The sequence below is a fragment of the Benincasa hispida genome, chromosome 9, assembly GCF_027475165.1.
Source record: "Benincasa hispida cultivar pf3 chromosome 9, pf3_genome.v1.1, whole genome shotgun sequence".
Taxonomy (NCBI): Eukaryota; Viridiplantae; Streptophyta; class Magnoliopsida; order Cucurbitales; family Cucurbitaceae; genus Benincasa; species Benincasa hispida.
Genome location: NC_143486.1, coordinates 40871918 through 40944006, shown reverse-complemented (window position 1 = coordinate 40944006; position 72089 = coordinate 40871918). Strand labels below are relative to the sequence as shown.

At 33.1% G+C, this 72089-nt stretch overlaps 1 protein-coding gene and 2 long non-coding RNA genes across 3 annotated transcripts; all 3 read right to left on the bottom strand.

Annotated features, from left to right (window-relative positions):
• Nucleotides 1-15122: 15122 nt before the first annotated feature.
• On the bottom strand, nt 15123-18186 carry LOC120085100 (thylakoid lumenal protein (Mog1/PsbP/DUF1795-like photosystem II reaction center PsbP family protein)). Its single transcript, XM_039040959.2, has 5 exons — nt 17694-18186; nt 16456-16559; nt 15857-15968; nt 15524-15751; nt 15123-15433 (listed from the first exon to the last, which is right to left on the bottom strand). Exons 1-5 carry the CDS (start codon nt 17986-17988, stop codon nt 15369-15371), a joined length of 804 nt encoding a protein of 267 aa, XP_038896887.1. The 5' UTR covers nt 17989-18186; the 3' UTR covers nt 15123-15368.
• Nucleotides 18187-26406: 8220 nt separating this feature from the next.
• LOC150033812 (uncharacterized) lies at nt 26407-49389 on the bottom strand. The gene is made up of 3 exons (XR_016532500.1): nt 49048-49389; nt 28800-29066; nt 26407-26622 (listed from the first exon to the last, which is right to left on the bottom strand). It is a non-coding gene; the product is annotated as an uncharacterized LOC150033812 (long non-coding RNA).
• Nucleotides 49390-56157: 6768 nt separating this feature from the next.
• On the bottom strand, nt 56158-60410 carry LOC150033811 (uncharacterized). Its single transcript, XR_016532301.1, has 2 exons — nt 59889-60410; nt 56158-56311 (listed from the first exon to the last, which is right to left on the bottom strand). It is a non-coding gene; the product is annotated as an uncharacterized LOC150033811 (long non-coding RNA).
• Between the last annotated feature and the right edge of the window lie 11679 nt (nt 60411-72089).

Genomic DNA, 72089 nt, shown 5'->3' with positions numbered 1-72089 from the left:
TAAATTTAACCTATAGATTTATATGAATCCAATTCATATATTTAATATTTGAATCATATTCAAATATTTATTTCATCTCAAATTAATCTTTATATTATAATGTATTAAATACATTATATTAATTGTACCACATATAATTAATTTATATTAATTATATCAATTATATCGTATATAATTAATTCCCTCAATTAATTTGAACAATTCAAATAATCCAAAATTAATTCGATTCTCAATAATCTCATTTGAGCTATCGAAGGGACCTTATGGACCTATAGATTGAAGCCCAATGGTACTTGGATAATTAATTAAACTCTTTAATTAAATTATCGAACTTTCATTAACTGTCGGTCACTCCACTAAAGATCGATAGTTGCACTCTTCGTACTAAGATATATTCTGTGTCCATTGGATATAACCAGTCAATAATACAACCCTTCACAAATTTCTCGTAAGTACATTTGGACCAAAATTACCATTTTGCCCCCTATAGTTACATCTAACTCCTTAAGTACCACTGATCCCTCTAATGAACAATAAGTCATAGTCTGACTATGACCAAACCTCTCTCGGACTAGGAGAGGGTGTGGTGTCACATTGTTCAAGTCTCAAAATCAGCATTAAAAGAAGCAATTTTTCTTCTTACTCTAACTATAGAAAAGTAGTGAGTTCCTTCTTATGTAGCTGCATTCCTAGTTCCCCAATCAGACGAATTTCCAAAAAGATAAGAATTTTAGTTAGCGACACTGGTCACTCTCACCCATGAGATCAAAGGACCACCTTCACAGGCAGGAGTTCACAATTCACTCAGGATTCGGTTAAGTCACATATGGTCATCCTGGTGAAATGTAAGTCTTTTCTATCAACGGTATTATATAGTGAGACTATTCATTTCATGGTCCGATCTTATACAAACTCTTTGTATAGAATACCCCTGCTCATATGTCTCCACATGAATGATAAAGATCAGATCATTTTGTAGCACTTTACAACAATTTTAACAACTACAAAGCGGGTCGTATTCATGGTGTCACCAGGATATAGTACCAAACCTTATCCATCTACTACAAACCGTTTAGGTTATCGTTTACCTATATGTCACCACATACATGTTTAAGTTACAGAAGATAACCTTGAATCTTATTTTATTAGTTTTGTGTGTTAATGTTAATACATGTTTAAGTTACAGAAGATAACCTTGGATCTTATTTTATTAGTTTTGTGTGTTAATGTTACTAAATGTTAAATAAAATACCTCAAATTTTATTAGATAAATAAATTGTTTGTACATTACAATTGTAAACTACATGACCCATGAGATTTAGGGCATCAATTAAAAAATACAGAAATCGACAATTAAAAAATACAAAAGAAACGTAAAGAGAAAGATTGACACATAAAAATATGTGGTTTACTAACAATATATTAGTTACGTTCACGGAATAGATGAAGTATAATATTATTAAAGAGTATTTTCTGAATATAAAATGGGGCCACTTGATTATTCATCCAAAACATTCCAACATCTTGACAGCGTTTCTCCTCATATTGAGCATACAGATCAATCACCCAGAATTAAAGAGTAACGTACGTGAGTGACCAAAGGCCCACTTGGATTGCTAAGAGGCAAAACCATTCTTAATCACCCATTTCTTTGTTGTGTGCTTAATCATAAGCTAAACTATGTATTACGTAATATACCACTTATTAAATTATGATGTGATAGACTAATATAAATGTAGTTCAACTGACATAGTATTCATACTATCAATCTTGTAGTTAGAGATTCAATTTCTCTACCCTACATATTGTCAAAGAAAGAGAATTATGACATTAAATTATTGAATCTAAAGAGAATGTGATAGACTAACATGAATGTAGTTCAATTGACATAATTTGTACTATCAATCTCGAAGTTAAAGGTTCAATTTTTCTACCCTACATATTGTCAAAGAAAGAGAATTATGGCGTCAAATTATTGAATCTAAAGAGTTTTTAAATATAGTTTTTATATACTAAAAAATTGTTTTCAATTATTAAAGACATGTTTGAGAGTTATTTTTACCTACATGAAATGATTTAATTCTTTTTTAATCATTTTCAAACCAGAACTGAAAAAAAAAAGAAAATAAAATGTTAAACTATCGTTTGTCTCTATTATTAGAATTTGTTCAATTTTAGTTTTTGTACGGTCAATAAATCTAGAATTTAGTTAACGTTTCTAGTTTATTGTTGATGTTTCTTTAAAAAAAATTATATATAAATCTTTTTGCTATAATTTGTGAAAGAAATTTTTTGTAATGCATTTTCTCGCACGAAAACTATTATTATTATTTATTTATTTTTGATAAAAATTAACTTTAAAAGATTAAATTTAATATTTATTAAAAATAAATATATTATAATTGAACATTTAAAAATACACATGGTCTAAAATTGAACGAGTTCATTAAAATTAAAATGATATTTTAATTCAAATAAAAAAAAATTAGGCGATAATTCAATCCACCAAATAGAGTAAGGGAAGGGGCAAGAAGGCAGCTAATTTCACAAATTCCCACTACCATTATTCAGTCATGCCCTCCAATTAAATACAATTTCTATATTTATTACAATAAACCAAAGTCAAATCTTTTACAATTTCATTTTTCTTGGTTAGATTCAAACTTTGATGTGTAACAGTTATTAATGCCTTTCATGTTTGTATAAATGTCATGTATATAGTATTGATTTTTTTAAATATATTTAGTCAATTTGTTCACATTATTTTCAAATCTAAAGTGCTAATATATGTATATATTGGTTAACAAATTTTGATTTCAAATCATTTGGAAATCAAGTTACTAATAATCTGAGGAAATTTAATTAAGAACTACACATTGTTTGGGTGCAAACTTGATTATGATGATAGTATGTTAGATTATAATAATATGTGGAGTTGAACTGTTTATACCTCTTGTGCATACTATTTTAGTTTGGATTCAAATAATTTGTGTTTGATGTGCAAATTATTTTAGAGTTTAGGGTTTATATGCTTGGGTTGTTGTTTTGTTTAACATGGAGTTCTTTATAGGTTTAGGTTGTTTTCAACTTTTTTTTTTTTATATATTATACTAATATTAGCACGTTAAATATCATTTTTTTAAAATAGAAATAAAAAGATTTGTTCTATAAATTTTTAAAATTTTATTAGATTTTGACTTAGGCTAATCTCTGTCCATTTGTCATTTTGGGATGTATAAATACGGTTGAACATAAACAAAATATGTGAGACTAGACTAAAAATTCTTATGGTTGATTAAGTAAGAAAACCCTATACATCTGAAACTGTACAAAAGCAACCAAAATCTTTAACTCCATATAATATTGCACAAAAATACATATCTATGAGTGATAGTTGCAAAGTATGTGCCACCACCACAATGACATAGAAAAAATATTGTCAACTTAAACTTTAATTTTTAATTTTTAAAAACTTTAATTTTCAAGGTGTTCGCATGAGGTTTCCAGAGAAACTTAATTCATAGAATTTGAATTTTGTATTTGTATTGATTTCAGTATAGCAAGTACAATCTCTAATATATAATTCTTTGATGTGTTTAAAATAAACTTTAATTTTTAAGTTTGTTTATCTTCTTGGATGATCGATCTTTGGGCTTGTTGATCTTCTTGGATGATCGACCTTTGGGTTTGATGATCTTCTTAGACGATCAGCCTTTGGGCTTGTTGATATCCTTGGATGATCAGCCTTTGGGCTTGTTGATCTTCTTGAATGATTGACCTTTGGGCTTGATGATCTTCTTAGACAATCGGCTTTTGGGCTTGTTGATCTTCTTGGACGATCGACTTTTAGGCTTGTTGATCTTCTTGGATGATCGGCCTTTGGGCTTGTTGATCTTCTTGGACGATTAGTGTTAGTACGAGGCTTCCGGAGAAACTTGTTTCATGGAGTTGAACTTGAGTTGGTGTTGATGTTGATGTTGATTTGATGCGATGTGATTCGATCTCTAGTACTTGATCCTCTGATTCTCTCTCATGTGAATGTGTACGCTTGATTTGAGGAAGTGAAGCGCGTGATGTTCTTGGAGTTGAAGTCTTGGAAGAATGCTTGTATCTCCAAAGGGCTTCAGTCTTCAATTGTGGTCAGCTTCAGGAGTCTGCGAGTCTTCTGATTGTTGGGAAAAATCTCTTTGGGCTCTTTGGAATATAGAATTGCTAACCTCCAACAAATGAGGAGAGCTCCTCTATTCATAGAGTTCTCTAGTGAGCCTAGCGGGGTTAGGCTTGGTTGGCCTATGGGCCTGATTAGTTGAACTTGGGCTTGGTTGGTCCATCGGTCTAGCCTTTGAGCCCACTTAGTTGGATCTGGGCCTGATTTGACATTTGGGTCAACTTCAGCCCATTTTTGGGCTTAGTTGAATTTTAACCCAAATAATAATATCAAATTGGGTCAAATTAATCTTATTTGATTCAACGGTCATGATGAAACCATGTGACGTCATCGAATTTGTCTTCAACTTTAATTTGAGACACATGTCAACCCCTAGTTGATCCTAAATTCAATAATTTGGAATTTCGTCATTAATTTTGTGAATGACGTGACATTTTGTGATTGATCCAAAATTTCTCATTCAACAACATGATTCCAAAACAAATGATGATAAGCAGTGGTGGATCCAGAACTTCATTTCATGGGGACACAAATGTTTATAAAGTTAGAAATTTAGCTCATAAACTTCTAGATTATTTATATATAGTTCCTAAATTTTAAAAAATGTTAAATAGATTCATCATTTCTTGTTTTCATGTATAAATAGATTCTTAAGATACCAGTTATGCATTCAATAGGTCTTTTGCATGAGGATCATGGGGATGACCCCAAAAAGATCTAACAACCCCCATTTGATCAACATAAAGATGACCTTAGAAAAGTTTACCCTATTATATTTTGATCAACATGGGAATGATCCCAGAAAGGTCTAACAATCCCCATTTGATCAACATAGGGATGTGTTGGGGTTGATGCCCTACATCTCGTAGGATTCTATAGTTTGTAAACATTTTATGAACAAACTTTTATGTGATTAATAATATATGATATTTTATTCATTTTTTCTATAAAATATGTGATATTTTAGTTACATTAACCACAAACCAACAAACTAACATCCAAGGTTATCGTTGTAACTTAAACATGTATGTGGAGACAAAGTGATAACCTAAATAGTCTATAGTATATGGATAAAGTTGGGTATCTTATCCTGGTGATACTACGAGATGGTTTGCTTTATAGGTGTTACATTTGTAGTAAAATAGTACAAATGATCTGATCTTGATCATTCATGTATTAGACATATGAGTAGGGATATTTTATACAAAGGAGTTTGTATAAGACCGGACCACGAAATGTTTAGTCTCATTATATGACACCGTTCATAATAGAGACTTACATTTCACCAGGATGACTATAGGTAACATGACCTCAATACTGAGTGAATTGTGAACTTTTGCCTAAAAAGATGATCCTTTGATTTGTTGGGTGAAAGTGGTAAGATCACCGACTCAACAAGCCTACCATTTTAGGGATTCGCCTAATTGGGGAGCTGGGAACACAACTACACAAGATAGAATTCACTCCTTCCCCGAAGCAGAGGTAAGTAGATAAATTGCTCCATTAAGCGCTGATTCCGGGTCTTGAACAATGTGGTGCCACACCCTCTCTTGGTCCGATAGAGGATTAGTCATAATGGAACTATGATCTATTGTTCATTAGAGGGATCAGTGGTATTTAAAAAGTTAAATGTAGATAGGGGCAAAACGGTAATTTGACCCAACTGTACTTACGAGTAATTTGTGAAGGGTCATCGTACTGTTGATTAGTTATATCCAATGGACATAGAAAATATATCTGTAGTACGAAGAGTGCAGTTATCGGTCTTTAATGGAGTGGCCAATAGTTAACCGATGGTGGATAATGTAATTAAAGAGTTTAATTAATCATTCATGTTTCGTTGGAGCTTCAAGGTATAGGTCCATAAGGTCCCCTTGGTAGCTCAAAAGGATTTAGTTGAGAATCAATTTTTGGGTTAATTTGAATTGTTCAAATTAATAAGAGAGATATAATTAAATTGATTCAATTATATATGATATAATTGTCATAATGTATTTGATACATTAATGTTTAATAGGAGGAAATGAATATTTGAATGAGATTCAAATATATTTTCTATGAACGTGATTCATAGTGGTTAAATTAAATATAAATATGTTTTATATTAAATGCCATAAAAATAGACAAAAAAAAACTATAGTTTATATTGTATATGATACAATATTAAAATTATAGATTATATGTTATATTGGATACAACATATAGTTTAATATAAATATAATATGATAAGTTAGTTATCATATTTATTTATATTATTTTATTATTTTTTAATAATAACTTTCATTTTTTCTCTCCAACCATCTTAGTGGGTGGTTATTGTCTTTGTGACAAAAGGAATAAAAGAAAAATATTTTCTCTTCTTCCTCTACGGCTTGTACATTGCTTTTTTTTGAATGATTAATGCATTGGCTATACGATTGAGTGTTGTAGAAAAGTTTTGTGTGTTCCTCAATTTTCTTCCTCCACATCCAAAATATCCCTTCTAACCAAAATAGTTAGAGCCCACCACTCTTGGGTTCTCACCCTAAGAATACCAAAGGATCATTGTGGTTATGTCTTTGTTTGGTTCGAGAATATCTTGAAGAAGGTCACCAAGAGTTGCCCAGAAAGGCCTGCCTTATTATATCCCCACTTCCCGATCACATGGGGATGACCCCTGAAAGGTCTAACGACCCCCAATTGATCAACATAACGATGACTCCGGAAAGATCTACTCTATTATATCTCGATCAACATAGAGATGACTCCAGAAAGGTCTAACAATCCCCATTTGAACAACATAGGGATGACCCCGGAAAGGTCTGCCCTATCATATCTCGATCAACATGAGGATGACCCCAAAAAGGTCTAACAAACCTCATTTGATCCACATAGGGATGACCCTAGAAAGGTCTACCCCATTATATCGCCATTTCCCGATCAACATGAGAATGACCCTGGAAAAGTCTAACAACCCCCATTTAATCAACATAGGGATGACCTCAGAAAGGTCTGTCCTATTATTTCTCGATCAACACGAGGATGACTTCGAAAATGTCTAATAATTCCCATTTGATCAATATAGGGATGACCCCGGAAAAAAATTTTAAAGGTCCCTCAATTCAATTAGGTCTAACAATCCTCATTTGATCAACATAGGGATGACCTCGAAAATGTACAATGACCCTATCACTCTTATCCTTTTTTAAAAATAAAAAACTGTTTTTGAACCATGCTGTTGAGACTCATTCCTTTATGGCGCTTTTTGTAGAAAGATGATTTACTTCACCGAACACATCTCCTCTAGTGAGAAATACCTTGTGATTCTTGGAGACAGAGGTCAGCCAATAGAGGATGGACTTAGCTTTCTTGTGGTAAAGTCATTAGTTGGCCCTTTTGTAGACCGTTGGATTTGTGTATTGTGGTGCCCAAAAAACTTTCTTATATGAGAGCCATTTTTTTTTCTTTTTTTTTTTTCTTGTTAATGACAAATTCTAATGCTTGAAGCTTCCTTTAGCTCTCTACTTTTTTATACAACTGAACTCATAATTTTTTTTTTATCATGTGACTGAACTTAAATTTCTTTAAGCTGCCTACGTACCCTTTATAATGACAGTGATCAAGTCATAATGTAGTTCAAAAAAAGTTTTTTTTTTCTTTTATGACCGTTCATTTCTTAAGCTCATGCGGTTTGGGAGCAACATGCAGTTTAGGTTCTTGCAATAAGAAGCTTCTACATTTAAACTTTAGAAGCTCTTATTTTATGATGGCTTTCATCATCCTCTTCATTTGTAGGATTTGTCAATATGATGAGCTTTGGCTTCACCATCAAGGAACCTTCTGTATTTATAACAGTAGACAACTTTCTCTTCATGCATGAAGGGACACGACTGTGAATCTTCTCGTCATTTTTTTTTCTTTTTCATGAAATGGTCTTACCTTCAAGGTTTTCATTTTTTTCTTTATGTTGATCGCTTGTCATCTTAAAACAATCAAAAGCAAATGTTGAAGGATGATCTTTATTTGATGTGAAGATACTTAGCCTCTTGAAAGCTGAAGTTCGAGTTGCAGTTAGGAGTGTTCAAATAATCCGACAACCCGAATAACCCGGACTACCCAACCCAAAATGTAAGGGTTGGGTTGGGTTAGTTTTGTTCTTGGATTGGGTTGGGTTGAATTTTTCTATTTTTATTGGGTTTGGGTTGGGTTGTGGGTAGGCTAAAAAAATATTTGAGTTGACCAAACCCAACCCGAATTTTATATATATATTCCTCTTTGTTTAAAGTTTGATTTTTTTGTATTGAATAATTTTTGAGTTCTTAATATTTTTCTTTTAAAATTGTTATGATATTTGTCTTTGTTTAAAGTTTACAATAGATATCTATTATATTTGGTATTTAGCGTCTTAATTTTATGAGATTTTAGTTATTAGTCATGTGTTGAATATAAATTTACATATGTTTCATTAAAATAAAAAATAAATTATAACCCGACAACCTAACCCAACCCAACTCGAATTTTAAGGGTTGGATTAAAAACTTTATTTGGGTAATTTGGGTTGCCAATCAAACCAACCCGAATTTTTGGGTTGATCCGAAAAATACCCTCAACCCAACCCACGTACACCATTGGTTGCAATACACATTGGACATTGGCTTTCTTCTTCTATCGTGGTCATACTCAATCTTTGGAAGACTAAAGATTAAGTAGTTGAAGGCTTGATACGATCGAAAATAAAAATTATTTACTCAATTTATTTTGAATCATCGACTTCTTCAGTAGTTATATGATTATTGTCAAATTCCGCTATGCTGACAGTGTGATATGCAATAACTTCTGATACTTCATCTGGATGATTATCGAGAAAGCTTCTTGGGAGAAATTTTGCCAAAATTATCGGCCGTCGAAGTTTAGAAAAGTTCTTATCTTCTTTTTTACCAGGCTTAGGTTTCCATACCATCTTTTTGCCTTTCTTTTTATGAGTCTTGTTTCTTCTTCTATAGCTTCAATAGGAGCGCGACTCTTTTTTAGTGAAATTTGGTTGTCTTCTTTTTCGACGAGTCACGAGGATCCACCCTTTGTCGTTATCTTTCTTCTAGAAGTCTGCCATTTGAATTTCTTGTTGGAACTGAACAACTATAGGCTCAAAGGTTCCAAACTGGAACATGTTTTCTCTTTGATCATAAGATGCAAACGGTATTGAAATACTTAAAGTCGTCACTACTGTGGCGTGATTTGTTTGAGCTACTTCATTCAAATCTAGCTCAATCTTTTTTTTTTTCGAGCCAACTTCAAAATTAGCTCCTTCAACACAAAGCACTTTTCCACTGGGTGGCTAATGACCCGATGATACTTGTAGTAGTTAGGATCATCTACTTTTCCTCTTGTTCCGTTTGCTTGCATTCTGACAGCTGAATAAGTTTCTTCTCTAGCAGTTGCTCTAGCGTGTCTGCAACATCAAAATCAGGGAATGGATAAACCTTCTTCTATCTTTCTTTAAGAGTTGGGCGATGCTTCTTGCCCTCATTGTGTTTTCTTTCAATTTTTTTTTCCTTTAGAGGAAAATTTTATTGGGGTTACATGAATGACCATAGATTCTTTAGTGGCACTATCCACGATCTTTTCAGTGCCCTTGGTTTCATTCTTGTGCTTTCTTCCTTCAAGGACTAGAAAATCTTTAGTTCCCCTGTTGGCAATGCTCAACTCCATGCCATGAGCACGTGTTGCTAACTCCTCAAACGTACGGGGTTTTATCCCCTGTAGGATGTAAATAAGCTCTCAGTGCATGCCTTGGGTGCACATCTCCATTGCAGATAATTCAGTAAGTCTATCTTTGTAATCCAGACTCAAAGCTCTCCATCGGTTGATGTAATTGATGACTGGCTCTCCTTTCTATTGTTTGGTGTTCGTCAGCTCCATCATGCTAACAATGCGTCTTGTGTTGTAGAAGCGGTTCAGGAACTTTCTTTCTAGCTGTTCCTAACTATTAATCACTTCTGGCTCCAACTCAGTGTACTAGTCAAAAGGGTTTGCTTTTAAGGTACAGATGAACAACTTGATTAACTGGTCTTCTCTTGTTCTTACATTTTCATAGGTTTCAATGAGGTGAGCAACATTTGTTTTCGGACTGCATTTTCCATCAAACAGTTGGAACTTTGGAGGTTGATATTCAGCTGGCATTCTCAAGTTGTCGATGCTCTTAGTGTACGACTTGAAGTACATAAAAGAAGTTTGAGACGGGCTTCCATACTGATCTTTGATGGAGTTGATAATCATATCCTGCAGTTGTTGGACCGACAAGGAGGCAACAAAAGTTAAATATTGCGATTGGTTTTCCTGCAACACAGTCTTCCCTTTATTATTGACTTTAACAGCAGGAGTTTGACTCGACTCAGTAGCTTCATGAGCCTGCATCTATTCTCTTAAGGCAACAATTTAATGATCTCGCTTCTCTACAACTTTCATTAAGAAATTTATCTCCTCTCCATCTCGGCCATGGCTGACTCAGCTGTTACATCATCCATCATGACAAACACTATATCAAAGTGTGATTCTTTCTCCGATCGATCAGAAGCAGAAGTAGATTTGTCAAACAAGGGATTTTCTCTAATAGTGATCCCACCTTTAGGAAATTCCATCAACTGTTTCCAATTTTTCTCTGTGGTTATAGAGCCTTATTCTTGCTCATGCAGAATCTTCTTTGAGTGACTACGAGTGACAAGTCCCATGTAGGAGTCCTTGCAGCAGTAGGTTTGGATGAAACTTTATTTGGTATCATTTGTTGATTTGTTGACTTGAATGTTGAGAGAGATGGGAGGTAGAGAGACCCCACTAGGCGTGCCAATTTGTTCACACGAGGTTTCCAGAGAAACTTAATTCGTGGAATTTGAACTTTGTATTTGTATTGATTTCAATATAGCAAATACAATCTCTAATATATGGAAACCTCGTGGAATTTGAACTTTGTATTTGTATTGATTTCAATATAGCAAATACAATCTCTAATATATAATTATTTGACGTGTTTAAAATAAACTTTAATCTTTAAGTTGGTTTATCTTCTTGGATGACTGGTCTTTAGGCTTGTTGATCTTCTTTGATGATCGACCTTTGGGCTTGATGATCTTCTTGGACGATCGACCTTTGGGCTTGTTGATCTCCTTGGATGATCGGTCTTTGGGCTTGTGATTTTCTTGGATGATCAGTCTTTGGGCTTGTTGATTTTCTTGGATGATCGAGCTTTAGGCTTTTCAATCTTCTTGGATGATGAAGCTTGTTGATCTTCTTGGATGATTAGTATTTGCATGAGACTTCCGGAGAAACTTGTTTTGTGATGTTGAACTTGAGTTGGTGTTGATGTTGATGTTGATGTTGATTTGATGCGATGTGATTCGATCTCTAGTACTTGATCCTCTTATTCTCTCTCATTCGAATGCGTACACTTGATTTGAGGAAGTGAAATGCGTGTTGTTCTTAGTGTTGAAGTCTTGGAAGAATGCTTGTATCTCCAAAGGACTTCAGTCTTTAATTATGGTCAGCTTCAAGAGTCTTGAAGTCTTCTGATTGTTGGAAGAATTCTCTTTAGGCTTTCTGGAATGTAGAATTGTCGACTTCCAACAAATGAGGAGAGCTCCTCTATTTATAGAGTTGACCTCATGGGCTTAGGCTTGGTTGGCCCATAAGCCTAGCCTTTGACCCTGATTAGTTGGACTTGGGCTTGGTTGGTCCATGGGTCTGGCCTTTGAGCCCAATTAATTGGATTTAGGTATGATTTGACCTTTATGTCAATTCAGCCCATTTTTGGGCTTAGTTTGACTTTAACCCAAATAATAATATCAAATTCAGCTCATTCAATGGTCATGATAAACCACGTGTCACCATCGAAATTTGTTTTCAACTTCAATTTGGGACACATGTCAACTTCTAATTGATCCCAAATTTGATGATTTGAAATTTTGTCATTAATTTTGTGAATGACGTAGCAATTTGTGATTGATCCAAAATTTCTCATTCAACAACATGATTAAAAAAAAATGATGGTAGGTAGTGGCGGATGCAGAACTTCATTTCATGGGGACACAAATGTATATAAAGTTAGAAATTTAGTTCATAAACTTCTAGATTATTTATATATAGTTCCTAAATTTTAAAAAATGTTAAATAGATTCATGATTTCTTGATTTTCTGTTCAAATAGATTCTTAAGATATCAATTATGCATTCAATAGGTCTTTTGCATATGTGAAAATGTTAAAAATTAAATGTTATATTAGAAATTAAATTTATCTTTATGATTAACAAGTACAATTGTATATTTTTAAAATTAATTTGTCTATTAACTACAAAATTTAAAATTTAAGGTTCAACTAAACACAAGACTATATATATTGACTTACAAAACGGTTAGTTTTTAAATATTATAAATATTTTCTAAGATCTATTAGATATAAAATTAAAGTTTATAAATTTCTTAGATATTTTTAAGGACTAGAGTCACCATTGAAATTTTAGTGATGGTTCAAAACTTAGAAATTAAACTTGTATTTTAACATTGATATAAATGTAATTTTAAATACATTAATATATGATATCTTTTTTTCTTTTGAAAAGAATTGATATATGATATATACTAATTACAAAATTAATATAAATCTTTATAGTATTCAGCCGACTATACACTCAACTTTCGTAAAATAATTTTGTAAAGATAAAAAAATATTTTTATATTTCTATATGCATATGAGAGAAAAATAAAATAGAATCAAACCTGTTTCAAGTATATTAAAAATGAAAATAATATTTTAAAAACAAAAAATTAAAATAAAATGTAAATATATTTGATGAAAAGGTCACACACACATATATATATGAAATATGTTCAAAATTAAAATGAAGAGTGTGCTACTCATGAATGGACCTCAGGTCAGCCTACTAAAAACCGGTGCCAACTCCACGCACCAGAGAGCAATATCTAATTAATGGTACTCTAATTAAACGGATAATATATATTAAATATAACTACAAATTTTTAATATTAAATGAAAATCAATATACATATACGTAAAATGTCACCATCTAAAGAGGAGAGAGGAGAATGTGCTTATAGTCCCTTTATAGATCGACTGATGATAAGTTATCATTCAAAAGCTGTTCAAGAAAAATAATTGATCAAGTGTGCTTTTCGAGTAAGAGCTCACAATACTAAATGAGTTATTATATTATATAAATTGAATTAAAATGTATAAATCGTTGTAAGAGATTTCTTGAGAGATTTTTTACCGTATTATCTAGTTCAATTTTTTGGATGACTTTTTTCTTATATATGCACAAGTTTCTTGCTTTAAACTTTAATGAGACCCATGAAACAAGTTATACATTAGGGGATGTTTGGATTGACTAGCCAAAAAATATTTTTACAAAGTCATTTTCATTTAAAAACTTCTTATAAAATCTATTTAAAATAAAACCATTTTTGTTTTTTGTTACATTTTTCTCAAAAATATTTTTATTCACTAATTTTATTTTTTATACTCAAAATATTTCTATTATTGTCAAATTACTATAAAAGAAGACTATTAAACACTATAAATTGGTTACTTGATTGTCAGAGTGATTGTAGAAGTTGTTTGTATAGGTGGTCGCTAAAGGTGATTGTTGGAGTTGGCCACAGAGGGAGTCGCCAACGGTGGTCGTTGTTGAAATTGGGGGTGGGTGAGGGGGGTTATTGGTAGTCTTCGTTGAAGTTGGGTACCAGAGTGTTCTCTGAAACTGATCGTATAGATAATCACTATCCATCCTCGCGGGGGGTATTTCCCCCATCCCCGCTCCTATCCCTGCTAATTGAAGACGGGGACGGGGACGGGGATTCCCCTATATTTGTAATTAATATATATTCGTAATTAATATATATGATTAAATACAAATATATTTGTTTGTAAAATATATATATATATATATTAAAAAGTTAAAAGAGTTAATCAGGGATGGGGACGGGGACGGGGCGGGGATACCCTCCCCGTCCCCGACCGGGTACTCGGTTATAATCCTCGGTTCGATCCCCATCCTTGGTGAAACTGGAGATTTTCCACCCCAATTGAAGCAGAGATCGACCCTGCAGGGATTTTTGCCAACCCCAATGGTCACAGGAGGTGATCGTCAAAATTGGCATATGAGGTAGTTGCTAGAGATGGTTGAGCATCAGAGATGATATTCACTGGAGTTGGCCATCAGTGTGATCATCAGATGTAGTTGTTGAAGTTGGTAGTAAGAGGTGGTTATTAGAGTTTGTCATCAATGAGTTTAATCATTGAAAACATTGGAAAGGAGAGTTAGTAATTTTAATTAATGACTTGTTAAATAGTTCTACTATTGAGATATGGGAGGATAAAATAACCCTTACTTGGACACACCCTAAACTCTTTGTGGGCTATTATATTATAGTCCACTCAACCCACTCCAAGTTCGTCCCGAAGCATCCCCTTAGAGTATGTTTGACCCAACGAATTGAGAAGTAAGAATTGCGAATTCCACTCTTTGTTTGACAGTTGGCATTTGTAAGTTTCATTACTAAAAAAAAAATCAATTTTATATTTTATCAACTCCTTACCCTTATCAAATTCTTGAGAATCGATATAAAAACAAGTTTTTAAAATCTATTCTTTTATTTATTTATTTATTTTTCAAAACATAACAGATTTTAAATACAACCTACAAAAGTATATAACAAAAAAAAAAACACTCAGAAAAAAGCACTGCTAATAATTTTAATTTTCAATGACTAAAAAATAAAAATAAAAAAATCAAATTGTTATTTAACATGGTGTGTTGCATAGAAGAATAAAATAAAATCCGAATATTTAAAACTTTGCTTGCTAGGTGTGTTTGATGTATTTTAGGTGTTAATATTACAACTCCTCTTTAACATTGTTCTTATATATCAGTGACCTAGGGATTATAAATTTTTATCAACCCTTCAATTTCAATCACTTTACATGATGATATTAATTCTCTCAGGTAGATACAAACTACAACTCAGTATATCAGAGCCATGTGTTTGCCATCAAATAGAAGAAGTATAAACATATGATAATGCAAGGCAACTAATTAAACAAAAACCTCAAGGCTTTAACGCCATAAAGGAACCCATCACAAGGCTTTGACCAACTGTTGTTCTGTAAATCACACTATGTATGCATACTCCAACTAGTTTCGAAACAATTTCATCACACAACACGAAAGGAATCCGCTATCCTTTTCAAGTCGCTGTAATGTCTCTTCCATTGAAGACCTATAACAACCCCAAGAAAAAAGCTTCCTTCAGTTCTAATGGAAAACAAACCTATATCATATCAAGAAGGCGTTCTTGGTAGGCTCTTACCATTTGCTGTTACACTGAATAGGTAGAGGCGATTTCCGGCCGCTGTCGCTGTGATTATAACATGAGGAGGCTCCAATTCAAACTGATAATATGTTCTTCCAGAATGCTCTGCCACGCTCATGCTGATTACCTTTCCTTCTACATTTTCTCCAATCACTTCCGGGCCGAATGCATTGATTACTTTCTCTGGAGGTCCAACCATTTCAATGGTTGCATCCTCGCCGATAACTTGACAGGACAATGACAAAATCAGAACTCAGAAGAGTGAGTGGCAGTATAGTTTCTTTGGAATGGAAAGCTGAACAAGAAGCATAAAGTTTCAGGGAAATGCACCATCAGAAAATCGACGAACAGGTGCAACGATAACAAACAGTCGACCTTCCTTTGAGCTTCCGAATCTGAGATCAATTTCTGTTCCACCTAGATCAGCAATGGACACAGGAACCTGCAACACAAAAGCACATTGTCTCATCTCTGCATTAATCAAGATGAACGTGAAACTAACTTGCATGGAGATATCTAATTAGTAGGAGAATTTTCAATTCCAAGCAGAGAAACAAATTGGGAATAGATATTATTGGATCTTTACTATGTTTATATATACAGGCCTCACTCTACTCCTCTAATCAACAAGGACATTCCCAACACAACTTCCAAAAGATATTGCAAGTTTTCTTTTAACTTATCGCAAAGGACAACTGACCGTACAACATTTAACTGTCAAGAAACTCGTTGAATTTTAAAATTCTAGGTGGATGGCCACTTAGTAAGCCTTCGACGTGGAGGATCAAAACAACCCAAAGCACCAGCCTAACAAGCCATGTCAACATCCTATTAGTTTAAGTGGTTGATCAAGTTTCATTAGTTTCTCTGATCTTCATCAGCATCTTTAATGAGGTTAAAATTTAAAAGGGGAATGTCGAAACATTTACCTCTTCCCAATCTTGTGGAACTGAAAAGGCATAAGGAATAATAGGACTCCATCCAACTCCATGCCCACCGGACTTCTCGTCGGGTCTACGATATGTCCTCCAACCTGTCTGAGCAGGCAACAAACGAGAAACAAGATATGCTAAGCTTGAGATGAAAAGGGAAAGCAGTTTGAAAGCATTCAATGGTCAAAATGAAATTGTACTCCTTGTTGTTTCATTTATTTCATTCTAACCCCTACATTTTTGTGAATATATCGATTCAGTATTCAATTAAAATAGCACAAAAAGTATACATGACATCAGGTATCAATTTTATTTTTTATTTTTTTTCGTATGCCCTTGTATTCTTTCAAGTAGAAGATGACATGGTATCTCTATAAGATGACAGGTTAGTTTTCATTACAATTTAATTAAACAAAAAAAAATATTAGACACTAAGTTCATACATTTTCAGAAAACAGAGATGCTGAAATAGAACAATTGAGAAAGCCCAATAATTACCATCACCAAAAGGAAAACAGTAAATTCTGCATCATTTTCAGTATCTATCCTCTAAATTTAAAACACATTCGGTCCCTAAAGATTTATCCACCTACAGGAGTAAAGAGAATCTTATTACAACTTAACAAGATTCGTCAGTATAGAAACTGAACCATCATATAAATTTAAAAGTACATGGAGTACATCGTTAACGTTACAAATTTTAAAAGTTAGACTACAAGTTTCGTCATTGTACCTCTCCAAGTTTGTGTCAATTAGGTCTCTAAACTTTAAAATCTTTTATAATAAACCCTAAACTTTCAATTTTGTATCCAATATATCCTTGAATTTTTAAATTTACGTCTGATACATCCTCGACCTATTTTATATTTATTTAAAAATACATAAACTAATGATCTATGGACAAAACAAATCAATTTTATTAATAATAGATTCATTAATTATTTTTTCTTACAAAAATTTATGAATATGCCAAAGACCTCAAATCTCAAACCTATTGAACACTAGAACTATAAAATACTTTCTAACGTTATATTAGATATAAACATTGAAGTTCATAAACCATACTTAGAATATAACCAATATGAAAGACTACAAATCGTTCCAAACTTAAAACAAGAAGAATTAAATTGATAGAGTTAAGAGTGGAATAAAGAAAAGAGTTTGATAACCCAGAGATTGCAGGAAGCAGAAGATTGATAAATGTAAAGTAGAAATGGAAATGAGGAAAAGCCAACCCTGTTCATCTGGTTCAGACAACCCAGGAATCCTCCCTGCAAGAAGGCCTTGCTTAACCGCAGCCAAACAGTCCTTAGGCAGCCCCAAAGCCGCAGAAGAAAGCAAAGAAACACCGGACACCAAAACCCATCTCCGATTCAGCGTGGGAGACAAGTTGGGGTTTTCCTGTTGGCCACCATGGACGGCGGAAACCGGTTTAGGGAGAAAAGAGTTGGGATGAAGAAGGGGAGAAGGAAGGTTCGGTTGGTGACAGAAGGAGAAAAATGGGTTAATGGTAAACAATGTGGTTCCCATTCGAAACCAGAAACGATGATTTCTGGAGACGAATTGTAGAATGGAGGAATGATAATGGTAGGAGATGGAGGTGGAAGAGCGTAGAAATTGAAAGGGATTTGGTGGTTTGAATTTTGTGTGGATGTGGAGCACTGAACTTTAGAGGCTACTAACATTTTGCTTTGCAACTCTAAACACTTGCCATTGGATTATCATGGTAGATGTTACGGATAATGAACTAGTTATTATAGTTGAGTTATGATAATTTGTATTTGAGGTTTAGATTATTTTAGTTTGAATTATAATAGTATGTGTTTGATGTGTAAATTATTTTAATTTAAAAAGGAAATAGTAAATACTATAGTAAATAATAAGAAAATGATGTATGTAAAATAGTAAAATCTGTATTAAATAACAAATACTATAGCAAATGAATATTTTCAAATATCATTGAAGGTAACTAATTGAAAGTTTTGAAATAGTTTTTAGTGTACCAATATATGGCTATTATATTTTGATGATAACCCTTGCCTCATTTAATTTTGAGTTTAGTTGCTATTTGGTACCTAGTTTCAAATGATATATTCTGAGGTTGTTTGGTTGAGGTTTTTTTAGATAAAAATTGATCCAAGCTAACTAATGTTTGTTATACAAATTTCAATACCTATGTAATAAATTATTCTGAGACATCTTTTACTTACAAAGGTTTTCCATACTTTTATAGAATGTTGAATTTTCTATACATTTTGCGAAGACGAGAACTATGAGTTTTCTATTCGTCCACCTTATATTGAATATAGTTAATTAACTAATTAATGAATTGACATGAATTTAATAAAATTAATATAAATATTTATTTTAATAAATTACTAATAATATATTAAAATATTTAATTAGTTCCTCAATACAAATAAAAAAATTTATTAAATGAATGCAAATAATTAGATATACAAATTAATTAATTAGCTAATAATATATTTCATTAGTTAAATTAAGTTAGGAAAAATAAAATTTTAATAATTATACTTGATTGTTTATTGATTTTTTATAATCGAATAGTTATTTTTGAATTATATTAATTAGAGATCATTCATTATTTATAACATATTATAATTTTGAGTCATTTTCTAAGATTTAACTTTCATTATTAATAGTCAAATTGAACATAACTCAACTAACATACTTATATTAGAGATCACGAAATCTTTTTTTTATAAACTTTCATTATTAACGTATCATATTTTGTTCTCTTTTGTTCTCTTTTTTTTACATTCATTTTTATATATTATTAATTAAAATTTTAAACCAAACAAAACCTTTTAGTTTTAAGTTTTGAGTTTGGTAATATAGTTAAGTTTCAAATGTTACAATTTTACCATGAGATTTTATAAGTTACACTTTTAACTTTCATTTGCCCTAAATATTCACTATTGAAAGAGAAATTTTGGACCACGTCATTCATGACGAAATTCCAAATCATCAAATTTGGGACTAATTAGGAGTTGACATGTGTCCCAAATTGAAGTTAAGACAAATTCCGATAACACCACGTGCTTTCATCATGACTGTTGAATCAGATAGATTAAATTGGCCCAATTTGATATTACTATTTGGGTCAAAGTCCAACTAAGTCCAAAAATGGGCTAAATTTGATGCAAATGTAAAATCAAACCCTAATCCAACTAATTGGGCCCGCTTATGGACCAACCAAGCTCAAGTTCAACTAATGAGACCCAAGAGGCAAGCCCATGCACCAACCAAGCCCAAGCCCACGACCCACCAAAGAACTCTGTAAATAGAGAATCTCTCTTCATTTGTGGGAGTCAGTAATTTTACATTCCAGCCTAGAAAGAATTCACCAACAATTAGAAGACTCTAGACTCCTGAAGTCGTACACTTCCTTGAAGACAACACTTGGACTTCAAGAATGTCACGCGCTTCGCTTCTTCAAATTAAGCGAACGTATTCAACTGAGAGAATCAGGGATCAAATGTTATAGATTGAACCACAACGCATCAAACCAACATCTACACCCACACAAACTCAGTTCAACTCCACGAAACAAGTTTCTCCGAAAATCTCGTGTGAATATTCACTTTTAGTCTTTAACATTAAAGTATAATTGTAAAACCCCGAATATTCATGTAAATTTTCTTTAAATTATCTTAAATTGTTTGGAAATTATTTTGTTAAATTGAGGTCAAAATTGAATTTAGGAGGTAAGCTATTTAATTTAACTATATTTGTAAAGATTTGAAATTTTAAATAAATTTAAGGAAAATTTGGATTAATTTATCTAGAGACCTAATTCGTTAGATCTGAAATTTTAAATACCAAATGATCAAATTTGGGACCAACTACGAGGTGACATGTGTCCCAAATTGAAGTTGAAGACAAAATTTGATGACACCACGTAGTTTCATCGTGATCGTTGAATCAAATAAGATTAATTTGGCCTAATTTGATATTATTATTTGGGTTAAAATTCAACTAAGCCCAAAAATAGGTTGAATTTGACCCGAATGTCATATCAGACCCAAATCCAATTAATTGGGTCCAAAGGCTAGACCCATGGACCAACCAAGCCCAATTTGGGCCCAAATCCATGTAAGGCCCATAAGAGACCTCTATAAATAGAGACCCTATCTCTTCATTTAGGGAAGAACGAATTGAAGGCAAAATCTCTCTGAGTATCTGAAGTCTGAAGCTCCAAGGATCTGAGAACATAACTTCTCTAAAACTTTAAAGATCAAAAGACATATCAAAGTTCTAAAGATCAGAAGACACTAAAGCTCTGAAGATCAAAAGACATATCAAAGATCTGAAGACCGAAGTCCTTTGAAAATACAAGCAATCTGACCACGCTTGAAGACTGAAGTCCTTTGAAGATACAAGCATTCTGAAGACCGAAGTCCTTTGGAGATACAAGCATTCTTCCAAGAATCCAAGCTCTAGAACATCCACACGCTCTACTTCTATACATCAAACGTATGCATTCAACCAAGAGTGAATCAGAGGATCAAGTACTAGAGATCGAATCATTGCATCAAAATAACATCTAAGTTCAACTCCACGAAATAAGTTTCTTCGGAAGCCTCGTGCATACACTAATCATCCAAGAAGATCAACAAGCCTAAAGATCGATCGTCCCAGAAGATCATCAAGCCCAAAAGTCGATCATCCAAGAAGATCAACAAGCCTAAAGGCCGATTGTCCAAGAAGATCAACAAGCCCGAAGGTCGAATGTCCAAGAAAAACAACAAGCCCGAAGGCCGATCGTCCAAGAAGATCAACAAGCCCAAAGACCGATCATCCAAGAAGATCAACAAGCCCAAAGATCGGATCATTCAAGAAAATCGATCAACAAGTCCAAAGGTCGGATCATTCAAGAAGATCAACCAGCTTAAAGACTATAGTTTATTTTGAAAGCATCAAAATATTATGTATTAGAGATTGTATTCACTTTTCATAAAATTAATACAAATACATAGTTCAAGTTCCATGAAATAAATTTCTATTGAAATCTCGTGCGACCAAATTGGCACGCCCAGTAGGACCTATCTACCTCTCATCTCTCTCGTTATCCAAGTCAAAAAATCTACAAATGGCACCAAAGAAAGCTCCATCCAAAGCTATCGTCGCAAGCAACACTTACATAAGCTCTGTCATCACGAGGAAAATATGGGACCAGCTGATGGAATCTCCTAAAGGCGGGATCGTCATCAGAGAAAAGCCTTGTTCGACAACTATGCTTCTGTTACTGATCTATCAGAGAAAGAATCACATTTTGATGTAGTGTCTGTCATGATGACTGACGTAATGACTGAGTCGACCATGGCAAAGATGGAGATAAAGATAAATCTCCTTAGGAAAGCGGTAGAAGAGCGAGATCATTAAATCACTACTTTAAGAGATGAAATACATGCTCGAGAAACTGCTGAGTCGAGTCTATCTCCAACTATGAAAGCCAATGACAAAGGAAAGACTGTCTTCTAGGAAGGCCAGTCACAACAATCTACCTCTGTCGCCACCCTATCAATTTAACAACTGCAGGATATGATTGCAAACTTCATAAGGGCCCAGTACAGAAGACCATCATAGTCCTTCTTTATGTACTCTAAGTCGTACACCAAGAGAATCGACAACCTGAGAATGCCAGCTGGGTATCAACCTCTAAAGTTCTAGCAGTTAGATGGAAAGGACAATCCAAAACAACATGTTGTACACTTCATTGAAACCTGCGAATGCAGGAATCAGAGGAGACCAGCTAGTAAAGCAGTTCGTCCATACCTTGAAAGAAAATGCTTTCGATTGGTATACTGATTTAGAGCCGAAGTGATTGATAGTTGGGAACAGTTGGAAAGAGAGTTCCTTAACCACTTCTATAGCATAAGGCGCACTGTTAGCATGATGGAGCTGATGAACACAAAGCAGCAGAAAGAAGAGTCGGTCATTGACTACATCAACCGATGGAGAGCTTTGAGTCTGGATTGCAAAGATAGACTCACTGAATTATCTGCAGTGGAGATGTGCACTCAGGGCATACACTGGGAACTTTTTTAAATCTTACAAGGGATAAAACCTCATACGTTTGAGGAGTTGGCAACACGCGCTCATGATATGAAGCTAAGCATCGCCAATAGGGGAACTAAAGATTTTCTAGCCCCTAAAGGGAGAAAATACAAGAATGAAGCTAAAGGTACTGAAAAGATTGTGGATAGTGCTACAAAAGAATCTATGGTCGTTCATGTGACCCCGCTGAAATTTTCCTCTAAAGAAAAACAAAAAAAATTTGAAAGAAGGCACAATGAAGACGAGAAGCATCGTCCAACTCTTAAAGAAAGATTGGAGCAACTGCTAGAAAAGCAACTTATTCAACTACTGAAATGCAAGCAGCTGGAACAAACAGGAAAAGTAGATGATCCTAACTACTGCAAGTATCATCGGGTCGTTAGTCACCCAGTGGAAAGGTGTTTCGTGCTGAAGGAACGAATTCTGAAGTTAGCTCGTGAAAAGAAGATTGAGCTAGATTTGGATGAAGTAGCTCAGACAAATCACGCTACAGTAGCGACGACTTCAAGTGTTCCAACACTATCTGTATCCCATGTTCAAAGACAAAACCTGATCCAGTTTGGAGCCTTCGAGTCTATAGTCATTCGGTTCTAACAAGAGATTTAAACAAAAAATTCCAAAAAGAAAGATGTGCTCGTTGAAGATGATAACGGAGGGTGGATAGTTGTGACTTATCGAAAAAGAAGACAATCAAACTCCACCAAAAAAGAGTCGTGTTCCTATCGAAGCTATAGAAGAAAGAACAAGGCTCATAAAAAGAAAGGCAAAAGGATGACATGGAAGTCTAAGCCTGTTAAGAAAGAAGACAAGGACTTCCCTTAATTTCGATGGCCGGTAGCTTTGGCAAAACGTCTCTCAAGAAGCTTTCTCAATAATCGTCCAGAGAAAGTATCAGAAGTTATTGCATGTCACACTGTCGGCACAGTGGAAGTTGACAACAATCATATAACTGTTGAAGAAGTCAACAACTCAGAAGAAATAAAGCAAAGAACTTCTGTCTTCGATCGTATTAAGCCTTCAAATGCTCGATCTTTAGTCTTTCAAAGATTGAATATGGCCACAGTAGGAGAAAAAGACTAATGTCCAACAACTACTTCTACTCGAACTTCAACCTTCAAAAGGCTAAGTATATCTACATCAAAGAAAGATCGACCTTCAGCATCTGCTTTTGATCATCCCAAGACAACAAGCGATCAACATAAAGGAAGGATGAAAATCTTGAAAGCGACATCATTCCATGAAGAAAACAACAACGAAAAGATTCACAGTCATTTCCCTTCACGCATGAAGAGGAAATTTTCTGTTGACATAAGTACAGAAGGTTCCTTGATAGTGAAACCAAAACTCATCATATTGACGAATCCTACAAATGAAGAAGATGATCAAAACCATGATGAAATAAGAGCTTCTGAAGTTTAAATGAAAATGCTCCTCATCGCAAGAGCCTAAACTGCATGGTGCTCTTTGCCCACATGAGCTTAAAAGGTGAACGGCCCAAAAAAACTCTCTTTATTGAACTATGTTATGACTTGATCCCTGTCATTGTAAAGGTACATAGGCAGCTTGAAAGAAACTTCAAGTTCAGTTCAGCCAACAAAAAGAACATTTGAACTAGGTCATGACTTGATCCCTTTCTTCAAAGGTACGTAGGCAACTTAAAGAAATTTAAGTTCAATCCATAAAAGAATAGTACCACAATCACCTAATGTATGGCACTACATGACAGATTGAAGTTGTTCATCCTGTTGAGGTCAACACAACAAATTGAAGATGTTCATCCCTTTAAGGAGCTAACACCGCAAATTAGAAGCACACACTTTGAATGGTGCTTCGCTTCCTCTTCGAAGTCAAGTTCGGAGGCTTCACCGCTTCCTCTTTGAAGTCAAATTTTGGTGTTTCGTTTCTCTCTCTTTGAAGTTCAAGTTTGGTGCGACTTCTCTGCTTCCCTTAAAAAAAATATTATTCTCTACAACTTCGCTTCTTCTCTAAAAGTTGTTGCAATTCTACCTCCTCTACAAAGATGTTGGCGCAACTGTTTCTTCATCTCCAAGTTTGAAGATTAGATTGCTGCTTTGATGGTTGCACCGTTGTTTCTCTATCTCCGAATTTGATGGTCGTACTGTTGCTTCTCCGTCTCCAAGTTTAAGGGTTGCACTATTGCTTCTACAACTCTAACTTCGATGGTTGCATTAATGCCTCTCCATCTCAAAATTCGATGTTTGCATTGTTGCTTCTCTATCTCCAAGTTCAAGGGTTGGATCGCATGCCCTTCCATCTTCAAGTTCAGAGGCTTTGTCAATGTTCCTCCATCTTCAAGTTTAGAAGCTTAATCGATTTCCCTCCATCTTCAAGTTCAGAGGCTTTTTCGATGCCCATCTACAAATTCGAAGGCTTCATTGATGCTCTTTCATTTTCAAGTTCAGAGGCTCTATCGATGCTTCACCATCTTCAAGTTTAGAGGTTTCATCGATGCTCCATCTTCATGCTCAACTTTGAAGGCTTTGCAATACCATCTTCATGCTTAAAGTCGCAAAGTCAAGCCTACTGCCAAAGATTCATTAGTGCTTCATCAAACTCAAATACGGAGCATTTGCCAATGCTTCGTCAAACTTAATTGCAAAGGATTCACCGATACTTCAAGCTGATCTGTAGAGGATTCGTCAATGCTTCGTCAAGCTCAATCGCGGAGGATTCACCGATATTTCAAACTTAAATGCGAAGGAATCGCCAATACTTCAAGCTAAAGTGTAGAGGATTGGTCGATGATTTTTCAAGCTCAGATGTCAATGATTCATCAATGCTTCATCAAACCCAAATGGGAGCATTTGCCGATGTTTCGTCAAACTCAAATGCGGAGAATTTGCCGATGCTTTGTCAAACTCAAGTGTGAAGGTCTCATCGATGCTTCTCCATCTTTAAGTTCAGAGGCTCCGCTGATGCTTCTCCATCTTCAAGTTTAAGGTCGGTGTGCATGGCTCCGCTCCATCTTCAATGTCTTCATCTACGAAGTCATGATGCGGCTTCGCTTCATCTCCAAAATTGTGGTATGGCTTCGCTTCATCTCCAAACTAATGGCATGGTTTTGTTTCATCTCCAAAGTCTGGCGTAACCTGCTTCATCTCAAAAGTCTGGCGTGGCCCGCTTCTTCTCCAAAGTTTGGCGTGGCTCGCTTTATCTCTCAAAGTCTGGTGCGACTTCGCTTCATCTCCATAATATGGCGTGTCTTGCTTCATCTCCATAGTATGGCGTGCTTCATTTACATAGTATGTCGTTGCTCGCTTCATCTCTCAAAGTCTGGTGCTGCTCACTTCATCTCTCAAAGTCTGGTGCGACTTCACTTCATCTTCACAAGTCTAGTGCGCCTTCGCTTCATCTTCACAAGTCAAGTGTAGCTTCGCTTCATCTTCACAAGTCAAGTATGGCTTCACTTTTCTTCATCTTCACAAGTCAAGTACGGCTTCACTTTGCTTCATCTTCATAATTCGTGTCGGTGTAGCTTTACTCCTTCAAAAGGTTGGTACAACTTCACCTCTCTCTCTAAAATGTTGGTGCTACTTCGTTTTCTCTCCGAAAATGTTGGTGTGGTTCCACCTCAATGCGAGATCAAGTTTTGCCTGCATAGCTCCACCTCATATACGAGGACAACTCTGGTCGGTCAGGACTCCGCCTCATATACGAGATCGACTTCGGTCAACCTGACTCCATTCAAAAGCTTGATGGTATATTCTGTCACACCCCACCCCAGATCACCCTCTTAGCCTAGAGAAGGGCGTGATTGCAGCAGTTATCAACCCTTAGGTTGACACTTACTGCCTAAAAACTCTTACGGAATAACTCTGATACCAAATACAAATAATATGCAACGGAACGGCTGTAGGCCCACAATTTATTAACTTAGAAACTTAATATGTTTAGAGTATTTACAACATTAGATTTACAAAACCCACAAACCCTAGTTCCTATATGAACAATAGTAACATATGTACAATATTAACGGTAACCACCTAGCAAACGGTTACAAGTCTTTTCGTCCTTTAGTGGCAGAGCAGATACTGAGCTGTCTTCAGAGGATTTGACCGCTACCTGTGAGGAGAAAAACAAAAACATTTGAAAATGGAGTGAGCTTATGCCTAGTGAGTAACCGAAAAAACATAGTAAATTCTCATGCAAAATTTCATAAAATAGTTTTATCTGAAATATAAACTTTTGCAGCATAAATATTTTCCAAGCATAAATTATATAATACTGTTTTAAACATAAACAGTAAAATCATTTTTCAAATCAAAGTACTGTATAACTGGTAAAATAATCCCAACACCAACTACTAGTCTAGAGAGAACCCTTTTGCTCAATCTCTGACTTTATTCACCTGTGGCCACATTAGGTACTACTGCTCAGATACCTTCTCCTTGTACTTCAGTATCGAGCTACTAGGATACTTTCTCCAATGTACTTCAGTATCCCGTTGGCTTGGTACCTTCTCAAACGTACTTCAGTACCAATAGATACCTTCTCCTTGTACTTCAATATCTAGTTGGGTGGATGCCTTCTCCTTATACTTCGGCATCGCATTTTACCAAAATTGTTTATAAACAACTTTTCTCTTTAAAGCATGTACAGTATAACACATATACAACATGACTTTAAAGATGGTAATGCATGCTGGATAAAATCAACGTATGTAAATAGTTTTTCAACAATAGGCATGTGTTCACAACACAATTCAGATCTTACTTGGAAACCACTTTATAAAACTAGTAGGCATGAGAATTATTTTTGCAAACATGCTTTCTGTAAAACATTTGTAATCAAAACAGTTTAAAAACATTTTAGTTCAAAAACATTTTAGCCACTCACCTCGAACTCTTAGGAACTTTTCACTCTAGTAGCTCCTCGAATCCCTTTTTCACCCCTAGAATTCAGATTCAACTTTCAACTTAGATTAATCATAGTTCCGAATCTTATTTGGAAATACTTTCTTCTATAAAATTATTCTAAGAATTTTACCCTAAACTTTCAGCTCATAATTCCCCGTGGTTTGGCCGAAATCTTAAAATCTTCAAGACTGGCCCAGACTGATCTGACAGTCTGACCCTTCTGCCTTCTTCTCAACCTTCAGCCCAGTTCCTTTGAGCCTTTTCCTTCGGCAGCCCTTATCTAAAAACTAGACTTCTATAGCTTTCAGATGGCTTTGAAATCACTCTAAACGCACGAGTATATTGGAAGACCTCCTCGTCCAAAATTGACACATTCCTCTGAACCCTCACCGCCCTTTACTTTCTCTACGAAATTTATGATATTTGTGTGATTTGAAAATGAAATCCCAACTCTCTATTTATAGGCGTTAAAATTGCTCATGGGATTGACAGCACCTACTTGCCTGCATGGCCAAATGTTTAATCCTCCCTTTATCAACGTAAGCTGACTTTACCTTGGTTCAATATGTTCTTCCCAAACGCATCCAACACAATTTCTTAGGGTTTAAGAATTTCTCTTAATTGGACACCTAGATTTTAACTGACGTTTGCCCTTACGTCTTCAAGCTTTGTTTGTATTCAAATTAGGGTTTTTAAATACATAATCCATCCCAACGCGTCCAAATACATCGCCCAGAAGCTTGCTCGGTCGTTAAATGCATAGGCGAGGCATGGGCATGACGTTCAAATTGGACAAAGCAAGGCTAATGCATAGGTGCTCTCGCTCTTTCCGCTCTCGGAAGTGTCACTCTCTCCATTCTCGACAGTATCGCTCTCTTCAACTTTCTCTCCCATTTTTCTCTCCACTCTCGCTCTCTCCAGCTTTCTCTTGGTCTCGCTCTCTCCACTCTCGCTCTCTCCAACCTTCTCGCTGATCTTGCTTTCTCCAATCTTGCTCTCTTTCTCGCTCTCTCCAGCTTTCTCTCCAATCTCACTGGTCTCGATCTCAATGGTCTCGCTCTCAACGATCTCGCTCTTAGCTACTGCAAATTGTTTGTCTCCGTGCAACTTTTACACGTTTTTTCCAGATTTTCCCCAAAATAATTTCCCATAGTTTTCTCAGTTCTTCAATCCTTTCTTCATCCATAACGCTTTTCACATAACTTCTCCATACTTAGCCGAAATTTCCCAAACTCAATGTCCATATTTTTCTTTTCAAATCCCCATTCCTTCTGCACCATTTCACACTAGCTTTCTCATCAACCTACTTAACTTATTATACAAATTTAAATAGGGACACACAATTAAGTGAAAAATTAAGACAATTTAAATAAGAAAACACACTTAAGTGTAAAATTGAGATTCGGGGTTCACATATTCTCCCTATCTTCATAACTTGATTGCCTCATCTTCAAAGTCGAATCAAGAAGTGATATAATAGAGTAGACATTTCTAAGGTCATCCCTAGGTTGATCGAATGAAGGAGTTGTAAGCCTTTTCGGAGCCCCCATGATGATCAGGAAGCACGAGCACAAGCCGCAATACAATAGGTAAACCTTTCTGGGGTCATCCCTATGTGTATAAAGGAGACGGTCACATAGAGGGGCATTGCTGCAAAAAGAAAACGGAACAGAAAAGATCAAAAGAAAGAGGGAAAAAAAAGGAAAAGAAAAAAAAAAGAAAAAAGAAAAGGAAAAAAAAGAACAAAAAAAAAAAGAACAAAGAAAGAAAGAAAAGATTAAAAAATAAAAGAAGAAGAAGAAAGAAAACATGGGAAAAAGAAGAGGAAAATGAGAGAAAGAAAAGTGTAGAAGAAGAAGAGGGGATGAGGATAATGAAGGGGTTTAGGGTTCTATTTATAGAGATTCCTAGGTTATGTAACAAATTAGAAAATCCAAATCAAATATTTGAATTTATTAGATTTTCTAATTTGATTCTATCCTAATTTCAAATTAAATTTAAAAAAATAAATTAAAAAAATTCTCTATTTATTTAATTTTATTAGATTTTGTCCTCAAATTTATCTTCAAAAGATTGGGACATATTCTAAATTTTATTCAAAATCAAATTAAATTGGGGATAAAATTTGATTTTTTTCTTAAATTAAAAATTTGGCCATAATCTAAATTTCATACTAAATTCAAATTTCTAAGTTTTTATCCTTGATACAATTAAATTGGAGATAAAACTCAAAATTTTTTCTTAAATTAAAATTTAATCATATTCCAAATTTTATTCAAAATCAAATTATTCAATTTGGGATTAAAGTGTATATAAAATCTTAAATTAAAATTTGGACATATTCCAAATTTTATCCCATATCTAAATCATCCAAATTCACACGTTTTTATCCTCAAGTCAAATTAAATTAAGGTTAAAATCTCAAACTAATGTAAAATTCAAATTTGGGCATCTTCCAAAATTTATATCAAACTTATCCAAATTTAGGTTCTTATCCCTATTTCCAAATCAAATGGTGGAAATATCTAAAATTCATCCAAATTAAAATTTGGTCATATTCCAATTTTTATTCCAAATTCAAGTTGTCCAAACTTGAGTTTTTATCTTCAATCAAAATAAATTGTGGATAAGAAAAGAAATCTCAATTGTTCTTTTATTAAATTCGGGCATATCCCAAATTTTATCTCAAATTCAAATCATATTGGAGTAAAATCTCAAATTAAAATTTGGCCATATTCCAAATTTTATCCCAAATTCGAGTTAAACTTATGTACTAAATTCATAGTTTGACTACATATCAATTAAGGTCAAATTCAAAAATATATATATTTGGATTTTGATTTAAACTTTATCTTTTTCGAGATTCATTCACCCATATATGTGCATAAATTTTAAAAGGGCATTTATTGAATGAGAAATTTTGGACCAATCACAAACTGTCACGTCATTCATTAGCTTAATGACAAAATACGATCAAATTTGGGACCAACTACGGGGGTGACATATGTCCTAAATTGAAATTGAAGACAAATTTTGATGACACCACACTATGATGAATCAGATAAGATTAATTTGACCCAATTTAATATTATTATTTAGGTTAAAATTCAACTAAGCCAAAAAATAGGTTGAATTTGACCCGAATGTCAAATCAAACCTAAATCCAATTAATTTGGCCCAAAGGGTAGACTCATGGACCAACCAAGCCTAATTTGGGCCCAAACTCATGTAAAACCCATAAGGAACCTCTATAAATAGAGGCCCTACTTCTTCATTTAAGGGAGGAGGAATTAAAGGCAAAATTTGTCTAGGTATCCAAAGTCTGAAGCTCCAAGGATCTGAAGAACATAACTTCTCTAAAGTTTTGAAGATTAGAAGACACTAAAACTCTGAAGATCAGAAGACATATCAAATCTCTGAAGATTAGAAGACATTAAAGCTCTGAAGATCAGAAGACATATCAAAGTTCTGAAGACCGAAGTCCTTTGAAAATACAAGCAATCTAACCACGCTTGAAGACTGAAGTCCTTTGGAGATACAAACATTCTGAAGACCGAAGTCCTTTGGAGATACAAGCATTCTTCCAAGAATCCAAGCTCAAGAACATCCACACGCTCTGCTTCTATACATCAAGCGTATGCATTCAACCAAGAGAGAATCAGAGGATCAAGACTAGAGATCGAACCACATCGCATCAAAATAACATCAACATCAATACCAACTTAAGTTCAACCCCACGAAACAAGTTTCTCCGGAAGCCTCGTGCGAAACTAATCATCCAAGAAGATCAACAAGCCTAAAGGTCGATCGTCCCAGAAGATAAGGTCGATCGTCCAAGAAGATCAATAAGCTCGAAGGTCGATCGTCCAAGAAGATCAACAAGTCCAAAGGCCGATCATCCAAGAAGATCAACAAGTCCAAAGGCCGATCGTCCAAGAAGATCAATAAGCTCAAAGGCGGATCATTCAAGAAGATCAACCAACATAAAGACTATAGTTTATTTTGAAAGCATCAAAATATTATGTATTAGAGATTGTACTCACTTTTCACAAAATTAATATAAATACATAGTTCAAGTTCTACGAAATAAATTTCTATTGAAATCTCATGCGAACAGTGAATTTTCTACAAGTGCTTGGTTAGTTTTTAAATACCCATCAAGTTTTGGCATAGGATTGATGTTATCAATAATGTTTCAAATGTTAGATTGAAATTTTAAGATGTTTATCCGTCAAGTTTGGTAAGTTCTAAGAGTTCAGATCCTTTTAGTTGAATAATAATGTAACTGCAATTTGGATTTGGAGTCCTTACTTTCTTGGTTTACGCATAAGTTCAAATCTATGTCAGAGGTTTCGAGGCGACTTTGGATTAAGGTACGTTTTGGGTAATTTTTTGGAGATCTTAAGTTGAGATTTGTTGTGGGTCTTCAAAGATTTTAAGAATCAATGGATAGTTGCCTAGTTATTGTTTTAATCTTTGTTATGGCGGTTTGATTGGAGTAGAGATTTGTTAAGCTCAAGTTGCGCAATCAAGATCGAAAGGTGACTTTGTACTAAAATCTTCTTGGGTAAGTTCGTAAAGATTTTTTTGGATTATTTCATATTTTGCATTTAGGTCCTAAAGGTTGAAATTAAATGTTTGTGTTTTGTATTGGGACCATGGAACTATTTTGGAAACATCAAAGGTTGGTGTGAATTGAGTGGTTTGGAATTTTGGTTTAATTGTTAATTATAAATTTGGTTTATGACATATGACTTGGTTCGTGATCTTTTTGGACAAACAAAAGTTAGGGTTGATTGAACTTGTTTGGACTAAAACTTGAGGTAAGTATCTTTCTATTGGTTTGTCTTCGAACCAGTCGTCCCCCACTGCATGATAATGATTGGAACCGCATGATAATGATTGGATTGTCTATTTTAGATGTATTGGATTTTAAATTTAAACTAATTAGACTGTTTATTTTAAGACTGATTTGACTTTTAATTTCATTATATGAACTGATTGGACTATTTATTTTAGACTGATTTGAATGTTAATTTCATGATATGGACTTATTGGAATATTTTGACAGTGATGTTATGTAAGATTGATTGAGAGAGTACTGTTTCCCTAAGATAAACGATTGTGCTTATAATAAAGGAGTTGTATATGAACTGATGCATGCTAAGTTTAAATGATTCTTGTTAACTTTCTATATTTGCGCAAGTGTACACCTACGACTGATTGTGTGCTCCTCCAGGATCACACCATGACTGTATATGTGTACATTTATGATTGATCGTGTACCTTTGGGATACACACCTACGATTGACGTGTGCCCCCTTGGGACACACTTACGACTGATTTGTGTATCTTTGGTTTACACATTATGACTGATGCATGTTCCTTGGAGTTCATGTTTACGACTGATTTGTGTACCTTTGGGTTACACATTATGACTGATGCGTGTTCCTTTGGGATCACATTTTTCATTGATATATAACCCTTCAGGATCACCATGATTGATATGATATGGGTGTATACCGATGCCTAGATAAACTAGTTTACAAGTAACCTAAAGGACCCAGTAGCGGGTTACTTACTGAGTATTGTTATACTCACCTTTTTATCCTTTGTGTTTTTTAGACAACAATAGGAATGGACCGACGAGAGACATGAGGGACCCGTGATAGAACTATACGGGGACAATAGTAATCACTTGTGTACAATTCATGTTTTGTTTTTATTTACTTATTTTGATGTTTTATTTAAGTTTGTTGGCAGATGATAGGTTTTATTGTCTTGTTTTGGAATATTATTTTTTGTTTGTAAACGCAAAAGTTTTTTTTTTTTGGGATCCAAACTAAATGTGTTGATCTTTGGTTTTGTTATTGAAATAATATTTTAGTTTAAAATAGTCATTCATGATTTTACTGAATTTACATTATGACGGTCAAAATGTTTTGAATGAAAATGAGTAATTAGTCGTAATGGCACATGTCAGAGTACTTGAAAGGTCGGGTTGTTACAATAATAATTAAGTTAAAATAATTATGAACTAAAATTTTAAATTTAATTTTAGTAGTGTAGAAAAATAGTGAAACTTAATTAATTATAATTATTTTAATTCTTTTAAGGATAATTTTTAAATATAGAAAAATGAACCAAAATATTTACAAAATATAGCAAAATTTTAAAACTATGAATGATAAATGTTGATAGACAGTATAGACTTCTATCAGTGACATTGATAGACACCGATAGAAGTCTATCAACAATGTGTATTTATAAATATTTTTAATAGTTCTACCATATGAAATAATTTTCCTTCTTTTAAATTGATTATTAGACAATAACATTAAAAAAAAATGTGTATTTAGTGAAAAATCAAGGTTGAAAGTTTGAATCTTCAAATCTATGGACCAAATTGAAAAAAATTCAAATCTCAAAAGTAAAATTGTAATATTTGAAACCAAGGGACTAAATTGAAACAAAACTCATAACTTAATAAAAAATTTTTGAAATCTAAAGACTAAATGGAAACTACATCCAACCAAAAACGAATTTCTCAAAAAAACAAAATATATGCTTCTGGTTTTTTCAAGTTTTATATTGCAATCTTACAATAAAATTTACCATTTAAATTCCATATGTTGCTATAGTGTAGATCAACAAAAACAAAGTCCCGTTTGGTAACCATTTTGTTTTTTGTTTTTTGTTTTTGAAAATTAAGCCTATAGACACTACTTTTACCTCCAAATTTTCTTCTTTGTTATCTATTTTTTTTACAAATAGTTTAAAAAACCTAGCTAAATTTTAAAATAGCTTTTAAAAGCTTGTTTTTGTTTTTTAAATTTCACTAAGAACTCAATTGTACTCGAGAAATATGAAAATCATGGTAAGAAATGGAAAAGAAATAGACTTCATTTTTATAAATAAAAAATAAAAAATAAAATGATTATCGAATGGAGCCTAAATGTAAATATTGATTTTAAAAATAATTAAATGATATTTAAAATAATTAAACATAAAAATGACTTAATCCTAAATTATAGCTAACCAAATGATCTTTACAAAATCAATACTAACGAGTATAATAAATATGAAACATATGATTTCGTTTTCTTACGGAATATAGAATACAAAATATATTTCGTTTCAGAACAGGGACTACATATCTACCCAAGTACATTCGATTTGAAAATTTGGCCCCTTGTAAGAATAACACAAAGAAAAAAAAAAAAACTTAAATTTATAAATTTAACAATGGTTTTCCAAAATTTGCAAATATAGAAAAAGAGCATAAAAGCATATTTCCGTTTTTATTATTTCAAATTTACTTTCATTGATGTATCGGCATGTACATCAGTAGTACATCTTATATACTTTATATATGATATATCAGTTATCTAATATACTTTATATTTGGTATATCAGTTGACTAATATACCAAACATAAATTATATAAGTTATACAATGAGTATACCAAATTGTTCATTCATAAACCATATTCATCAATCAAGAAGTGCTTGTTCATTTATTATTATTCTTGGATTTAGTTTCCTTATTAGTCTGTTATAGAATATTATTTTTCTAGTACATTATAGTCAATTTATAATGGTTTAATTTGATATTATTAATAACCATTTTGAAATTATGTTGATAAACTATTGGTATACCAATGTTACAGTTGAAATTGAATTTTGAACATATGTTGATATATAATTGATATACTTGAATAAATGTATTTTAAGAAGCATTATTGATATACTAATTGTTAGAGTCTTGTTATTGGTTGTATATTTGTTTAAGGTTGATAGTTTCGGGTTTATGGCTAATCTGGTGTTGTTACAAAAGTTGTCATAGAAGAAGTCTTTCCTGCAGATTTATTTTCTTTTTATTTGAAAAATTTTGCAAACTTATTTTTCTGGATTCTTTCCTTATTTATTCTTTGTTGAATTTGAATGGGCTATTTTTCCTATTTTTCCCGGTCCATATTTAGGAGCAAGTTGTGTTCTTTTAGAGTTGTTGCTTTTACATCGTTTTGTAGAAACATTTTTATTTTGGTGGTCGTCGAATGTTACTTCTTTGATTTTGAATGATCATTGATCTTTAAGTTGTTGTAATTCATCATTCAAACTTTTGCTAAAAGAAGATTGTCTTAGTTTTAGGGGGAGCCTATGACTCCAACACTTGAGAAGGAATTCTATATATTAGGGGAAGCCTAAGACATCATTACTCGTTAAGGAGTTTTCAAATTTAGAGGGAGCCTAAGTTCTTCAAGTGAAGGTGCATTCACAAGAAGGTGGAAAGATTACATTTGAGAAGGAGTTTCACACTTAGGGGAGCCTAAATGATCATTCACTAATATTCTTATACTTAGGGGAGCCTAAGTACATTGAAGATGAGGGGATCTCAAACTTAATGGAAGCCTAAGTTTCATTGAGATGAAGTATCACACTTCAGGGGCGCCTAAGTGATCATTCTCTAAGTGAGGCTATTCGAGATCACTATAATTGCGATCAATTTACAGATAAGTACATCATTGTAATTGTTTGACTTTATATTAGTGAAAATATTTTTTTCACGGGCACATAACCCCCTAGACGTAGATGGTATTACACTGAACTGGGTTACCAAACTCTGTGTTCGGTTCTGGTTTTTAGATTTTGGCATTTATCTATGATGTCTCTGAAAACACTGTAATATCGTGTATAACAAGTTATGACATGTGTTAGATAACCTAAATTTCACTTCGTATCAAAGCAGGTCACTATTACTTCGGGTTTTTTTTTTTTTTTTTTTTTTTTTTAATCAAAATTCCATCAAATGGAAGGAATCAAAGAAGATAGATCTATCACACGTCCCTCCATGCTGGATGGAATAAACTACTTATATTGAAATGCTAGAATGATAGCTTTCTTAAAGTCTATTGATCACACGACTTGGAAAGTAGTGGTAGGTGGATGGACTATTCCCCATATTGTTGTTCCTAATGTGGGGAACGTCCCTAAGCCTGAAGTAGAATGGACTAATATTAAGGGAAAATCATCCTTAATGAATTCTCATGGCTCAATTATATCTTTAACGGTGTGGACAAAAATATCTTTCATTTGATTAACACTTATATCTCTGCCAAAAAAGCTTGAGTCACTTTTGCTATTACTCATGAGGGAACATCAAGAGTCAAGATGTCCATACTTCAATTGTTGACCATCAAGTTTGAAAGTTTGAAAATGCTTGAAGATGAAATGATTGTTGAATTTAATGTTCATTTACTTGACATTGCTAATGAATCTTTTGCCTTAGGTGAGAAGATCTTAGAAGAGAAACTAGTTAGAAAAGTTCTTAGATCTCTGCCAAAGAGATTTGACATGAAAGTGGCTACCATTGAAGAAGCACACAATATGTCAACCATGAAAGTTGATGAATTGTTCAGATCCTTGATTACATTTGAAATGACTCTCGACATCAAATAGCCAAGAAATTAAAAGCATTGCCTTATAGTCCTTTGCAGATGATCAATCTGATGATAAAATTGGTGAGCTAGAAGAATCTTTTGTAGATTCAATCTCTTTGTTGTCCAAACAGTTCAACAAAGTTCTGAAGCATTTAGCAAATAGATCTGCGAAATATGTGCCTCAAAATGTTAAAGCAAATGGAGGCACTTCCATGAAACCTTACAAATCTCATAATAAGAAGAAAGATGCTGACAACTCCGACATCAGTGGTCAGAATAAATACTCTTTTCGTTGTAGGGAATGTGAAGGTTTCGATCACTATATCAGTTTGAAAGCCCCCAATTTTCTTTAACACTAAAATAAAAGCTATGTTCTAACTTCATTTGATGAAGAATCTGAAGAGAAAAATGAATTTGAACAAGATATCAGAGCCCTTGTTAGCAATATTACAAATGACATTCATGTGTACAAAAGTCAACAGGAAGATTACAGTTGCAGTAGTGAAATAGAAGATATGCCTGAATCGATTGAAAAGTCTTACAATATGTTACATCAACAATGATTTGAGAACATAAAAGTCTTAAATGTTTAGAAAGAAAGAATCGAGTCTCTTCTTGTTGACAATCATAGACTCATGACCACTGTCTCAAAACTTAAACGCGAGCTGAACATGACTAAGAATGAATTGAAATTTGAGCATAAATTAGTAAGAATGTTGAACTCAGGAACAAATGATCTTGATATAATTTTGTCTTGAGGTAAGGAATTTGGTGAACTAATAGGTCTTGAATACTTCGAAACAAAGAGAAAAGTTTATGATCAACCAAGTTTTGAGGGGAAAGAATAAACTACCATTAAGTGTTATTAGAAGCAGATGTTAATACTGTTGTCCTCGAGTTTGCTTAGATATCCTCTCAAAGTTTGTAAAGCATGCCAAAAGGGTATGGATTTGTGATCACTGTGGAAAAAAGGATCACATTAGACCTTATTGTTTTAAATTGCATGATTTTTTTAAAGAATTTATCTTGATCATCATTTGCATAGGCCAGAAAAGAAATATGTTCAAAAGCTATTTATTTTCTCAGCCAAAATAGGATTGGCGTATAAAAACAGATCTTTGATGCAATATGGCAGTCACATCTTTTCGGTCCTCCATAAAAGATGATTGGTAATTTGATAGCGGATCGACGAGACATATGCTGAGTGAGAAGTCCTCCACATCATCAACTATTGAAGAAATCTAGGTCAAAACCTTGTCCATTAAGGCTTTCTGAAGTCCATTAAATGTTCTCTCCTATATAAGCCCCCCGTCTCGACTATTAAAGAAATCTAGGTCCTCCACATCATCGAGCATAAATTTAACAACACTGCTCTTTGTCTTGTCCTTTCCTATCAACCCAAGTTCGTACATGTAGACAAGACCGACTTTCGTTGCATCTAGGTTATTTACAAATTGCAATCTCTTATAATGCTCTTCAAAAGTGGTCGGGTTGATCTCCTAATTAATTCGAAGTGATCGCTCCATAGGTGTCCTACATAGTCCAATCACCAATAGGAACCCATCCTTGGAGAACTTCACAGTATGTCTAATCCGGTTGAAATACATGGACTCACCACCACCCTCATGGTGTACCTCCCTCAGTAGGATGTGGTGGACTAAGGGGATATTGAAGACTAGATCCATTTCCATAAACTACCAAAAATAGTAATCTTCAACATGTGAAGCTACCTATCAGTAAGCTTCTCTTTGATTAACTCGTTCACAACCCCAATATGAGATGACAAGCCAGTAGCTTGGATAGGAAAAAAGTCTTCAAAAGCAATCTTGAAGTTTGCCATCTACTAGTACAAGTAAAAAACAAAATTTGAGGAAGGAAAAAACAAAGATTTCAAATTAAGGCATTCTATAAAACTCTCGTTACTCCCTCTCATTACTCCCCCTCGTTTCTCACTCTCGTTTACATCTCTCATAGCCTCGCTCTTGTATTTGACTCTCGTTTCTCGGTTGCCTCTCTCGGTTCTTTTTCTAGGATCTCTTCATTCGATGACTCTTAAGTCTCAAAACCCTAACTCAACTTTAGCATCTCAGCTTTGGACCCACTGATAACACCCAATAACACTCGACATGGCCTAACAACTCACATTTGATTATTTTTAGTAGATATCATTGAAGAAATTAAGCACGAGGATTTCCAAATTCAATTTGAGTGAACACAATCAATTACAGCCTAAAACGGAAACTAACAGGTTATGCAACAATAGAAATTACAATATGTTATATGATGATACAAGGGATAGAGGATGCATATCTTTAAAGAACCATTCTTCAAGAATCCCTCGATCAGCCTCCAATGCATCCAATAATAGCAACACTCAAACACAACAACTGGAACAACACGACCATGAACACAACGATCATCTGAATGCTCCTCGAATCTAATCAAGTCCACCTCGATTCATGAATTATGTAAAGACACTACCACAAGTGTTACCTTGGTATTCATGATGTGAGAATGCATGAGTTATGGGCTCTGTATGATCTTGGCTTGAGAAAGAGACTGGAGGTATGTGATCGAGTAGACGATCAAGCAAGTGGGAAATAAGAACACAGTCTATCGCATAGACGATATGCTCGATCGTTTAGTAAACGACAGTCTATCACATAGATTTTACTACTCAATCATGTAGCAACAATCAGCTGAAAGACTATCGTATAGTCAACTCTACATGATCGTTTAGTCTTTGTCCATACTATCGTTTAATGAAAATTTTTCACTTGATAGCTTGTCTCCGTGAGAACTTTCTGACTGAGGCAACTTCTAATTTTGGAAAACATTTTTTTTTATCTCACGGTTACCATAAAACTTCCAATAACCTCCCACTTAATCGGTTATTAGAGAAAAATAATTAATTATCATATAATTAATATATTATAAATAAATATGATAACCAACTTATCATATTATATTTATAACCTATAGTTTTAATATTTCATCATATGAAACATACAAAACCATAGTTCTTTTTGTATTTTATGGTACTTAATGTAAATCATATTTACATTAATTCCTCCAAATAATGTGTCTCATACATTACACCAATTATATCACATATAATTGAATTTTCTCTTATTAATTTGAACACTTCAAACTAACTCCAAAATTTGATTCTCAACTTGAACCCATTGAGCTACCTAGGGGACCTTATGGAACTATAGCTTGAAGCTCCAACGGTACGTGAATAATTGACTAAACTCTTTAGTCACGGGATTCCACCATCCGTTAACTGCCAGACACTCCATTAAAGACCGACAGTTGCACTTTTCTCACTATAGATATATTTCTGTGTCCATATTAACCAATCAACAGTGCAATAACCCTTCATAGATCGTTCGTAAGTACAGTTGAGCCAAATTACAATTTTTCACCTGTAGTTACATCTAACTCCTTAAGTACCACTGATTTCTCTAATGAACAATAAGTCATAGTCTCACTATGATTGTGTCCTCTCTTCCAAAGAGAGGGTGTAGCCACTATGTTCAAGACCTAAAACCAGCTCTTAAGGGAGCAATCTATCTACTTACCCCTACTTCAGAAAAGTAGTGAATTCCATCTTGTGTAACTGAGTTCCCAGCTCCCCAATCAGAAAAATCCCAAAAAAGGTAGGCTTGTTGAATTGGTAATCTGGTCACTCTCACTCATAATAGTCAAAGGACTGCCATCATGGCAGAAGTTTCCAAAACACGCAGGATTAAAATTATGTCATCTATGGCTGTTTTAGTGAGATGTAAGTCTCAATTATCAATGATGTTATATAAAGAGACGAATAATCTCGTGGTTCGGTCTTATAAAAATTCTTTGTATAGGACACCCCCACTCGCATGTCTTCATATGAATGCTCAGGATCAGACCATTTGTAGCACGTTACGACACTTGTAACTATCTACAAAGCGGGTCATATCCGTAGTGTCATCAGGATAAAGTATCCCTTTTTTATCCTTATACTAAAGACCATTTAGGTTATTAACTAAGGCATGATCCACTTGTATGTCTCACATACAAGCTTAAGTTTATATAAAATAACCATGGATCTTAGTTTATTGGATATGAGTAAATGCAAATAAAATAACTCTTATTTTATCATTAACAATGTGTACAAACTGTTTACAAACTACGAGGCTTCGGGAGAATTAGGACACCAATCCCAACAATCTCCCACTTGTTCTAATGCCTCAGGAGACTAATGTACAATACATGAAAAACAGTATAATATACAATAAACTAGGGCATACTCTATACCCCAGTATCACTTGCCCTAGACAAGATGCCGTATGTTTCGTAGACCCAGACTCTCTAGATGACTTTGAAACACTTTAGCCGTGAGAGTCTTTGTAAACGGATCGACAACGTTGTGCTTCGACGCAATTTTCGTAACTATCACATCACTGTGATGCACAATCTCCCTGATCAAATGATACTTCCATTCAATATGCTTGCCTCTACGATGACTCCGAGGTTCCTTAGAATTTGCCACAGCCCCGCTATTATCATAATAGAGTGTGATCGACAAAGAGATATTTGGAACAACTTCCAAATCTATAAAGAACTTCCTAAGCCAAACAACCTTTTTAACAGCTTCACAAGCGACTACGTATTGGCTTTCATAGTGGAGTCTGCAATGCATTCTTGCTTGATGCTTTGCCAAACTACAACCACTCCATTCAGAATGAACATTGACCTTGATGTCGATTTCTGAGAATCTCTATCAGTCTGAAAGTCAGAGTCTGTGTATCTTGTAAGGATTAAATCCTTATCTCCATACATGAGCATATAGTCTCTCATTCTTCGAAGATACATGAGAATCGTTTTGACCGCTGTCCAGTGATCTAATCTTGGATTAGACTGATATCGACTGATAATCCTTACTGCATAGCAAATGCAGGTTTAGTATATAACATTGCATACATAAGGCTTCCAACAGCTGAAGCATAGGGAATCCGTCTTATTTCCTCAATCCCTTGAGGTGTCTTAGGACACTGCTCCTTAGACAAAATAATTATATGTCTGAAGGGTAATAAACCTCGCTTGGAATTCTGCATTCTATACCTGATCAACATTTGATCAATGTACGATGCCTGAGACAAGGCCAACCTTTTGTTCTAATGATCTCGAATGTTCTAGATCCCTAGAACATACTGTGCCTCTTCCAAATCTTTTATTTGAAATTGGACGGCTAGCCACTTTTTAATGTCAGTCAGAAAACCTACATCATTCCCAAGGAGTAGGATATCATCCACATACAGTACCAGGAAAGCTATTAAGTTGTTGCTGATTTTCTTGTAAACACCAGGCTCATTAATTTTTTTATCAAAGCCAAATGATTTGATCGCACTATCAAATCTAATGTTGCACGATCTAGACGCTTGTTTCAGCCTATAAATGGACCTATTAAGCTTGCAAACTCTTTGCTCTTGATCTGGAACAATGAACCCCTCTGGTTGAGCCATGTGGATGGTCTTCTCAAGATTACCATTCAGAAAGGCAGTCTTGACGTCAATTTGTCATATCTCATAATCATAAAATGTAGCTATGGATAGGAGTGTTCTGATAGACTTCAACATGACAACGGGTGATAAAATTTCCTCAAAGTCCACTCCCTCGATCTGGGTATAACCCTTTGCCACGAGTCTAGCCTTAAAGGTCTGCACCTCATTTTCTCTTGTAGATCCACTTGCATCTTATAGGTTTTACCTCATCTGGCTGATCCCCAAGTTCCCAGACAGAGTTGAAGTACATAGACTCCATCTCCTGGTTCATTGCTTTAATCCACTCATCTTTGTCAACATCCTTCATTTCTTGCTTATAAGACAATGGATCTTTGACCCCATCATCAGACATGATGTTTGGGCTTCAGTCAAACCCATGTAGCGTTCCGATGGGTTCACAACCCTCCCACTACATCGAGGCAGTCTCATCTCTTGAAATGGTTGACTAGATGAACCGATATCAACAATTTTTATTGATCTATCAGTCTGTTCAACAACTTTTGTGGAATTCTCAATAGTCTCACTAGAAATCTCATGTAAAACAAGCTTGCTTTGTGCTTTATGATCTCTAGTGTGGTCTTCTTCCAAGAAGATAGCATTTGTCGACGCAAACACTTTGTTCACACTTGAATCATAGAAGTATCCACCCCTCGTTTCCTTAGGGTAGCCTACAAAGAGGTAAACTTTCGAACATGGTTTCAACTTTTTAGGGTTAGCCACAAGCACGTGGGCTGTACATCTCCAAATTTTGAAGTGGCGTAAAGTATCTTCACGACCTCTCCATAGCTCAAAAGGTGTTTCAGAAACACCTTCCTAGGGAACGTTGTTCAAAATGTAACATGCAGTCTCCACTGCAAATCCTCATAACTCATCATAGACCGAACCATGTCCAACAAGATTATGTTTCTCCTTTCTGATACACCATTCTGCTGAGGTGTACCTGGGGCCGAGAGTTGGGACATGATACCATGTCTACCATATAGTTATGGAATTCAAGGTCCATATACTCTTTACCACGATCAAATCATAGTGTTTTTATCTTCTTACCTAATAAGTTTTCAACTTCAGCCTTATACTTCTTGAACTTGTCAATGGCTTCAGACTTACGTTTTATTAGGTATAGATACTTGTATCTTGAATAATCATCTATGAAAGAGATTAAATATTCATACCCACCTCGAGCTTTAACACTCATCGGACCATAGAAGTCTAAATGTATAAGCTCCAAGGTTTCCTTGGCTCTATAATTTTTTCTAGTAAAAGGTCATTTGGTCATCTTGCCTTCAAGGCATGATTCACATACCGATAAGGAATTTTCTTCTAAACTCTTTAGAAGTCCACATTTCACCAACTTCTTAATCCTATTGAGGTTAATGTGACCTAACCTTAGATACCAAAGATGGATGTTTTCCTTAGGAGAAACCTTTGGTCTTTTTGTAGTTGTCGTCATTCTGAACATTTTAGTATTAAGCAAAACTTTTATGACTAACGGTCTTAGTACATACAAGTTATTTTCCATTGAACCAAAACCAATCTCCATTCCATTCTTGAAAATAAACACTTTACTCTCAGAAAAGGAGATAGTATAACCTTGTTCAATCAGACAAGGAATCGAGATTAAGTATCTCTTGATATGAGGAACTACAAAAACATTAACCAGTAACAGATAACGTTTCTTGTTCGAAAATAACTTTAGCTGCCTACAACAACTGCTGAAACAACCTCACCAGTACCGACTCGAAGAGTCAACTCTTCTTCTTCCAATGATTTCTAGGAAATAAATCCTTGGTAGGAAGAACTGACGTGATTAGTAGCACCTGAATCAAGTATCCAGGCAGAATCATCATTCTCTACCAAACACGTCTCCAAGACAAATAAATCACATTTACTATCTTTAGACTTCTTCCTCTTCTAGAGAGTAGTGGGATCAGTTATCAGAACCTAAATAATCTCCAAGTTCCATTTCAGAGAACAATTCTCGTCGATGAACTTCTCTAGAGTTAGCAACACTTGTTTTCTCTTTTACTCCTTTGACATTCAAGAAAGACCGATGGTTATTTTGGGAATCGACACTACTGGTTTCTTTGTCATCCATCCCTTTGTGTTAAAAAAGTGAGAACTGACATTCAAACAATTCTTGCAATGAGTCCATGATCTCACGTGCAATGAACATGTTCTAAACCCTTTTGGTCAATACATCAGGTATGCTAGCCAAAATGAGAAGTCGGACCAACGAGTTAGCCTTCATCCACACCTCGTATGCATTACAAACATTTCGTGGTGAATCAAAGGTCAGGACTTGAGGACATTCCTCAACCATGACAAACTCGAGGTCGTTTACCACGAAATATGTATTAACGGACTCTTTCCAATGTATGTAATCTGTCTAAGTAAAAGAGGCAACTAATAAAAAATCATTCATGTTACTGAAAAAATAAACACATTGATCTACATTAGATTTTAGCAAATACTCATTGAAAAACAACATCCGATACGATTTAGCAAAGCTAAAATGATCCTCATATGACATCTAGTTTCATAATGACGCTTCAATGGTTTAGGACAAAAGCCACCGAAGGGTAGTCAATTTATCTCTCCTTTGAATTGAGACACTTTCAACCAGTCATTAATACCAGAACAACTCTTGTTCCTATAACGACTAACCATCATTGATTTGGTCAAGAAATTATTAACTTGCTTAACAATTTCCCATAAGCGTGACCCTTCATTTTAGATCCTAGAGTTTCGCCCCAAGCAGCCAATCCGAAGGGAAGAAATCCGATTAGGGCAAAAACTAAAGCGACCCTATCCATTTCTGGAGTTCACCTTGATATTGACCAACCACACAAAAGCATTTGAAGAGGGACGCTCCCAAGGTGCCACGAGGTAGTGCAAGAAGATCTCATGGTGCAAACCAATAAAGGAGACCGCAGGACATTTTGACACACATCCTTCACACACTTACAATAAACACTCTCTCCATCCACCTTGATGTTGACTCATGCAAACACCATCCAAAGGGGGATACTCCCAGGGCACCACGAGGCCAAGCATGAATCTCACAGCGTGAACATTCAAGGAGAAACGTGAGTGGAATTGACATATCATATACATCTTTTCCTCCCAGTGAGTATTTTATAACCTAGGGTTTAGTTTACTTAGAGAAACAAGACCAACGATTTTAACTAAGTGACTTTTTAGGTTTGCCCAAAAGTAACGCTTACTTTGGAAAGTTGAACAACTTTTGATCATCATTCATTAAACTCTTTAATGAAGTCTTTGATCAATGATCACATGCTTGTAGAAAATCTATCTAATTCACCTTTCCAGGTAGGTTCCCAAATAGGAGTGTTCCATTTCCGTCAGCTTAAATACCCTAATCTAGACAGAACCCGCCTTAGACAAAAGGTTCCTTATAGATAGATTTAATACATCTTTTATAGAAATCAATTTAATCTTATTAAACTGATTCAAAATATTAAACTAATCTCATTAGAACCATGAACTTAGGTTTATCTCAATCCAATTTTAAAACCCTCTTAAAACATGAGTTCACCTAAGTTCACATGCAACTCTTTCTTATTGATTTTAGTTCTAATTTCCATTTTAATACTTATAAACAGAAACAACCAAAACCAATACAATGCAAAGCTACACATACAAGGCATTCATAACTCTTATAAACAAGCCTAAGTGTCATGCTCCATGCATTATTCATTCATTGCTACTTTTATATAACACTTATATAACAAAACAACGAACCAAGTATACATGCTCTCATACACCCTTATAATATAACTCTTATAATATAAAGATGATGCATGAATATTCTTACTGCATGCATAAATATAACTCTTATATTTTATGATGCATGTGCATGCCTTCTTTGTAATTTGATCATGCCAATGACTATATTATAACACTTATAATATATGATGCATGCATGAATAAAATGCATAGCTTAAGGTGGGTTTTAAATCTATATGTCATACACTATGGCATATAAACAACATACATCTCATGTACATTAAGTAAAAGTTGATGAACTAGGATAATTAAGCCTCAAATCCTCAAAAAACCAAAGCTAACTATTACAAAGAGCTACGAGTCTGCTAGTTCAAACAGGCGAATCGGGTCTTGAATCGTCCGAGCAAAGAAATGCGTCTCCTTGATCGTGTACCAAATCCTTGTGATCGCCTACACAATAGAGTAAACTCTTTACTCAATTGTTTAGCAATGCTGTGTGAGCATAAACGATCGTTTAGCAACGATTGTGTACCTTTGACTATGCGATGAAACATGAAGGCACGTGATTGTGCAGCGTGCATCGTGCAATGCAAGCCTTAAATGATCATCTAAACAACAACGATGCGGTGAAGCACAATCGTCTAAATGATCGTTGAGCAAGCATAAGGTATTGCATACCGCGTGATCGTGTAGGTTGTGACTATGATGAGACATGCTGAACTACACGATCGTTTAGTGCGTGCGCCTTTTATTAAACAATGAGTGCCAAATACTCTACACGATCGTTTACCTCTAGCATCCTCTATCGCGTATGTTGATCGAGAGTATTTGGCTAAACGATAGAGTATGTCGATCTATATATACCATTTGACTTTTGAAATTTATTTTAACTATTGAGTTCGTGCTGACGAGGATCGAGAGTAAGACATGAAATCAATGTACGTGAATTGAGAGTGAGGGATAGATAAAAAGTCAAAATATTTGGCTAATGTCCAACTAGAATGAGAATTGAGAGCCTAAGTGGAGAACCGAGATCGAAAAGCGAGAATCTGGGAAGAAGCCAAATTTCATTTGGACCCTTCATTTTTGGTCATCCATACAAAATTCCCTTTAGGTTTAGTTAATTATCTAGTCAACCCATACACTTTTGGAAAATTATGAGTATGTAGCACCAAGTTCAGGAAGGGTGCATGAATAAAATGAGATCACATTCAAATGAATGAAATTCTAAGGATATAAAATTATGTTTAAAAAAGACTTAAAAATTATAAATACTATCTATATACAAACAAGGTGCACTTTCCTTTTTAGTAGCTTAATGATAGCACTTGAAATGTGTTATTTGCTCAACTTAATTCAAGATCATTATGCTACTTAATGTATTTAATTGGTTCTATTTTATAGGTATCAATCAATATGGAGATAGAATCGAGTATTAGAGAGAAAACAGAGCTAAAATAGATCAATTTGGAGCCTTAATGAAACAATTAGGTCAAATGGAAGTGAAAAAGACAATTAGGTCAATTCAAAGCCCTAGGCGTAATGCAAATGTTTGATTTTTATGGACGCTTTCAAACCCAATCAATGAAATATCTAGTTCAATTAAGTAATTAATTAATGTACTATGGCACTTGACCCGACTCTCTTCGCAAGTAGGCTAAGAACGTAGTTCATTAGAAATAATTAATAAAATTCATAGGATCAATCAAACAATTGGGTGGATCCTTATTCTTAAGCTATGTCTGTTTATATTTCTTGCACGTTTAATTAATTTCCTACATCTTTACATTCCTGTATTTACATTCTTGCACTTTATTTTTCCCACTTTAAATTCTCAAACCATGCCAAAACCCCATTGTTGTCGCTTTAGCTAGAAATCTAATTTGTTTGAAACTATATTTGCACTTCCCTACGGATCAACCAAATCTTGCTACTTTACTACTCAATAGTATAGGGATATTAATCGGTAATTATAGATTTTATTTGATTGGTCAAGAGAGGATTACGACAACCTCTATTTAGTCTGATCAGGCACCAATTTGAAAGGTCGAAGAAAGGGTGTCATAATCCTCTCTCGGTCGATTAAATAAAATTTATAATTATCGATTAATACTTCCTATACAAGTGGATAGTACAATTGGCAATACCAAGTCGATCCACAGGAAAGTGTGAAGATTAGTTTCGAACTAGTTATAATTTCTCATTAAAGTGGTAAATTTGAGGGGGCGGGGGGGAGGGGTTTGGTGTGGTCGAAATTACGGTGAAAAAAGATAAAAGTGTGAGAATGTAAAGTTAAAGAAAGTAAAAAGTGAAAGAAAATCAAAATGATCTAGACTAAAAGATAGGATCCACCCAATGCTTGATCTGTCATAGAATTTCTAAATGTAGTTTATTATGCATGCAAGTGCCTAGCTTACTTGCTTGGAAATATCGTGAAAAGCCCCCAAATACATTAATTAAGAATTTAATTAAACTAAGTGTTTGATGGATTGGGTATGAATGCACTCCATAAATATCTTACACCTACATTATAATCAAGGGGTTCGCGAAGATGATTAACCACTAGGAAATGCCTAAGTTACTAACCAATTTTGTTCTTATTCTTAAACCGATCAAGCCACCTATGTGATGTTCCAATAATGCCAACATAAGCTACATACCCAAGATGCGATTTATTGGTACTTGGTGATTAAACTCGTAGCTAACTGTCACTGATTATAAGTTAATCTTTAGCTTAGAAAAGTTAATATTCAAGAGTAATCAAATCTAATATACAATTAAGCATAGAAGTTCAAATAGGACAAGAACTAGAAGCATTCAACTAGAAATAAGAAATTAAGAACAGATCCTCAAAATCAATACAAATGGATTTCTCCAACTCTTAAGCTAACAAACTTACCTTAGCAATCCACGAAAGCAATATCACCAAAATTTGTCTTCGTTTTGCTTGATTACAGAAAGAAGATGAAATTAACTCTAATATATAATGTTGTAGATGGATGGATGTTGAAAAAAAAAATAAAGGAAAGGGGTGGTCATTCACCTAAAATGGCCACCCCCATCAAAAGTTATGACCTAATTATCGAAATCAGTTTTATAATCGTGTGACAATGTCATAGCACTATGCCAATTTGCTGCTTTTTGTGAAGAGCGTCGTGCCACGTCGCAGCATTGTAGGGTGTTGCAACGCTCTTGCTTGGGAAATTTTTGTCTTTTTCACATCCGTTTGACTTAATTCCTTTATTAGGGCTCCGAATTGATCCATTTTAGCTCAGTTTTCTCCTAATGCTTAATTCTACCTCCATTTATACGATATCTATAAAATATTCAATTAAACACATTAAATAGCATCACTCTTGAATCAAATTGAGCAAAATAGCACATTTTAGGTGTTATCACTTAATCCTAGAAACTCTAAAATTATGTTGTGCGAATTCCTAGAAATTTTCTAGAAAGCATGTGATTGAAGACAAAGCATCCTGAACAAGGTATATCTTTCTTTTCTAGTTTTTGTCCTGACTGAGATTAACATAAAAAAAAGCATAAAATTGATGGTTCAAACATACCATAAAACGAAGTTGAATGTTTTGCTTTGGTCTTAGTATTGATCCCCACTGAGATTGCACTAAGACGACCTAATTAAGATAATTGGCCCTCGCACTATATGATTGACAATTATCCATGAACATTATTTAGGGATTGATTTGATTTGAATGAAGTGCAAGAAGATCTAAAAGTCTAGACCTTTCTTTCCTACTGGTATTTTCCCCTCCTTTCACCTCCGCTCCTAATAAAGGATCTTCTAAAACAAAGGAAGAATAAACTTTGGTATTGTTAATGGAAATGTAATGCACAAGAGAAAGATGAGATTTATATTCTCATAAACTGCGCTTCCAACCAAATTGATTAAAAAAAAAAGAAAAAGTATTTACTTTCTAAAGTCAACATCTTACACTTTACATACTTATATATGCATGCATATGTTGTATATACATCTAATACTTACATAGCCATAGCACACAAGTGTAGGAGTTAAATAAATAATATAAAATGATATGAGACGGAGTATCTCTTTGAAGATCAGGTTATGAATTCTTTTAGTTATCGTAAAAAACATACAAATTTCATCTATGAAACCGTACTCAAATGTGTCCAAATATCCTAGGGTATACTCACAATTTATCGGATGATTATAGGAAGGCGAATTCAGTCAAGGAGACATTCTAGGACACCGAATTCATTAATAGACCGAAAATTTCAATTGATTAATCTTTAGACTAATTATTACCAAATACCTAAATCTAGAAATCTGTTATCAATATATAATCTCTCTCGAGGTCAATCTTTTCTCACATCAATTTATCTCTTATGACGATGTTGAACCTATAAACATGTGAAAATATATCACAAAAATGTCAAAAATGCCGATGAAAATGTAATACCCAACTCATCACCCACCCTAACAAAGAAAACCCAATAAGCTAGTAAAAAGGCCAATAATGTTTAAGTCTAGTTAAAGACTAAATGAAAGTTATTGGTAGAAGACAATAACATAATTTTGTTTAAACAAATGATATTTTCTATTGCTGCTTAAAAAGAGCATCTTAACCACCACTTATGGAATGCCAGAACTAACTTGATTGCCAAGAACATAAGTCAATCAAAATGTATGTATTAGTCAAGAACTTTAATATAAAACCAATGAAAGATAGGGTTTTAAATAGCAAACCCACCAAAAACAAGACTAAAAAACTTTAATAGCTTTGAGGGTAAAACTAAAGCTTTTTCTACACTTTTGGGTGAGCTTCCTTAATAAGTTCTAGTGAGCAAAATGTGGTTTGGTCTAACCAAGTAATATTGAGTACAAATTCTTTGTAAAAAAATGGTTTCTCTTTTGTTCATCAAGTTAAAAAATGTAATGAAAACTTTAACGATTTTATTGTTTACTAATTATTCACTTAAAGTTGTAAATTATTACATAGGTATTCATTTTGCTAAATCTAAACATTACGATTAAGGATTTATATATGCAATTATTAACCAATTAAGCTTCTTAAATAATATTAACCTCTTCTCTATCCTAATAGAATTTCATTTTGTGCAACAATCATGAAAGAATTTCAATTTAATCTTTGATAGCTACTATACACACACAATTTGCAAAATGTTGTACTAAATTCATATCCAACTTCAGAATTCAAAATTTTCTTTTATTGGTCAAAGGGTGAAATAATTCTTGTTGCTAAATTTTATCTTCTTGAGTGCTATACACATGGTGGATTTTACTAGATCTCTCCCAGATAAGTCTTAGAAGGAAAAACAGTCTTGGGAATTCTCAATAATGGAAGACATGCTCAGAAGATTTCAACTAATTGTAAGATTCATATATAACTTTCAAATTACTAATTAAAATCAGTTCTCTTTTTCATCTCTCTTTTAAATTTACTTTTTAAGTGAAATGGACCACACAATTATTTGAATAAGAGGAAGAAAAGCTGAAATTACTTTGAAATACAACCCACATTGAAATCAGGAAAAACAAGATTTGTTAGTGTTTTAAAGAAAGATAACAACCATGTTAGTGACTAATATAAAATATGTGTTAACGATTGTACTTTGAAATTTCTATTTCATTATCCAGATAATAATAATAATAATAATAGGATCTTTTTTTTTTTTAAATGTGGAAAGAGGAATCGAATACAAATTTTATGTTAATTGAGCTAGACGTATTTTAACATAAGATGACATTAGTCATAGTTACAACTCTCAATAGCATTAGTGACATGGAAGAGAATATAAAAATGATAAAAAATGATAGATCAATATATATAATATTAATTAGATGTTTATTAACCAATTTTAATTTTTAAATTAAGACCTCGATATTTTAATCAATATTAACATGCCTTAATATCAACTTTTTGGACTTACTGTCATGTCAAATTACATTTGACTTCACTGTTGTTGGAATGCTTTGAATTCGTTTGTTTACGATTATGACCCTATAGTTTAGAGTAGTGCGTTATATAAACTCTCTAACCCTAGAGGCATCGTTGGTGTATTCTGAAAAAATTCTCTCTAATAATATTGTTCTCCCTCTGCCTCGTGGATGTAATTAACACAATATTAGTGAACCACGTATATCTCTGTGTGGATTCTTTTAGACTTTTTGTATTTTTTAATTGTTGATTTCGTAACAACTATTATGAAAAAATGAAATTGACGAACAAAAAGAAAACGATAAAGTATAAATAGTAAAGATTGACACAAAGAGTAGTTTTATTATTAGAAAGAAATATCAAATAATACGATAGATACAAAGGTGCCAATTAGAGGAGAATATTAGACATACTTGGTTATTTAGAGTACTCTAACATATAAATTCAAGTAACAAAGAACCTCCGAATATTGACACAATGGTATGATATTGTCCACTTTGGTATAAGCTCTCATGGCTTTACTTTTGGAACCATCTAGAATGCCTCATACCATTGGAGATAATTGTCATCCCTTATAAACCCATGACCATCCCCTTATTTAACCGATGTAGGACTTTGATTGCATTCCCACCCAACAATGACTCTGGTTTTGGTTTCACCAAAATTTTTTTTTACCATTGGAGATAGTTGTTCTCTCTTATAAACTTATGATCTCTTTTCTAGTCCATATGAAACTTTGGTCGCATTTTAACTTTCACTATTCAAACTATAATAAATGAAGATACACAAGATAGTAGATTGAATAATGCGAAAGGCAACAATTAATTTTAGAAATAATGAAATTACCATTAAGCTTATAAACTTTTGATTACTCCTACCATATATTCAAACCCATCATGAGTAGCTATTCAATAGCCTTTCATTTGAATAAATATTGGTAACTCAAATCTACTTAGCCAAAACAATATGAATGTCTCAATTTGTGAAGTTGTTTAAGCCTAAGGAGTTGTTAAATCTGGCTTATGATAGTGTGCTAACATGACTTGATCCTTAACGTATTGGTTAAAATTTGAAAATTTAATTAGATTACCTGAGAGATTAATCTACTATCTCATTTAATATTTTAAAGAAGTTTGACACAAATTTCGCCTACTTTACTAATATATAATTTTAATCTTTCTTTCAATTTGTCTTCAAGTGAGTAAATTTATATCATCTATAATCTTAAACTTCACAATATAAATAGTGTTTTTAGTTGAAAAGTATTAACATGATATAAGTAGTGTATTTAATTGAAAAGTATTAAAAGATATAAGGACTATAGTAAAAAGACTAAAACACGTGGTGGATGTCTCGTTGATTCTTGCATTTCTGGCGTACGTGTAATTTTATTGCTCACACTTGGACACGTGTTAGTAACTAATTTTGTTGTTAAGCCTTCTTCTTCTAGTTTGGAAGATCACGAGGCTTGTTGGATTTCTTCTTATCCTAGTTCAGTGTCTTCTACTTTTAATGAAGATTTTATTTGTATGTTTATCTAATCTTAATGAAGTTTTTTTTTTTTTTTTTTTTTTTTTTTTTTTTTTTAAAAAAAAAAAAAACGACTAAAACATATATTTACTCTTAAAATTAACTTTGTCCCCTATATCCAATTGCTTACTTTCTTTTCTCTTCTGTATGGTAATGGGAGTTGTCATTACTTTGTGATTTTTTGAAAAGAAGAGAAAAAGGTAAAGCATAGACAATGGCAGAAGAATAAAGTGAATAGATCCAACTTTTCCCTTCTCTAGCCCCTTCCAAAAATGAAAAGAAAGGTTAAATTGCAATTATATCCTTAAAACTTTTAAATTTAAAAATTGAGCGGTCAACCTTATCTAAATATTAAAATTGAGCCCTTAACTTACATAATTGTATAAATTGTAATAATTGTGTAAGTCATAGAGTTCAATTTTCATCATTTGAGGGTTCAATTTTTACAAATATTCTAAGTTTGAGGACTCAATTTTAACATTTTTAGAAGTTTAGGGTTCCAATTGCTAATATTGAAAGCTTAAGGGTATAATTACAACTATCACCATACTTTAGAGGTAGTTTTTGTAATTTGCCAAAAAAATAATAATAAAACATCTTATAACACCTATTTGCCATTTCTTTTACTACAATTGGGAGTAGGAGATTCAAATCAACAAATTTCATATTTTAAGTTTTGAAATTTTGTTCAGATTTTATAAGGGTTTAACATGCCAAAAATTTCTCTTTTTCATGTTTGTTCAAATTTTTCAAAATCATAATCCAAAGTAACTTTGTTAAACCAAAGTTTAGAATAGAAACAAGCAACACAGCACGTTCCTATACAGCTTAAATATATATTTATAGTTTGACATATTATTTTAGGATAAAAGTGAAAAGATTCGTATCTTAATTTCTATCGAAAATTTAAATAGCATATAATCGAAAAATATTACTCTGATTCCTATACTTTTGACTTTGTTCATTTTGATTTCTGTACTTTTAAAATGTTCATTTTTGTGCATATACTTTGAAAATGTTTATTTTGGTTCATGCACTTTCAATTTTGGTTTCATTTTGGTCCTTAATTTTTTTTTTTTAAAAAAATGATCATATTGATCCCTTAAAAATGAAGTAAAAATGGAAATGAAAGAACCAAAATAATCACCTTTTGAAAGTACAAGGAATAAAATGAATATATTGAAAGTATAGAGACCAAAATGAATAAGAGTTGAAAGTATAGAGATTAAAATGAACATTTTAAAAGTATAGGACCAAAATAAATAAAAATTAAAAATAAAAGGTCCAAAATAATATCTAAACCAAAAGAATCCAAAGATAAAAATGAAAAATTCATGTATAATTTAAAAGTGACATTATAGCCTCTTATATATATCTTCTATTTTTCAGTTTTTCTTGAAGAACTTTTTCAGCATTTTAAATTCAAAGAACAAAGATCATGGACTTGCATGCATGATGCATCTTCCAATGAAATGAAACCTTTATCTTTTTCCTTTCCCTTTTTGTATTTGATAGAAAAAGTTATTTGCATTATAAAAGAAGAGCGTAAAGAATACTATAGAAAGTCAAGTCATTGTCTTTTATCCAATGATAATGATATTAATTTTCTGTCTATGAGTCTTCTCTAAAATGAAATAAAGTCACACACATTATAGATGTCACATGAGAGATCATAGTGATTATAGAGACAACAACAAAATAACACACTGTAAATCAATGAACAAATACATGGAGATTGAAAACCTAGTTCGATGATAACAGTGACGGATCCAAAAATTTTATATATAAGAGGCACTATGTAAAAAAAAAATTGTAAAAGAAATATGTAAAGAAAAAAAAAAAGCATTCACAGTTTCACATATTAATTAATTTAATACATATTACAATTGCCATCTATAAGTTTTTATGTTTTGAAATCAATCCATGTTAATTTTATTATCTAATTTATCCAATAAATCTTTCTCAATATATGCTTACTTGTGAGTTGTGAATGGTATAATACCTATGTCTTAACGAGAGACAAAAAAAAATTATCTCCTACCTTTAGTTCTGAAATTAATTAAGACAACTATATAGTATGAAAATTACTTTTAAAGAAATGAAGGATATCTTTTTCAATAGAATATTGTTGAAAGTAAGAATTTAGGTTGGAAAAAGATCAATGAACAATAAAAACTATTCCTGGTTTTTCATCTTTTAATTTTTTTTAAGGCGACTGTTAGGAAATTTTAGTCAATATACTTTCAATTATCCAATTTAATAAAAATATACTAGCATTAGAGACTAAAATTAAGATTTATTGAAAATAGAGAGACTAAAATTCAACAAAGCTCATACGTTGTTGAGACCGAAATGTATTTTGACCTCTTCTTTTTTTTTTTTTAATCCTACCTTCTTTTTTTTGTTATTGGGGAAGCACCTACACACTACACACGCAGGAGAAGAACAAAATTCAATTTTTTAGTGAAAAAAACTAAGCATTGAACCCTCGACCGGTAGTATCATATTTTGGTAAACTATGCTACTCTACACACAAATTTTGGTAGTTAAGGTGAATTTTTATACATATAATGTAAACAATACTGAAAGTTGTATTAAAAATACAAAAACGGATAATTTGACGGGCGCACCTTGGCCCTAAGTGGATCCATCGATGGATGGTAAACTACCTATATCTGGGAGGCTGTGTGCCTGGAAAAAAGAATTTACTAATATAAAAATTCAAACATTTGCAACGTTGTACTTATTTGTAAAATAATAACGATTACAGTGACACACGTGGAGTCTAACTTATTTGTTCACTAGGCTCCCCCTAGATGTGAGATTCCTTCTCGATCCAACTTAGACTCCCCCTAATTATGTGAATATTAGTGAAGAAATACTTAGGCTCTTCCTAAATGCGTTAGACTCTCTCTCACCATGAAAATATCTTTCTTCCTTCTTGTGAAGTCCTCTTCACTTGAAGAACTTAGGCACCCCTTAAGTTTGTGAATTCATTCTCTATGAATGAAATCTTAGGATCCCCTAAAGTTGAGAATCCCTTCTCGATCTACTTTACCTTAGACTCCTCCTAAGGATGAAGAATGCTTCTCGATGTTGAAACACCCACAACAAGAATAACTATAGAACAAACCACCAAGAACCAAGCTTATGTCTTGCTTTATGAACAATGAACACTACAAAGAGTTTCACACAAAAGTATATGCAGCCACCCTAACGCACAACAGAAATATGAAAAATATCCACAAACAATTTTGGCAAAACATAAACAAGGAAAGTAACCCAGAGGAAATAAAACACAGTATATTTCAATTAAGAAAAGAAATATTCAGCAGGAACAACATCCTCTGAAAAATCCTTCGAGACATATTCTTGAGACATCACCAAAACCACACAAGAAGCAAAAACCAAATCCCTTAAACAAATATATAGCCAATAACAGGTGTACACGAGTTGGATTGGAGGATTTTAGACCAATTCAAAATTTTAGGTTGATTGGGTTCGTTACCCAAAAGATCTGGACAGGATCTCAAACCCAAACCATAGATTTTCGGGTTATTATTATTATTATTATTAATTTAAAATACTCAAATTTATTAATAATACATGATTAATAACTAATATCTCATAAAATTCAAATGGTAAATATCAAATATTTATGATATCTATTACAATCTTTAAACAAAGACAAATATCGTATGAATCCTAAAAAAAACATTAAAAATTTACAAATTTATCCATCTTCATAGTCAATGAAACATTAAATGAAGACATACGTATGTGTATTTGGTCAACCGGAAAAAAAATTATCAACCCAAAACCTAATTCAATCTTAGATAATCCTAATTGTTTGGATTGTCGGGTCATGAACACTCTAGACAAACATCAATTCAAGAAAGTTGTTTAATTTATGCATGAATTCAATTGTCAATTCAAGGAGTTATTAAAATTTTGTAGGTATTTTAATTAATCAATTAGTATGGCATTCATATTAATTTGTTGTTTTTTATTTAGAGTGGTCAGAAATCAGAATCAAAAGTTCTAAAGATGCGTTTGGATTGAGGAAATAGAGATGAAAATAAGGATGAGAATAGGTAAGGGATACGCATTCCTTTGTTTGGTATAAGTTTTGACACTTTAGCATGTGAATAAATTATTCTCATACATTCCTTTAATCATCGATGATATCCATCCAAAAGTGTGAGTTTTTTTTTATGCCCACACTCTCTTTCTTTTTCATACATGAATTTATAATTTTATTTTATATTATTAAAATTAATTAATATATGAATATTAAATTTATAATTTATAAAATTACATTAAATTTTAAATTATAATATTTGAATTTAACTACTCCATATTCATAAATATATTAATTAATTATATAATAAAACGTAAAGAATCGATGCATTAATACTATTAATTCATTAATACATTATGTATAGAGTTAATTAATTATTATTATGATGAATATTTTATAAGATTATTTTTTAATAATTATATTTAGTTTATTATTGATTAATTATAATTCATTATTTTATAATCACAAAATATTATATTTATTTCTTTAAATTGGGTTTGGTTGTTTTATTAATTAATACATCATATTTATATAAATTCATCAAATTCATATATCTATATACTCAAGTAAATTCAATTATAAATTACTCATTTTACAAATATTTGTAATTAATAATTAAATTAATATTATTATTTGATAGATAAGTAATTAACTTTACTCAAACTTTGAATTCAATTTATTGTTTATCAATTAATCTATAAAAAATTTATAGAGGTGTTCATGGTTAATTTTATATATTAAATACAAATCTAATTTGTTACCACAAAATTCTAATAACATTCTCATGTACAACTAAACGCAGTCATCCTCCTAGCAATCTTATTCTCGGGTTTTTTATTTTCAGACATACTTAATTTCTAGGCATGTTTAAAACCTTAAACCAAACGACCTCTAATGGTATTTAGAAATCGAAATGGAACCATAAATATTATAATTAAGAAAATTATTTTAAATGACAAAACTAATAATAATAATTAACTAATTACTTAGATATAATTTTCATAATCTTAACTAATTAAAATGCATTACCAACGCTTCGTTTGATAACCATTTTATTTTTTGTTTTTGTTTTAAAAATTAAGCTTATAGACACAATTTCCATCCCCAAATTTCTTTCTTTATTATCTACTTTTCACTAATAGTTTAAAAAACTAAGCCAAATTTTGAGAACTAAAAAAAGTAACTTTCAAAAAGTTGTTTTTGTTTTTAGAACTTGGATAAGAATTCATCCATTGTACTTAATAAAGATGAAAATCAGGGTAAGAAATATGAATAATATAAGCTTAATTTTAAAACAAAAAACAAAAAAATGATTACCAAACAAGGCCTAAATAATGTGTCAATAAATTTTAATAAAACTAGTAATAATCCATTATTAATGTTTTACTTCATATTTAAAATTTGATACAATAATAAAAAATATAACTTGTTAAAAAATATACCAACTAAAACTGATTACAAATTTTGTTAAAAAGAATATAGGCTAGGCATACGATATCTAATATAAATATTTTATTATTTAACAAAATCAATTATTAAATACTTGACAAATTAAATTAAAAAACGAATTATATGAGAGGATTAGATATGTCAAAATAATAGATTAGATTTTTATTTTTATTACAACGAAAACTGAGAGAGAGAAATAAAAGTTTATAGGAAAAGTTACGATTTTGACTTCCTGTTGTAGGATTAGTTTCTATTTAGTTTATAGATTTCAAAATATTACACTTTTAGTCATAGTATGATTTCAATTTAGTCATTCGATTTTAAAATGTTACAATTTTACTTTTGTGATTTGAGTTTTGTTTCAATTTGGTCTCCAAGTATCAAAATTTACACTTTAAACCTCAATTTTTCACTAAACATTCACTTTCAATTTTTAGTGTTAATATCTATTAATTAACTTAAGATAATAATGAAGTGAAAATAGGATTAGATAGAGTACTTTCGAAAGCAGGGTCAAGGTTAATGTCACTCATAATTTGTTCTTCTGAAACTCTGGCTTTTGTTTGTTCTTAACCAGGTTCACTAGTAAATACCTTAGAACTACCTTAAGGTTTCAAGGTAAAACTACAAATTCATGCATACTATCAGGCGAATCCTCAGAAGACGATTTATTCTTTTTAGAATATATTTCAACACCTTTTCCTATAAATCAGTCAAAGTAAGAGACAAAGAACTTACTTTTTCTTTTTCTTTCGTTTCCACTGGTTGACCTGCACCAGATCGCCTTCATTTCACTGACAATGGAGGGACACCAACTTTTTTCTTTGTAGAAGGCATGCCGTGTACACAGACACCATACCTGTTTGTAGCAATCAGAGACACATCCTCTTCGACTAATCGTTTTCTATTGGCTTTTTCCTTATACCTCACCATTTTTCTTCTAGACGTGTGAGCACCTGTTCTTGTACTCAGATCAGGGAATGAAACACTCTAAACACGAGTAGGCCTCCACACCTAACAGTTGAAGATAAAAGTCTCCCACGATTTTGAGAGGACAACAAGCACACTCAGTTTGGAAACAATTCAAATCTGGAAGACAATTTGAAATTAGGCACCATTCAATCTCCCTTAATCGAGTACTAACTGGATTTAATACAGTTTCATTTGTATTCGTCCATTTGGCTTTTTGCACTTGTTGGGCCCATAAGGTTTGAAAACTGGCCCAAAATAGTAGTTGATAATCTTTTAAGATGTAGAGACATAAGGTAGCTCACCTTCAAAATGATCAACATCGAGAGCCTTGGTAAATATATTAGCTAATCAATATTTAGTGTTGACATGCTCTAACACAACCTATTTACTCTCTACAAGATCATGAATAAAGTGATGTCTGATGTCTATGTGTTTAGTCTAACTGTGTTGAATAGGATTCTTTAATATATTAATTGCACTTATATTGTCTGAATAAAGAGTCATGATATTTTGTGAGACATCATACTCTTGTAACATGTGTTTCATCTAAACCAACTGAGTGCAACTACTCCCTACAACAATATTATTAAGCTTCAGTAGTTGACAAGGAAACATAATTTTGTTTCTTATTGAACCACGAGATCAAGTTATTTCCAAGAAAGAAATACACTCTAGAGATACTTTTTCTATCTTTTGAACTTCGAGTCCAATTAGCGTCACAATACGCAACCAAAGAGTTATTTGTGACAAAAGAGTATAATAAACCTACTCACTTGTCCCTTTTATATATTTGATTATTGTTTTTGCGCTAAGCAAATGACTCTTCTTTGGACAAGATTGATACCTTGTACACGTCCCCACAACAAAGGCTATATCTAGTTTCTTAGTTGTTAAGTAGAGTAGACTCTCATCAACTGTGTTCCTTTTAGAGTTTTTTTTATAACTTTACATGTGTTGGAGCCAGAGTTCTCTTAATACTAGTATTCTCAAGGCCAAATTTCTTCATCAAATTATTGGCATATTTACTCTGAGAAACAAATATTCTCTCATCCAACTGCTTTATTTGAAAGCCTAGAAAGTAGGACAGTTTCCCTACCATGCTCATTTTAAATTCTTGTTGCATTTGTTTCACAAAGTGCTCAACCATGTCCTATGATATTCCTCCGAAAACAATGTCATCGACACAGATTTGGACTACAAAAAATCTCTCTAAGTTTTTCTTTACAGAGAGTGTTTTATCAACATCACCCCACCTATACCCATCGTTGACCAAAAATTGGGTCAACAATTCATAGTAGGCTCTGGGGTCGGTTTAGGACCATAGAGCACTTTGTGGAGTTTATAGATATAGTCAGGATGAGAAGAATCAACAAAACCCTTGGGCTGAGCAATATACACTTCTTCCTTCAGATACCCATTTAGGAAGGCACTCTTCACATCCATTATGTATAGTTTAAATTTCAACATGAAATACCAAGGAATAGTTTAATTTCTTTCAGCCTCGCAACAGGTTGAAATGTTCAATCGAAGTTTATTCCTTCTAATTGATTGTAGCCTTGAACTACTAACTTGGCTTTATTTCTGGTCACATTTCCATTTTCATCAGTTTTATTCTTGAATATTCACTTTGTCATAATTACATTCATAAACTCAAGTCTAAGAACAAGTTTCCAGACACCATTTCTAGAAAATTGCCCAAGCTCCTCTTGTATTGCATTGATCCAACATTCATCTTCAAGAGCTTTTGTGACACTCTTTGGCTCCTCTTGGAAGAGAAACAGATATTGTTGATCATTTTAAGATAAGTAACTTTGTCTTTCCTTCTCGTTGTTACCCCTTCATTAGGATCACCAATAATGATACTGGATGGAAGGTTTTTAAGAAACCTGTTAGAAGGTTGCTTGTTGCTTCCTTCTGTCTGTTCAGAGCTATCTATGATGCCTTCCACTGGAGCACACACACTCAGATTAGAGGGCTTATCAAAAGGAGTGTTAGAAACATCGGTATTGACAAGTGGAGTTGAGGAAGAGTCTTTTTCAGCTATAAAGAAGGAATCAAAGGAAGTGACATTATCCTCAATCACAACGTTAATGGATTCCATGACAGTGCAAGTACGTTTATGAAAACTTGGTAGGCTCGGCTATTTGAAGAATTCCCAAGAAAAATTTCTTCGTCTAACTTTGAGTCTCTTTTCCTCCTGGCTTCTCTATCAACCAAAATGTAACACGTACTACCAAAGATGTGAAAATACTTTATATTCGGTTTTCTTCCTCTCCATAGCTCATAGATAATGCTCGACGTTCCTGGTCCCAAACAATCCTGTTATGGATGTGACAGATTGTGTTCAGAGCCTCTACCCAAAACTGAGTTGGTATTCGATTGGCATGCATCATCGTATGATCCATTACTTGAAGAGTCCCGTTTTTTCAACAACACTGCTCAATAAGCCTTCCATTTTGGAGATAAGACCGGATGAATAGCTGGGGACATATCCCTGCAAGATGGAATTCACTCGTACCCGATTTAAGGTTAGCAAATAGGTTGTTCTCTTAAGTACTGATTTCAAGTCTTGAACAATCGGGGCCCTACCTTCTCTTGATAGAGAAAGGGCTTATGAATCAAAATTTTTCATTAGAGAATCAGTAGGAACTTAAGGAACGAGATGTATTCACAGGGGTAAAACGGTGATCTTGACCGAACTGTGATTACGAACGACCTGTGAAGGATCGACTTACTGATCATGGTTATATGAAGTGGACATAATATATCTACAGTGAGAGGAGTTCAACTATAGGCTTTAGTGGAGTGACTCATTAGTTAACGATTTTGCTAGGGTGTAATGAAGGCCGAAAATTCATGGTGAATTCTAGTACTTTGGCAAAACTCAACAAACTAAGAGTTCTAAGGCTCTCTACCATGATCACTTCTAATTCGAACAATATTCAACTCTTTTTCACACTGTAATTGAAGACAAATAATTTGAAACATAGAGAAGGTGTTAGTTTTATCTCTAAGAAATCAAACCCAAATGTATCTTGAAAAGTGATTGACTAAGACATATTGTTTGCCTCCAAAATTTTCTAACTGCATAAGACCCATAGATCTATATGTAGAAGTTCTAGAACTCCAGATGACCTAAAATAGCCTGTCTGCTTATGAGAAGTGTGAATCTGTTTCCCAATTTTACAATCCCTACATATAATTCCTGCTGATATTGATAGAGGGGGAAAACTAGTTATAGCATTCTTGCTGAGAGCCTTTTGAATGATCTTCATGCTTATATGCCCAAGGTGTTTGTGCCATAGGTTAGCTTCATCTTTCCTTGAGAGATGAAAGACTTACAGAGAATTTTCAAGACTTCATAGATAACAATTATCAGACGAGTGTGTACCTGTCATGAAAAGAGCCTTGACATCGTCTATAAGAAGACATTTGTCTTTGGTGAAACTTACATTTAGACCTTTGTCACAAAGCTGAGTAATGCTAATGAGATTTGCAGTAAGCTCCTCAACCAACATTACATCATTCAATTTGGAAGACTTGGATAATTTAGAGTTCCTTTTCCAATGATCTTACCACACGCACCATCACCAAAAGTGACTTTTCCTGAGCTAATAGATTTGAAATTAGATAAATAGCTCTTTTCACCAATCATATGACGCGAGCTACCACTATCAAAGTACCAATCGCCTTTGGCTAACGAACTGAGAGAGGTTCAAGACAACATTGCATCTATCCTGAGTGTTCTTTTCTCTCCAAACCTGTTTCATCGTACTCTATCGTCCGTAATTCTAGAAAAATCGAGAAATTTTCTTATGAAAAGAGGACCTACAGAGATCTTTCATTAGCTAGTAGCAAAAATGACTTTTATGACCTACTTTGCCACAATAGTGAAAAATCCATCTTCGCCTAGGAACACGGTCACTTTTCTCAATTGCATTGAGAGAAGGATGTCTTGTAACACCATAAGACTCTAGATCTTACGATCTAACAAACTCAATCTTTTGCTTCCCTTTAGTCTATTTATTAGGTTGGCTACTGCCTATTGAAAAATCGAGTTTGGAGTTATCACTTGTTTTTCCTCTCGTTAAGATGTTGTCAAGAGTCTCAGTACCAGTATTCAACATTCTCACATTTTTGCTCATAGTTTCTTTTTCAAATTTAACTTGTGAGAGTTCTCGTTTCAATTATAAAATAGTGGACATAAACCTAATGATTGTTAGAAATTAAAGTTTCAATTCTTTCTTTTTGTATATCAAGGACTTTCTGATCTTCTTGCCATTAAGAAATAGAGCGTGATACGAAGGATCTGATTCTTTTGGGCTCGTAGTATCAGAAGACTTTTCTGCATAATCGTCAAATTCAGAGACCTCATAAGATGAGTTGTCTAAAGAAATGTTACAAACAAGAGCTTTGACATCTTCCTCTGAGACAATACTATCTTCTGTTTCAGAATCAAACAGAGTTAGAACATACTCTTTACTTTGTTTTTTGAGGAAAATTAGGGCACTTAACCAAAATGTGACCATAGCCACTACACTCCCTGCACTTAATATGCTTTTCTCTTTGAGACCGAGCTGGATAAAACTTTTCAACTTCCTTCTTGTTGTTCTGATGTCTGATCTGATTGGAGGGGGAAGAACCACCAGACTTATAGCAGTACACCTCTTACCAAACCGTTTGAGTACACAATTAAATTGTTTTGAAAGTAAAGATATAAGATAAGCAAGAGAATCTTCTACCTCTCTATCATGATCAACAAGTTCTTCCTTAACAAAGAATTAAAGAGAAATCCCCTTATTTTTCTTCTCGATCTTAGAATCCAGAGACATCTCAAAAGTAAGCAAGGAATCAAAGAATTCATCGACTCTCAACTTGGTTATGACTTGGGCTTCCTCGATAGCAGTAACTTTCATAAAAAAATTTTAGACAAGTATTTATTTTGAGATTTTCTCTCCGAGAGCAAAGGATTTGTTAGAAATATCCAAAACTTTAACATTAAAATCGGTAATAGACTCATCATCATGCGGTGAGTGAGTTAGCTAAAGTAATGAATTGATTACAAGTGGTGGTGACTGATGATGCGTCGAATGTTTTATGATGCATGGAATGATGAAGTGAAGATGATGATGACAAATATAAAATCAGTTATACAGCATGCATAAAAGGAAAAATGAATTGATAAGACAGAGTTGAGAAGGGTTACCAACATTTTCCTAAGTGGTGTATAAGTTATGTGTCCATGTCATTAACTCATAAATTAAAGAACCTACCTCTCAGTTTTTTTAGCCACATTTTACCCTATCTCTAGGACAGATGCCCAGGTTCATTTTAGAAAAAAAGTTGACATTATTTCTAAAACTACTTCTTTCTTTGCTTATTGACATCCACAATCACTTACTTTTTCAAGCAGGTAATTTTTTTCTTACTTAAATCGATTTGTCAAATGGATTCAAATAATATTTTTAACCACACATTACACAAGATGGACTTTAACTATGCAAAACTTGTGAAAATGCTAGTTTAACCTCCTCAACTCATTAGAAATTAAGTTGCACATGATTAAGGAAAGAAAGACATAGAGGGATGAAATATAATAAAATTTGATCTATATTAAGAAATAAAAGTTTCTCAATCTCAACTATCTTAATAAAAATTGAATTAACAAGAAAAAGGGAATAAAAATCAGAGATGAAATATGTCAAGCTGCCAATCGTAATGTCTTGCTTCCTTTGACTTGGATGGAGGTTACTTCAAATGTGGTTGTTGTGGAGGTGATGCTGTTCTTCCCCTTTCAAAAGAAGAAGATCGAGTTCTCACTTAGAGTTCCTCAAAGAGAAGCTCGAAAGGTTGAAGACGATGGTGGAAGTAGGGAGAAATTGGACAGAATTTCGGTCAATCTCTTGGAAGAAAGTCTTACACTTAAACTGATTCTTGAAGGGTTATTTATAGGTGTAAAAAGAATATTCTTTGCTTCTTTCTAATGATTGGCTGACACCTTTGCATTTAATTTCATGCCTTGTTGTGCCGAATACTCACGTCACAAATTCATTAGTTCTGGTGTGACTGTCTCATAAGCTACCAATTTTCCTTTGATTTGATATTCACCACCCATGCATTTTTCGTTTTCTACTCTGTATATTTTCACTTAACACATGGTTCTTTGGATGCAAGATTGAAGTTTGATATCTTTTGATGCGTCTATGGTTGCAATTTTTCTTTCCTTGGTTGATTTTTGTCTTTCTTCATACAAATCCTGCATTTAAAGCTGTTAGATTTATTAGTTTTCAAGATAATGAGTTTCGTAATCGCATGAACGTAAAGTTTAATTTATTCCCATGCATTTCATTTCACATTAATACATTTTCCTTTGAATTTTTCTAATTATTCTAAATAAAAAGCTACAATAACTTGTATTTCTACAAGTTATTAATTCTCCTCTATAGATGAGAGAAAACATGTAAGGATGTAAAGTAATTATATATAAAAGAACAATACTTGTATGTATCTCAAGATGTATCGATACTTGATGCATCTCACACATAAAAAGAAATTAAAATATTTAGAAAATGGTAATACTTGGATGCACCCATCTTTATGTATCTCCTTTCATAACTCACATCAAAAGAGAATTAAAATATTTTTTTAAAAAAAATAATCTGTCATATGACAAATTTTGATTGGACAATTTGATGAGATGCACACAGATAAGTATTGTCTTAGATACATCGACGTATTTTTCTTCCTAAAAAGAAATTATGATTGGATAATTTGGTATGATGCACAAAAATAAATATTGCAATGCATGCATCTAAGTATTTGTCTTTCAAAAAAAAAAAAGAAAGAATATGAATTTTCCATGTTACAAATTATGATTAGACAATTTGGGGGGTGCACAACCATAGGAGCTACCCAAGATGCACCCAAATATTTTCTATTATAAAAAGATAGTAAGATACGTTGAATAAAGAAGGATAAAGTTCAAAAATATTGTAGTTTTTAAAAGCAATGACAAAAAAGGGGTAGATAGGAAATGATTTTCAAAAATAGTATTGAAGTTGAAAGTATTGACAAAATTATGGTAGTTTTAGGGGAAGGATAATGTGTACTGGGTACACAATTATGTTGTTTTAATCCAGTTAGTGCCATGTCAGCGTCAGTGGACTTGATCAAAGCGAAACTCATGGACGGGGTCCACGATTTGACCATTTCTGCTTTTCTTTCGATTTTGATTGTGTTTTTTTAATTTCTATCTAACAAATTTCTTCCTTTACTAAACTTAGTTATATATTGTTGTGTACTTCTTTCTAAAAAGATAGAGTAAATATTCTACAAATAAAAAATAGAACTCATGTATATGGTAGAGTCTAATTTAGAAAAAGAAAAATACTAGTTCTTTAGTTTCAAAATAGAAGTTTACATAAAATTAAAAGATAACCCCCTGGCACTTACTCCATATGAAGGTTGTCTTCATGTGTTTCTAATTAGCTTTGCCTTGTTGTTGTTGTCATCTATGACGAATACGTCTTCGATCAGTGTCAACAACATTGAGTCATCTTGTTTATTGAATAATACTTTCTACGTTTATCAAGGTTTGGTCATATCTTGTAAATTATATTGTACTGAATACTAATGTACATCTTAGACAAAGTTATTCTATACGATGAAAAAAAATTAATATTAAATAATGTTTAAATTATATATATAGGAATTGTAAGATAATAAATCTCTTACCATTTAGTAATAGTAAGTGTCGTAAGATGTAATAAATTGTCTTGTGATTGAATAGTACAAAAAAAAATAGTCATATGATACAGCTGATTCATTTGTTATTTCTCCATGTGCACAACGATCGTGATGTGCATGCCAATATGATATCGTGAAGCCAACGTTGATCTTGGTTGTGCTTACCCATCAAATCAATTTGGTATAGTGTTGGGAGTATATAGTACAACAAATGTACCATTTGTCGTATTCAACACAAGATCTAGATGATGCCACTTTACTATATGAAAGCATATAAGAGGGCCAATGGTCAACAAGATATCTAGATCATCACGATAGTAATCAGGTAGTAATGACCAAATATCTTGCGTGTATGACGTCCAATTAATCTATAAAAAAAGAAAAAAGAATAATTAGACACCCAAAAAGTTTTAAATATTCATTTGCATATACATTTGTTACCTAATTGTGCATCAGTCTGTCAAATATTTATCGGTATACTAGCAACATATTTGTTGACTGTTCACAGGCAGCTAATACAACACTGCATCTAAAATTATAAAAAAAAATATACAATTACTTTATTTTATTATATAAAATGATAACGGTTCCTTCGTTGATTTGATTCTCACAAGGAGTTATAAAGTCCGGAGGATTCACTTTTTAAATAAATTGAAATGTTGATATCGAACTTATAAAAATGTCAAATGGGACATTTGAAATAAGAAGTGGAGTCGTGAACTCTAAAGAATTATAAAATTCGGAGAGTTGTGAACTTTGAAATCCATAGTGTAAGAAGTTAATAAAATATAAAATTGATATTTTTTTAATTGTAAGATCCACAAGTTTCATGAGTCAAATAATGAGTGAAGTTCATGACCCCATTTCTTTTAATTTCTATTCTCCGATTCCTTAAACTAAACATACCCTAACTTGTCCATGAAAATACAGTGGTACGGTTGTACTCTTACTCTGTTTCAAGGAACATGATGGGCCATGAATTAGCTAATTAAATGTCATAATCAAATTTCTTGAACTATTTTTTCTTTTAATTATTACTTGATGGTTGAATATTTAGAAAAAAAAAGTATATCTATTCTAATAATTATCTATTAATAATCATGAGTACTCGTGCTAGGGGGCAAAAGGAAGGGTGCTTTATTAAGATTCTAAAAAAATATTCATTAGAGGACCTTTTTATTAGTATACTAAAAAAATATTAATTAGGGGAACTTCTCATTAGATATTAAAATAATATTAATTAGGGGAACTTTTTATTAGGAAAGTAAAAAATATTAATTACGGGAATTTTTTATTAGGGGATGCTAAAAAATATTAATTAGGGGGAACTTTTTAGAATTTCTTTTTTACTCTTATAAAAGTTTGGTCATACTTTTATATTTAATTTTATTTCATATATCATCTTTTATAGAGCATAATTTATATTTAAATAAGACTTTGTATAATAATAATGTCAAAAATGAGATTTGAACAAAGTTTCTTCAAGACCTTTTTAAGCATCACACCGCTCTATTCGATTAGATCACTTAAGACCCATTTGAATTGGTTAGGAAAAAAAATGTCTTTTAAAAAATTTATTATTATTTATTAAACACTTTTAATTTAAAAAATATTAAAATATACTTGAAAAAATATTTTGAGTGGTTGCCAAATGCTGTTCCAAAATGAATTATTTTTTAAATTAAATACTTGAAAATGTATTCCAAATACATCATTAATTTTCTTACTTAAATCCAATTTAACTTCTCTCATTCTCAAAATAAATCATCCAAATTATCCAAATACCAATTGAATAACCATTATTATTCAATATTATGTCAAAATATATGAATTTGTCTTAATGAAAAATGAGCAAAATTAGGAGAATTAGTGAAGTACTAGATCTTTTTAGTTGCAATAACCTCAATTAAACTAATTGATTGATTGGGTTTTATGAACGCAAAGTTAAAAATAGAAGTTAAGATTTGCACACTCTCATGTGGATATAGTAAATGAATTATGTCTAATTGAAAAATATTTGGGTGCATACAGGTTGTACTCACCTTTATGCCGTTCATCCAATTAATCACTCCTGAATTATCACGTCACAAATTTTTCTTTTTTTTTTTTTCTTTATTTTAATAAAATGATAGTTTTTCTTTTGTAATTTTGAAAAAGAAAAAGTTGGAAGCATAGAGGACAAAGTTTAATTTGTTAGGGTCAAAACATTGACCCATGAACTTTCTTTTTCAACTTTGCATTGCCAAGGGGATGTGCATGCAGCTGAATTAAGTCTTCTTTTTCCAAACTTTTCCACCAACTACTCCATGTGGAAAACTGAATCACTATGGTAGGATAATGGGGTTTCCCTCTTTCAATGTATAATTATTTGATTTGGACATGTGAGAGAGAGAGAAAAAAAATTAAATTAAGTGTCCCTCTTTTGTACCAAAAGGAAAAGTAAAAAAGAAAAGTCCAAATTATATTAAATTTGAAAGCAAAAGCCAAGTGCTTAGAGAAAAGGGTATTTGTATCATAGTGAACATGTTGAATCAATCTAACCCTAACCTACATGCAATACATGTACTCAACAAATTTCCTTTCAATTATTTGAATACATATCCTTTTGAAAAGTCCTCCATGTCCTCCTTATTGCTATAATTTGCATTTTCTAATTTGTGTTTATTTTGAAAATAATGTGGATATTTAAAGTGATATGTAAATATATAACATTAAATATAGAAATTGTGTTAAAAATGTTGAAATCATGTTGTTTTTTCTTTTTAGTATTGTTATTCAATTATGTTAGAAAAAACCTCCCACTTTTATCGTAGGAATAAATAGAAAAATAGCAAGAAATTTAAAAAAAAAAAAAAAAAGTAAAATTAGAAATACAAGAATTCACATGGAAAATTCCCAACTCAGAGAAAAACAACGGCCTATAAAAAAAATCTACTATGTGAAAAATTGTTACAATCATACAGAAAAATTATCTCTCCCAATCCCAATTACAAGGGCACTCTCTCAAAGCTTTTATACTACTCACACAATTTTTTCACTCTCTAACTAGAGAATACAAAAAGAGAATTTAACTAGAGTTAGCACACACAAGCTTAAAGTGTTTCTAACTGAGACAACTTGAAACTAGAGACATAGGCTCCTTTTATAGGCTTGGAGTTCATTACCATTCTTCAATTTAACCGATGTGAGACAAACTGTAATTCTAATATTTTGTCAAAACCTAACAAATTCCACCTTGGCAAGATATTTAAAGAATTCACAGCTTCTACAACATCCATTGCCTTCACCAATAATCATAATTCTCAAATAAGAGAACTATAACCTACTCCACCATGAAAAAGTAGATCACTTAGAATATCACCTCTCAAGATTTTCCTTTTTCATCACATGTTAAAAAACCTTGCTGATATTCATGGTGCAACTTCCACCTACTTGGTTCACCTGGAAGTCCTGCAGCCATCGACACAACTTCCACCACACATCTTGCATATCCACCAAGTCAATGCCCATGTGCAAACTTGTGGAATTGCTAACATCACATCCTCTATCATGGTAAAGTGGATATACCATAAGGATGAATTCCGTCTTCTTCAGAGGAAGACATCGTCTCCCCTGACGAAAAAGACACCATTAGCATTCGATCTAGAGCCCTTGACGAACCTGCTCTATTTTTCATGTGTCCAGCTTGTCCGCATCCCCAACAACCCATCTTCTGCTTGAAGACTCTCCTTTTTAAACCTCTACTAGAATCACTTTGGAATTTCACGGGAATACCATCACCGCTTAACTTGCATTTGTTTAATCCATATTGTATCAAAACATCCATTACTTGCACTTGCCACAAGTTGAAGTTGATCATTCAATCAAATTTCTCTACATCAAACTTTATCGAACTCATAAAGCTTGACACACATCTGCTTCACTCCTAGCAATTCAAAAAATAGTGAACAACTCATACTATTCACAAAACGCCGCAGCCCATTTCAAGAATTTTATTTTCTGATGTGGAAGCTCAAACAAAGCTGCAACCACAAAGCATACTTAGAAATTCAAAAAACTACGAAACATGATGCTCTAATACCACTTGTTAGGAAAAACCTCACACTTTGACTACAGAAATAAGCAAAAAAATAATAGAGATATTAAAAGAAAGCAGTAAAACTGGAAACATAAGAATTTGCATGGAATACTCCCAACTCGGAGAAAAACTACGACTCATCA

What these genes read in the sequence shown, in the direction of transcription:
- LOC120085100 (XM_039040959.2), bottom strand. Translation starts at nt 17,988, where the DNA reads ATGGGAACCACATTGTTTACCATTAACCCATTTTTCTCCTTCTGTCAC. An exon ending in TGTTCGTCGATTTTCTGATG is followed by an intron (nt 15,752 to 15,856) that starts GTGCATTTCCCT and finishes TGTCCTGTCAAG; the next exon opens with TTATCGGCGAGGATGCAACC. An exon ending in ATTCAGTGTAACAGCAAATG is followed by an intron (nt 15,434 to 15,523) that starts GTAAGAGCCTAC and finishes GGGTTGTTATAG; the next exon opens with GTCTTCAATGGAAGAGACAT.